General features: G+C 44.4%; 1 protein-coding gene and 2 long non-coding RNA genes across 3 annotated transcripts; 2 read left to right on the top strand and 1 right to left on the bottom strand.

Moving 5' to 3' along the window:
• Window positions 1–30,241: 30,241 nt before the first annotated feature.
• Window positions 30,242–34,667, bottom strand: FOXE1 (forkhead box E1). Its single transcript, XM_075603258.1, has 2 exons — window positions 34,614–34,667; window positions 30,242–32,315 (listed from the first exon to the last, which is right to left on the bottom strand). Exon 2 carries the CDS (start codon window positions 31,788–31,790, stop codon window positions 30,648–30,650), a length of 1,143 nt encoding a protein of 380 aa, XP_075459373.1. The 5' UTR covers window positions 31,791–32,315; window positions 34,614–34,667; the 3' UTR covers window positions 30,242–30,647.
• LOC142496598 (uncharacterized) lies at window positions 30,471–41,433 on the top strand. The gene is made up of 4 exons (XR_012802067.1): window positions 30,471–30,701; window positions 39,813–39,877; window positions 40,524–40,671; window positions 40,839–41,433. It is a non-coding gene; the product is annotated as an uncharacterized LOC142496598 (long non-coding RNA).
• LOC142496606 (uncharacterized) lies at window positions 41,434–62,819 on the top strand. Its single transcript, XR_012802068.1, has 3 exons — window positions 41,434–43,838; window positions 61,592–61,730; window positions 61,814–62,819. It is a non-coding gene; the product is annotated as an uncharacterized LOC142496606 (long non-coding RNA).
• The last annotated feature ends 9,270 nt before the right edge of the window (window positions 62,820–72,089 follow it).

Raw genomic sequence — 72,089 nt, 5'->3', positions numbered from 1 at the left:
CATCCTGAGAGTTAGAGACGAAGCACTTTAAGTATTTCTCGAGGGATTGATTAACCCTCACGGTCTGTCCGTTCGATTGAGGGTGATATCCAGAAGAAAAGGAAGATGAGATGCCCAGTCTCTTGATGAAATTCCTCCAGAATCTGGAGACGAATTGAGAGCCCTGATCAGATACGATGGATGTAGGAATCCCATGGATCCGGAAAATCTCTTTGGAGAAAATATCAGCTAGGGCGGGTGAGGAGGGTAATCCTTTGAGAGGGATAAAATGTGCCATCTTGGAAAACCGGTCCACTACTACAAGAATGGTGTTCATACCATTCGACCTAGGCAACTCCACAATAAAGTCCATCGATATGTGTGACCAGGGACGCTCCGGTATAGGTAAAGGTAAGAGAAGGCCCTGAGGTTTCTGACGAGGAATTTTGTTAGGTGCACATACCGGACAGGACCGTGTAAATTCGAGAATGGTTTTGGCCATATTGGGCCACCAGAAGGTGCGACGGATGAGATCCAAGGTCTTCTTGAATCCTGGATGCCCTGCCGAACGGGCAGCATGTCCCCAGTCGAGTATCTCAGGAACGAACTTGGGCTCTACGTACAAGGTGTCTTTCGGAACCTCAAGACCAGTCGGAAGATGTTTTTGTGATTTGATGATCTTCTCAAGATTCTTGAACGCTGCAACTGCTATGATCCTTTGTTTAGGAAGGATGGACTCGGTGGTCTTTTCCGGTCTCTCTTCAGAAGAGTATTGTCTGGAGAGGGCATCCGCCTTGACGTTTTTTGTGTCGGGAATATATGACAGAATAAAATTAAATCTGGAGAAAAATAACGACCATCGGGCTTGGCGAGGACCTAAGCGACGGGCATTCTCGATGTACAACAGGTTTTTATGGTCCGTGAGAATCGTGAATGGCTCTTTTGACCCCTCCAGAAGGTGTCTCCATTCTTGAAGAGCCAGCTTGACAGCCAAAAGTTCCCTATTGAGAAAATTTCTGAGACAGAACCGCACCAGCCCCACAGTCAGAAGCATCAACCTCTAGGGTGAACGGAAGATTAGTGTTCGGATGTTGAAGGATGGGAGCAGAGACAAAGGCTTGTTTCAACGTCTTAAAAGCCATGGCTGCCTCGGGTGACCAAGAAGAAGGATCTGCACCTTTTTGGGTCAGTGCCGTGATAGGAGCAATGATGGTGGAAAAGTTGCGAATAAATTTCCGGTAATAGTTGGAGAATCCTAAAAATCGCTGAATAGATTTGAGGGAATTGGGTTGCGGCCAATCCACTACGGCTTTCAGTTTCTCTGGGTCCATGGCCAAGCCTCTGTTGGAGATAATGTACCCAAGAAAGGAAGTGGTAGACTGGTGAAAAAGGCATTTCTCCATTTTAGCAAACAACCGGTTCTCTCGGAGACGTGAAAGCACAAACTTCGTGTGGATGATACGGTCTGTAAGTTTTGGGAAAAAATAAGGATGTCACAAAGCGATTAAGGACATCCCGAAAGATGTCATTGATAAAGTCCTGAAAAACTGCTTGTGCATTGCACAAACCGAAGGGCATCACTTGGTATTCGTAGTGCCCGCTACGGGGGTTGAAGGCAGTTTTCCATTCATCGCCCTCCCGGATACGGATGAGATTGTATGCCCCACGGAGATCAAGTTTGGTAAAGAGGTTGGCCCCTTGAAGTCTGTCGAAGAGTTCGGAGATGAGTGGGAGTGGATAACGATTTTTCACCGTAATATGGTTCAGGCCCCAGTAATCAATTCACGGTCTGAGAGTACCATCTTTCTTCTTGATGAAGAAGAATCCAGCCCCGCGGGAGAGTTGGAATGACGTATAAAGCCCCGCTTTAAGTTCTCACGAATATATTCATCCATGGCTTCCGTCTCGGGCAACAAGAGGGGATAGGATTTGGACTTTGGCAAAATGTATCGAGGTACCAGGTCAATCGGACAGTCGTAGGAATGATGAGGGGGTAAGAGCTTAGATTGCGTCTTGCTAAAAACGTCCAAAAATTCTGCGTAAGGGGGAGGTAATTCCCTCTTAGGATTGGAAGTGTTAGCTAGTAGATGAGATGGATGTTCCGTAGACGAAGAAGATTCCTCTGACCTTGACCTCCAGACAATGGGATTAGGGGATACCCAATTGATGCGCGGATTGTGCTTCTGCAACCAGGGCAGGCCAAGCGTGACCGGTGTACCCAGGGCATGAATCACGTCAAAGCCTAGGGTCTCTTTGTGGGAGTGAGAATAAAGGGTGATAGGTCCGGTTTCCAAGGAGATATATGCCGGAGTGAGTGGCCGATTATCAATCCCGACCATGGCAACGGGGGACTTCTTCTTAGAAAGTGGGATCTGATTTTGTTCAGAGAAGGTCTGATCCATGAAGTTCCCTCCTGCGCCGGAATCGATAAATGCTGCTGTGGAGGTGCGGAAGGTAGGACCAGAAAGGGAGACGGGAATGGTCAATTTTTTAGGGAGTTCCCTTCTGCATAGGGACAAGGAGATTTAGCACCCAGGGAGACCCTTCGTACTCACTGGGTTTGGTCGTTTCCCGGAGATGGTGGACTGTTACGGGTACGCTGCTCAGAAGATCCGCAATGATAGCACGACTCTCCGGTTGATCGAAATTGTCGTAAGGATGCCCGAGGGTGCTGGACTCCCAGTTGCATCGGCTCTGGGGCTTCCAGCGCAGGCAGCGGGGAGAAGACGGGTCTTGAGGTAGTAGAGAACCTGGAGAAAGGAGCACGGAAAGGCGTAGGCCGGGGTTGCTGACGCTGAGCAGGGTGTACCTGAAGATGCTGGTCCATACGAATGGCCAGGGTGAGGAGGTCCTCCAGAAGTCCTGGCCTGGGTTTAGAAGCAAGTTTATCCTTCAGGAGTCCGATAAGCATTTCCAGAAGACGGAGACTAAGGCCTCCTGACCCCAACGAGTCTCAGCTGCTATCGTCCTGAATTCCAAGGCGTATTGGGCCACAGGACGACGTCCCTGTGTAAGCTGCAGCAGGGAATCGGAAGCAGTCTCTTGTCGGGCGGGGGTATCGAAGACCTGTCGAAAGTCTCGTCTGAAGGCTGCGTAATCTCGGGTAATATTGGGGCGCAATTCCCAGTGCATTACCTGTGAGCAGACTGTACACATAAGCTACCTTTTTCCGACCAGTAGAATACAGCTGCGGAGCCATCTCAAACTGGATCTCACATTGGTTGAGAAAGCCAAGACAAGCGTGGGGATCCCCTGCATAGGGCTTCGGAGCCGGAATCTTCGGACCTGAGGATGAAGTGGATGTTGAATCTGACTGCGCCGGCGGTGCAGCCGCAGGTGGTGCCTGTAGAGAAAGGTCCTGTACCTGTTGGGAGAGGAGAGCCACTTGATCCGTTAAGGCCTGGATCTGTCTGGTCTGCATCTTGTGGGCTCGACATAATGTTACGCCGGTGCTGCCCGCAGACCAGACCCGTCCCTTCTACCGAGGTGAGGAACATATATGGGCACGCACCCGCAGCAAAAGGAGCGTGTCCGGAGTGTGGTGTTTTAGGCGTTGCCAGGCCAGGTGGTGTTAGCTAGCAATACTATCCGGTACCGGTGAAGAAGTGCCGACGTTGTTGCCGTTTAGCCAAGGTCAGGGGAGAGAGACCGCCGGGGACGACGGGGAACCCCCAGAGCAGAAGGAGGTAAGTGTGCGCCAGCGAGGGGCACGCACCTCAGCAGCGGGAGGTAAAGAAGATGAGGCGGGGCCGGACCGCGGGCGCTGCGATCCCTGACTCCTCACACCTCCTTTGGAATTGTGTTAACACACACCTGAATGCTCCAGACAAGCAAACTGCTGGAACATCAGCTTTTATAGAGGTGGTCACACTTGCTGATGATCAATTAATCAAGGGCATTTGATTAGCAGCACCTGTCTGCAACTTAGCATCTTAATTCATATGGAAGCAGTAAGGGTGTACTTAGTTTTTCACACATAGCTTCTCCATTATGGCTTTATTTTTGTTAAATAAATCATGACACTGTGTAATATGTCATGTGTTGTTGTTCATCTGAGGTTGTATTTACCTAATTTTTAGACCTGCTAAGGAATGATTGTTATTATGTCCTGATATGTAAAACCATAGAATTCAAACTTTCTTTTAAACACAACTGAATATATATATATATATATATATGTATATGTATATATATATATATATATATATATATATATATATATATATATATATATATATATATATATATATATATACAGTGGTTGACAAATAACCCCAAAATCTACTCGCCACACAAAAATCTACTCGCCACCTAGTACCAAATGTGTGCTGCTTGGGCCAATATTTACTCGCCCGGGGGTTAAAGCCACTCGCCCGGGGCGAGCAAATGTATAGGTTTGTCGAACACTGTATATATATATATATATATATATATATATATATATATATATATATATATATATATATATATATGTGTGTATATATATTGTGACAGAGTCTGTGTGCCTTCCAGCACTCAACCAGTTAACCTACTGCTGGAGAACTGCATGCACCTGCAGCCTAATTAAGCAGGATTCCTGCAGCCTAATTAAGGAGAGAGACAGACTGTTTTCCCCAGAGAGGAGGGGGGAGGGAGAGGGGAAGAAACAGGTATGCTCTCCAGCTACCAGAAGCTGGTAGAAAGTGAGAGTCGTGCTGAAGCAGTGTAAAGAGTGAGAGACACTGCCGAAAGAGCTGTGCTGAAGCAGTGATGTCTTCGCCACATGGACTAAGATAAGCAAAACACTTTCTTTTGTATGCTAAGACTTTTGATTTTGGTTTGGTTTTCTTAAAGGGACGGTGGGCCTGCAAATACGTTACTTTACCCCTATCAATAAACCACACGTAAATAGAAATACAGTGTTTCTGGCATTATTTGGGATAAAAGAGACTGCAACGGGGTGTGGGCATTACAATATATATACTGTATATAGTTTATTTATTTATTTATTATTTTATTTATTTATAAAATATTTTACCAGGAAGTAATACATTGAGAGTTACCTCTCGTTTTCAAGTATGTCCTGGGCACAGAGTAAAACAAATAATACATGGTTACAAATACAGTTACATAAATGAACAAGGTATACATTTATATACAAGACATTGCATGCACAGTTAAAGAAAATATATATTATGAGCGTATGAAACAGTTACAGACCAGATTAAAGTGTGAGACAGCCTTAGATTTGAAAGAACTTAAGCTGGTGGTGGATATGAGAGTCTCTGGTAGGTTGTTCCAGTTTTGGGGTGCACGGAAGGAGAAGGAGGAACGTCCGGATACTTTGTTGAGTCTTGGGACCATGAATAGTCTTTTGGAGTCTGATCTCAGGTGATAGGTACTGCATGTGGTAGGGGTGAGGAGCTTGTTCAGGTAGCTGGGTAGCTTGCCCAGAAAGTATTTGAGGGTGAGACAGGAAAGGTGAACTTTGCGCCTAGACTCTAGTGATGACCAATCTAGTTCTTTGAGCATTTCGCAGTGATGTGTGTTGTAGTTGCATTGGAGAACAAAACGACAAATTGAATTGTAGAGGGTGTCAAGTTTGCTAAGGTGGGTTTGAGGAGCCGAGCCATATACTATGTCTCCATAGTCAATAATTGGCATTAGCATCTGCTGTGCAATACGCTTTCTGACCAGGAGACTTAGGGAGGATTTGTTCCTGTAAAGTACCCCTAGTTTGGCATAGGTCTTGGTTGTCAGGGTATCAATGTGCATCCCGAATGTTAAGTGGAGTCAAACCATAAGCCCAGGTATTTAAAACTAGTGACAGGTGTTAGGGTGGTTTTAGCGTTGGTTCTAATCAGGAGCTCAGTCACTGGAAGCTTTACAAATTTAGTCTTGGTCCCAAATACCATTGTTACAGTCTTGTCAGTGTTTAAAAACAGTTTGTTTTGGGAAATCCAGTTTTCGAGTCTCAAAAAGTCAGACTGAAGTATGTGTTGAAGGTCAGAGAGGCTATGGCTGTGTGCATACAGGATTGTGTCATCTGCATACATGTGTATTGAGGCTTCCTTACAAGCTGTGGGAAGATCATTAATGAACACTGAGAAGAGTAGGGGCCCCAGAACAGAGCCTTGCGGGACACCACAGGTGATATCCAGGGGGTTGGAGTTAGAGCCTGAGATGGACACATGTTGGGATCTTCCTGATAGGTAGGACTGAAACCAGTTTAAAGCATGTTTCCCTATTCCAGAGCTCTGGAGTTTGTTAAGCAGGATAGCATGATCAACTGTGTCAAAAGCCTTTGCAAAATCTAGGAATACTGCACCAGTGAGTTGTCCTCGTTCCATTCCACACTGGATTTCATTGCAAACTTTTAGCAGGGTAGTTACGGTGGAGTGTTTGGGACGAAACCCAGACTGGAATTGGCTAGGGAAATTTGTCTTGGTGTAGAACTCGCTTAATTGGGAGTGGACACATTTTTCCATAACTTTGGATAGAATTGGGAGAAGTGAGATTGGCCTGTAGTTTGAGACAGTGTTTTTGTCCCCACTTTTGACGATTGGGACAACTCTGGCAGTTTTCCAGGTCTTAGGGATATGGCCTGCAGACAGGATAGAGTTGACTATGGACGCAATTGGTTTGGCAATGGCTGGGGCACCAAGTCGTAGGAACCTAGATTGTAGTAAGTCGGGTCCACATTGGCTGCTTAGTTTTAGTTTGAGGAGCGCTTGTGTAATCTCCTCTTCAGATACTGGGCTAAATTGAAAATTGTGGGCAGTGTTGGGAGGGGGTGGGACTATAGGGGTACTCCCAGGATGAGATTCAGGTTTGGGGTTTGTGCTGCGTTTCGCTAATAAGTTAGTGGCACACCCCACAAAGTAATCATTGAATGCATTTGCAATGTCAGTGGGGTTTGTCAGAGTAATATCCCCCTTAGTGATATTACTTGGTTGTTGATGGTTAGGAGGCTGGAATATATTGTTGATAACCTTCCAGAAATTAGCTGGGTTTGATGTATTCTGGAGGAGATTGTCAGAGTAATATTGTGCTTTTGCATGCCTTGTTTGCCTTGTGCACACGTTCCGCAGGCATCTGTAGGGATTGAGTTCCTTGGTAGTGCCAGTTACTTTGTAGCTTTTCCACAAGGCATCCCTGAACTGGTAGAGTGCTATAAGGTCAGGTGTAACCCATGGAAGGTGGGCCCCCCGTACCCTTATTTTGCGTAGTGGAGCATGGGTATCGCAGAGTTTTAAGAAGTTAGGTCCGGAAATAATTGGACACTGATACAAGTTTTGTTATTTTGGCTGTGTACCAAAATTATTTCAAGTTACAGTTAAATAATGAATATTGGCTTAAAGTGCAGTCTATCAGCTTTAATTTGAGGGTATTCACATCCAAATTGGCCGAAGGGTTTAGGAATTACATCTCTAATATGTAGCCCCCTCTTTTTCAAGGGACCTAAAGTAATTGGACAATTGACTCAAAAGCTGTTTCATGGACAGGTGTGGGTTATTCCATCATCACTTAAGCAGGTAAAAGGTCTGGAGTGTATTCCAGGTGTGGCATTCGCATTTGGAAGCTGTTGCTGTGAACCCACAACATGCGGTCAAAGGAGCTCTCAATTCAAGTGAAACAGGGCATCCTTAGGCTGCAAAAAGAAAAAAGAAACTCCATCAGAGAGATAGCAGGAACATAATGAGTGGCCAAATCAAGTTTGGTACATTCTGAGAAAAAAAAAAGAACGCACTGGTGAGCTCTGCCACACAAAAAGGCCTGGACGTCCACGGAAGACAACAGTGGTGGATGATCATAGGATCCTTTCCATGGTAAAGAAAAACCCCTTCACAACATCCAGCCAAGTGAAGAACACTCTCCAGGAGGTAGGCATATCATTATTCAAGTCTACCATAAAGAGAAGACTTCACAAGAGCAAATACAGAGGGTTCACCACAAGGTGCAAACCATTCATAAGCCTCAAGAATAGAAAGGCCAGATTAGACTTTGCCAAACAATATCTAAAAAAAAAGCCAGCCCAGTTCTGGAATAGCATTCTTTGTACAGATAAAACTAAGATCAACCTGTACCAGAATGATGGGAAGAAAAAAGAATGGAGAAGGCTTGGAATGGCTCATGATCCAAAGCGTACCTCATCATCTGTAAAACACGGCGGAGGCAGTGTGATGGCATGGGCATGCATGGCTTACAATGGCATTGGGTCACTAGTGTTTATTGATGATGTGACAGAAGCAGCCGGATGAATTATGAAGTGTATAGGGATATATTGTCTGCTCAGATTCAGCCAAATTCAGCGAAGTTAATTGGACGGCGCTTCATTTAACAGATGGACAATGACCCAAAACATAATGCGAAAGCAACCCAGGAGTGGTTTAAGACAAAGAAGTGGAATATTCTGCAATGGCCGAGTCAATCACCTGATCTCAACCCCATTGAGCATGCATTTCACTTGCTGAAGACAAAACTTAGGGCATAAAGGCTGCAGTAAAGGCCTGGCAAAGCATCACAAAGGAGGAAACCCAGCGTTTGGTGATGTCCATGCGTTCCAGACTTCAAGCAGTCATTGTCTGCAAAGGATTCTCGACAAAAGTATTAAAAATGAACATTTTATTTATGATTGTGTTAATTTGTCCAATTACATTTGAGCCCCTGAAATAAGGGGACTGTGTATGAAAATGCTTGCAATTCCTATATGTTTCATATAATATTTTTGTTTAACCCCTTGAATTAAAGCTGAAAGTCTGACTTGTTTTGCATCTCGGTTGTTTCATTTCAAATCCATTGTGGTGGCATACAGAGCCAAAATTATGAAAATTGTGTCAGTGTCCAATTATTTCTGGACCTAACTACAGTAAATGTGTGTATATTGTGATGTCCACACCACGTTGCAGTCTCTTTTGTCCCAAGTTAAGGCCGGAAACACTGTATTTTCTAAGCAGGGGTTTATTTACAGGGATTAAATAAACAACGGGCCCACCGTCCTTTTAAGAAAAAAAAACAAATAATAAAATCAAATCCTATTTCCATTAAGAAAGCTAACTACACATTCAGCTCCAACCCTTACTAACCTAGATGGATAGCTAAGCTCATTCCACCCCAAACAGATATTATTGCTGAGCATATAAAGTCTCTGTTAACAGCAAATAAGGGTTTGGCTTATCTGTAAGTCCAGGTGTTGGTGCAGACGTCCCTGCTTCAGCACAGCTCTCTCTCTCGGCAGTGTCTCTCACTCTTTAACAGCTTCTTTTTAACCGTTAGCTGGTGAGCTCCTCTGTCTCCCACCCTTCTCTGTGGAAAAACAGTCTCACTGTGCCTTGCAGCTTCCATCTTTTTAAAGCACTTCCTGACTATTCAGAGCAGGCTAATTAGCTTCATTAACTAGCAGCTGAACAGCCATTTCCAGGAGTATTAACTCTATTAGAGCTGCAAAGTCCCACAACTGCCCCATTCTAGCCCATAGAGGGCAGTGATGGCATCACAATATATATATATATATATATATATATATATATATATATATATATATATATTAGTCAAATAGAACAGTTGGCACTCCATAGGTGCTGATAGGCTGTAGGTGCTTGTCCCATATGGATAATATAGACATACGTTACTGTTCCGAGGTCTGGTAAAGCAAGAGACAGCACTCAATTGTAGAAAACTTCATAAAGTGTATTAGGGAAAATAGTGGTACATCAAGAAACCCAACGTTTCGGTCCTCCAAAATGGGACCTTCCTCAGGGGGATACAAGGGGAAAGTGACAGACAAACCAAATATATATATACACATCAACACACTAACAATCAATTAGCATCAATCAATTACCATCAACCAATTAAAATAATTGCACACACCTGGAGTGATGACATAATGTGTTTACCATACTTACATAAGGCCCTGTTGCCTACATCATCATACACCCTGCTGTGTGTGGTGTCCATGACAACCACACGTTTGCAAAACACTGCTGGCTAATGACAGGTCGCACATGCGCCCCTAGTGGCAGTTCCATGCTAACTGCATGTAGTTCCTGAAATGCTGACAGATCTCTCATTAACACAATGCTAGCCCCTGATGCATGTAAAGGCAGAGGTAAAGCATAAGGGAGGTGTATAGGCGAAATGGAGATTCACCAGTGATTGTGAAAGCGCTGGCATATCCTGCTGCATGGAACAGAAGCGCTTCTTGTGCATGCACATAGCGAAAGCCACCCGAGGTTGTCATGGCAACCAGTAGGAAGAAGTGTGCACCGCTATGAACCCCAGTCGTATATACTGAATAGTAATAAAGATGCAGAGTAGAACCCTGAGTCTGCAGGTGGTGTAATGAACCCAAGGGAGTGTGTGTGTGGGGGAAGGTGTATAAGATAAAGTGGTGGGGATCATGCAAGAACAGCTAACCTGGAGGGGTCAGAATATATACCTATAGTGTCTGGAGGGTTCAGAATATATACAGTATAGACATAAAGGAACTGTTCTAAACCCAATGTGGTCATAGAAACAGCGGCTGCTGCAATAAAGACTAAACAGAATAAAATAAAGGAGTACTGATAAGCAACAGAGTGCCAGCTATATGAGACCATCTATAAGAATAGTAGGCAGTCCTATCATTCAAACTGACATCCATTCTGCTATAGGCCAAAGGAGCAGACAATAGGGGTCACATGACCACATAACAAAAGGAACCACAAAGAAAATGCATAACTGTGGCCCCAAATGAAGCCCACAAATAACTCGGGACATCACGCAACTTGATGCACAGCATACCAAGGGCACTCAGCTATATGTCCCAATGTCCATATGGCCCACCAGAACATATTGATCAAAATCTATACAGTCACTCAGAGAAAACAGCTTAGCTTAAAGTCTTCATTAAATCCTTTAGGTGTCATGGTGTTGAGATCAAATATTGCCCTGGCTTCCAACTGGAGCAGTAGTCTGTTCCTGTCTCCACCCCTCATCGAGGCACGGGCCAGTATGATGGGCATGCATCTGAGGGTCGCTAGACTGTGGTTGCACTTCCTGAAGTGCCATGCCACTGGTTGGTGTTTTAGATCATCATCATCATCTGCGCTGAGGAGTGCCTTCCTGATTGCGCATTGATGAATGCTGATGCGTTCTTTCAGAATTCTCATAGTCTTTCCAACGTAGTAAAGCCCGCAAGGGCATTTGATAAAGTAGACTACGTACTTAGACTCGCAGTTCAAGTATTGTTTAACCTTTGTGGATTTGCCACTCTGAGGATGCGCAAATGCATTGCCCGTCTGCATAACGTCTGCATAAACTGGCAATTGGACCAGCCATGGCACCTGTAGGACCCCGGTTTCCTGGCCAACCAGGTCTTCGCAGGTGTGTACTTATCTACATGGTCAGACTGTGTGAGCAGGTCTCCCAAATTTCTACCTCTTTTGTAGCAGAACAGGGGTGGGGTCTGGAAGTCTTTCCCGATTTTTCGGTCATTGGTCAATATATGCCAGTGTTTCTTTATTGACCTTTTAATATGCCCAGAAGCCGTACTGTGGGTACTGACCACTTTGCAGCGATCAGGGCCAGCGGCCTTCATTGCCGGTGATAGTAGTTCCTCCCTGTTTGGGATCCTGCCTTTGGTGAGGGCACCATTTACTTCTTTGGGACCATACCCCCTCTCAAGAAAACGAGCTGCCATCTCCAGGAGGGCTCCTTCCACCATGGCAGGGTCACTCGTGATCCTGCGGACCCATAGTAATTGAGAATACGGAAGACCCACCTTCAGGGGTGGTGGGTGATGGCTGGTGCCATGTAGGAGTGTGTTTCTGTCTGTGGGTTTCTGGAACAGGCGTGTGCACAGCTTGCCATTGTCTTTGTAGACAATGGTATCCAGGAATGACACTTCACTTGTGCCGTAGCTGGCTGTGAACCGTATGGTACACGGAATATTGTTTGTGTTCAATAAACAAAAGAAGCTCTTTTTCTGGTCCTGCCCATATCAGGAACACATCGTCAATTTAGCGGTAGTATTTGGATATACAGTCCGCAAATGGAGCATCATTGAGCAGATGAATGTTCTCATAAGAGTCCATAAATAAATTGGCATATGCCGGTGCCATCTTGGACCCCATTGCAGTGCCTGTCATCTGCAGGTAGAAGGTTTTCTCTAACCTGAAGAAGTTTTTTATGAAGTATCACCTCTAGAAGCAATAGTAGATATTCAGGCGGCGGCCCCTTGTGGTCAGTGAATTCGTGAAAATGATCACGTACTGCTTCGATGCCTTCATGGTGTGGGATGTTCGTATAAAGGCTGCCCACGTCCATGGTGACCAGTATTGTCTCTGCGGTGACCGATGTAATGTACTCCAATTTGTGAATAAAATCTTTGGTGTCCTTGACAAACGAAGCCATCCCCATAAGTTGTAGATAGAATAATTGGTTTCCCCGGTGGTTTGGTAAGAGATTTATGAATCTTTGGGAGAGTGTAGATGAATGGAGTAATGGGGTGTGCCTGCATTAGGAACTTGACTGTATCCTCATTGATCCACATGTTGCTGAGTCCCAGCAGAATAATGGAGTTGCTCTCTGTAACAGGTGAGTTATTCCTGTTCAGGAAATGTGCCTCTAATCCAGCAGTGTGGTGGTTAACTGCTGGTAGTCAATTCACCAACACCACCTAGCTGATTAGGTTTGTTAGAAAAGCTTACCTTTGAGACAGGAAGTGAGATTGTTCCTGAGTCTCACAAGTTGTGGGACTGACCATAGGGACAGACGTCTTGAGCCTACCAGAAGAGGCTGCCAGCAAGACACAGGGGAAAGTACTTCTAAACCTGGATCCTGACATTGCCTTATCTCCCAAAGGTGTGGACACCAGAAGAACAAAGAAGCCTTCCCCTACAAAAAACAGATAAGACTTTCCTTTCTAAGACTTTTTATATATCTGCACATATCAAGATATATGTTTGGGGCTGGGAGACATGCTAATCTAAAGGGAGTTGTTGACTGCATAGGTGTAACTAGAAATACTCCCAAGTGGAACAGAAGCTTTGTTTGACCCCTTATTTGCATACGTTTTGATGTTTTCTTGTGTTAAAGAAACAGGCGCAATAAAAGCCGTATTTAATTTCACCTTTAAACAGTCTCCATTGCATACCTCTGCACATGTCCTCTTACAATCAACTTCTTAAATGAGTTCAGCCATTTCCTGGAGGATTAACTCTATGGAGCTGCAAAGTCCCACAACTGCTCCATTCTAGCCTCTAGAGGGCAGTGATTGCATATATATATAAATATATATATGCAATCACTGCCCTCTAGAGCATATATATAACAAAATATATATATAACAAAATGGGGTCTCTCTCTCTCCCTCTCTCCCTCTCTCCCTCTCTCCCTCCAAAAAAAGTAGCACTACTAAGTGACGTGAATAAATGTAAAACTTGGCAAATCCAAAAGGTGTTTGTTTCGAGGGCCATGCAAAATGAACCATATGGCTTGGACACTTAGGGAAAATATCATAACTATTAGAAAACAATTTGTACTTTAGAAAATGAGAAATTCGTTTTAAAACATTGCTGACACGCTTGGTGTATAACCTGCAGCGTATTTACAAAACCACTACCTAAATAGCATACACCAAGCGCTAATCTACAAAACAATATACCAATAAGGTGACCTGTGCCTAATGCCATGAATAACTGTGTGATGCCTAAGGCTGCGCTTATAGTGCCGGCAACGCGACATCGCATCAAAACAAATGCATTGAATCTGTAGCATGCGCTTATTGTAGGCGTGACAGCAACGGACCGACCTGAATCTCTGTAGTCAGTAAAATTAGATTTTACAGTAATGGTCTCACCATGTGACAGGCTGTAAACCAATCAGTTAGTCCTGATGCAGAGAGAAGGGTGGGGTGTGATTGTGTGTGTGTAATTCTGTGATTGTGTGCAGGGCCGCCAACAGGGGGGGGGGGGTGCCGGTGTTGGCGTCCTGGGCCCCGTGGGTCAGGGGCACCGACCACCTGTGCCCCCTGCACGGTCGGGCCAGTTAATTTTTCTGCACCCGGTGCCGGGTCTCTCTAATGGCAGAGCCAGATGCCAGCTGAGCTAAACTTCCGGTGCGCTGGTGTGAGAGGCCCAGCGCGCGCATGAGCAGTCAGCATGGGACAGACAGGTGCCTGCAGTGGGGCAGAGCCGGTGGCAACTGCTGTGACCTGCTAACGGGCCCCCCGCAGTCCCACCAGCTGCCGCAAGCCACCGCCCCCCACCCACCGCCAGCCATGCCCCCCCCACAGCACCGGCAGCCCCGCAGCCATCGGGCCCCACCGCAGCACCGCCCTTCCCTGCAGTTACCGGCCTGACCTGAGATCATCCCCAAAGTTAGCCTGATTTTTATATGCATTGGGGGTGTATTTTATATATGTATTGGGGGGTTGGGGTATTTTTTAGATGTATTGGGGGGGATTGGGGTATATTTGTATATGCATTGGGGGGGTTGGGATATATTTGTATATGTATTGGGGGGTTGGGGGTGTATTTTTATATGTATTGGGGGTTAAGTAAAAGTTGCACGCTAAAAAAACATATTCCGTGTTGGGTGCGCTATGGGTTGGGGGGGGCACCGGCTCCTTCCAATTGTCCTGGGCCCCATGATTTCTGTTGCCGACCCTGTGTGTGATTGTGTGTCTGTCAAGTGAACCACGCTATATTAACAACTTTAAAATAGTAAATTCTCCCGTAATTTAAAGTAAATTTAGCATACAAACAGAAATTACAACTCCTCTCCATTTCAGCCTTCCCCCTTGCTCTTGTCTCCACCCCTCTGCCTTTCCCCTTGCCTGATGTCACTCCCCTTGTAGCAAGAGACTGTCTCCCAAACTCAAATAAGGCCTCGGTCCCGCTGCGCTCGTTGGCGCGGGCGGCCACACGCGAATTCCCCACCAGCAGGGGAATCCTGCGGAGCCGGTCCCGGTCCCCCCTGGCGGCACAGCGCACTACACGCTGTGGCGCGTCAGCTGCTATGAGACACAAGAAAATGGTGATCCCTAGTGTTGACGCGGCACGTGGTGTGGCTGTGAGCCAATGGGGAGGGGAGGCTTCGGGAGGAGGAGAGGCTTCGGGGAGCGGGGAGGAGTGTGGAGTGAAAGCAGCGTGAGTGCCTGTCTGTGTGTGTGTGTGTGTCTGAGTGGTGCGTGAGTGCCTGCCTCTGTCTGTGTGTGTATGAGTGCGTGTGTGTTGCTTACCATCAGCAGCTCCAGCCCGAGTCCGTGGAGGGAGGGGGGGAGAGTAGCGGGTCCCTCTGCTCAAGCCATGCCCCCCTTCCCTGTCAAACCTCCCACTCCCGCCCACCTCCCGCTCCCGCTCCCTACAGACCGCATATCGCGGTCTGTGTCTGTCAGCGCCCCGCCAGTCTGCAGCGCGGGAGCGCTGACTCTGGGAGCGGGGCCATAGCCTTAGGTTATGGCCCCGCTGCCTGCACTGCACGCACACCTGTGAGGTAGGTGGAGCATGCAGCCGGTCTGAAGAGAGCAGCAGGGGGAAAGACAGGGGTGGGCGTGACGGGGGAGTAATGGGGGTGCGCCCATGACGTCACCCGGCAGGTTCACCCTCATTGGCTGAACCACCAGGGGGCCTCGCATAGCGCTCCGTCGCGACTCCTGCTCTTAATTTGCTTGAGAGCAGTAGTTTCAGTCAGTGCAGCACGGCGGCCCCCGTCACAGCAGGCCCGGCCCCATTTGGGGGGCAGATATTGTACCTGCAGCGTCCGCCACAGCGGACGCTGCAGTAGCCAGCGGGGACCTGGCCTTTCAACTTTCGCAAGGGCTACGGAGACGGGTGACGTCATTCGTAGCTGTAGCCTTAGCCAGCACTATAGGCGCATCCTAATATATAAAGGATAACAGATAACTTCAAACAGGAATGGCTGCCAAGGGGACTCGCAAACACAAATTCTCTCAGGGAACCTGCTACAAATCGATATATGAAAAAAAGAAAGGTAATCCCCGGCGCCAGATAATAGAAATATCACCAATTCCCACTGTCCAAATGTAAGTCCACATGGTGCCCCCAGTGGACTGGGGGCACCATCTGGACTTACATTTGGACAGTGGGAATTGGTGATATTTCTATTATCTAGCGCCGGGAATTACCTTTCTTTTTTTCATATATCGATCTGCAGCGAAATGACCCAAAAGGCAGTATATGTGGACAAGAAGGGTGGTCCCGGAGGTCCAATAGCGGTGCACTGCTCAACAAACGATGGGGGCTGCAGCCAGTTGAAGTTAAAACAATAGTTTATTAAGTGGTCAGAGCGAAGTACATGGTGACTTTGACGCGTTTCAGGACATAGCGTCCCTTTATCAAAAAGTGACTTCTTCCTCACTATACCCAGCGTGATGCACGCATCCAGCTGAGACAGAGCTGTGCTGCGAAGGGAGACTGACACTGGCAAACACGGTATGTACCCCTTTTTCTGCTGGGGATCTGCTCAGTATCTCTATGGTATATATAGAGTTCTGAGTTAGCCTTTCAGCATTATTGGTACTATTATACCTCAGTCCAGACTGTCTGATAGAGTCTCCCCAGCACTTATGCATGCTCTATAGCACATGGATTACAAACATACAGGCTGATATCTATTCATGTACTTGGGACAGCTGAGACCTGATTGGGGGCGCATACCCCTCACCAAATCTTCGTATATGTGGACAATATTGCAACGTAGCACTGAGGAAGTTGTTATTCATTTTGTATGTCTAGGTAGCAATCAATCAGCAAATATGTTTCACTTGCCATTAACAAGTTACCTACATGTCCAGATTGAGCAACGTAGCCGTGCAGAAGAGATCAGGTTTCACCTAGGAAGTAGAAATCAGCCAGCTATTATCTGACAGGACTAGTTGATGTTTGTCTATGTAGATTAGTTTTTGTCTGGATAAAAGAAAGGTGTCGAAAAGGATTTCACACTGGGAGTCCTGAGAAAGAAAACTGTACAGCTGCAGTGTGTTTGTTAGCTTTACCTCACACATGCACATGTTACCGACATTATAAAAATGTCCGCTTGAAACGTCAAAAAGTTTGGACGTTTGGAATTCCGGCAAATTGTAATCTTAATGTAATAAACATTGCAATTGTCATACACAATAAATAGGCGAGCAGACACAATGCATACACTTGTACATATAACGCATGGTATGTGTTTTTATACTGTATGCCATTTGTGTGTATACCATTCCTATGTTTTTTTTGTTTGTTTGTTTGTTTTTAAAGAAATGCATTTTTTTTTGAAGTAGAAAGGGAATCTGACAGTCATAAAATATATGAAACAATAAACTGGGAATTACATGAAAAACTAAATATTATAAGTCCTATTGTACTGTATAGATGGAATCTATGATGGTGGGCTACTGCATGAATGTGCTAATCTTTGCTCATCCCCACTGATTTCATGTAAACACTCTTGTGGTTCATAAGCAATCTGACTCTGAGTTGTCAATGTAGTTAGTGGGGAATTATGAAGATACGTTGTTTAAACAATCTTTTACCCTCATATAGCACACATACACAACTTTTTAAACATTTGAAACATATATTTAACTTTTTTAAACTGTGCTGATATGGGGGCCAGCATATGCATGTTTGAAATAATGGATTATTGTACTATGCACCAGTTGGCAAAATATGCACCTTACAGTATTCTGCTCATTACCGTAGCAAAAGTATGTTCTGCTGTATTTAGTTTACGTTGGCTGCTCTTTTTGTATCTTATCTACACATAAAAAACCTACCAGTGCAATATAATTAAGTAATAATCCCCGAAGAGCATGACATTACTGGCCAATAATGCCCTGGCTGGAAGAGTTGAAGGCCCGAGATGAAGCCGGGGGACTTTAACCCAGTCAGGGCATTATTGGCCAGTAATGCCCTGTTCTGAAGGGATTATTGCTATTATAGGCTAAATGTAGGCTTATTTTGATTTTTTTTTTAAATGTTCATAAAAAAGATACATTTTTGTAGTCATATTAATTTTTATCAGCATGATTGTTTACATTCTTATGCTTTTACTGCAAGTTTATTAAAAGGAAATTGTACATACACACAGCCCCCTCTATATACACACACACACACACACACACACACACACACACACACACACACACACACACACACACACACACACACACACACACACACACACACACACACACACACACACTCTGTAAACCCCCTCTATACACAACCATACTCTGCAGTCCCCCCTACACACTGTACAGCCCCTCTCCTCTACACCCACAAAACACACTGCAACCCTCCTCCACCCTCTACACACAAAACACACCCAGCAGCCCCCCTCGACACCCACAAACACACAAGTCACAGACACACACACCAAAACACTCTGCAGCCTTCCTCCACCATCTACACCCACTGACACACACACACACACACACACACACACACACTGCAGCCCCCCTCTACACCCATAAAACACATTGCAGACACACACACACCAACAAAACAAACTGCTGCTCCCTCTACATCCATAAAACACACACCAGCAGCCTCCCTCTACACCCACTGCAGCCTCCATGTAAACCCACACACACAAAACACTCTGCATCCCTTCTCCACCCACAAAACACACACTGAAGACACACACTGCTACACCCACAAAACTCACACAAACCAACAGACCGCCAGCTCTACATCCACAAAACAAACACTGATGAGACACACACTACACCCCCTCTACATCCACAAAACACACTGCAGACACACACACAACACTCTGCACCCCTCCTCCACCCACAAAAAACACACTGCAGAAACACACACAAATCAACAAAACAGACTCTGCCACCTCTAAGTCCACAAAACACACACCAGCAGCCCCCCTCTACACCCACTGCAGTCCCCTGTAAATCCACAAACTGCAGATACACAACACACTTTGCACCCCTCCTCCACCCACAAAACACACACTGAAGACACATACTGCAGCTCCCCCAATACACCAACAAAACACACACAGCAGACACACCAACAAGACTCTGCTGCCCCATTTACACCCACAAAACACACAACAGACACACAAACCTTTCCCCTCACTCTCCAGTGTGAAGCTCTCTGCAGGCAGGGTGGGAGAGGAGCCAGTGCCTTGCTGCGGCCTTCTGTCCAATCACCTCCTCTGTCTAAGAGCAAATTTCACTCTGTGAATTAGAACTGAAAGCTGATTGTGGCTGAAAAACTTGGCAAGCTGCCAACAATTCTGAGCCATTACTGATTGGTTAAAATTCCAGGCATTATCCAATCAGAGAGCAGGGATTTCAATAATGCCCAGAATTTATCAGCTTTAGCCTATAATTAAGTAATTATCCCCTCAGAACAGGGCATTACTGGCCAATAATGCCGTGGCTGGAAGAGTTGAAAGCCCGAGGCGAAGCCGAGGGTCTTTAACCCAGCCAGGGCATTATTGGCCAGTAATGCCCTGTTCTGAGGGGATTGTTACTATTATAGGCTAAATGTAGACTTTTTTCATAAATAATAGACACACAACACAGCACCTCTACACACACACAACACAGCACCTCTCTACACACACTCACACAACACAGCAGCTTTACACACACAACACAGCAGCTCTACACACACAACACAGCAGCTCTACACACACACACACACAACACAGCAGCTCTACACACATAAACTCTGCTGCTACACACACATGCTACACCCAGGGCCATCTTAACAACATTAGGGGCCCCCGGGCAAAGCAGTGCACGGGACCCTGTCTACACTGTCGCTCCCAGCCTCCCACGCGATCACTAGCAGCAGCAGGCACCAGAAGTGCTGCACTGCTAGGCTGCGAGCGGTTGTGACGGGTGCCGGGCGGGCCGAGAGCGAGCAGAGAACGAGCGGAGCCAGGGTGCTGGGCGGGGGGCACCTTGTCCAAAAATACACGACACATTGGTGAAAGGTGCGACGCACTCGAGAATCGTTGGTGGGGAAGAATGTTATTTATAAATGACCTGACTGTTATGTAATTTGTTCTAAATTTCACTCCAAGTATTCACCAATTTATATTCTATTTCGTAAAAAAATCTGGGGAGGAGTCATGGGAGGGAGCACCCTTCCGAGGATTGTTTTAGGAAATAGAATATGAACTGGTGCAAATTGGTGTATGCTTAGAGTGAAATTTAGAACCAATGATGTAATGGTCAGATAATTTATAAATAACTGACCTGCAGTCATACTATACATGGTGAGCAATACTGATCTTACTGCTCTTCCCACAAATTCCAAGATTTTTGCACCCCTCCTCATCCTCTCTCTCTCTCCCCCCTTGTCCTCTCACCCTACCACCCCCCTTGATCCTCTCACCCCCTCCCTTCATCCCCCCTATCCCCCCTCCCTTCATCCTCTCTCATCCCCACATCCCCCCTACCTTCATCCTCTCACCCCCTCCCTTCATCCTCTCTCATCCCCCCATCCCCCCTCCCTTCATCCTCTCTCATCCCCCCTCCCTTCATCCTCTCACCCACCACACACACACACTCACACACACACTGAGACACACACACACTGAGACATACACATACACTCACACAGAGATACACACACACACACACACACACACACACACACACACACACACACACACACACACACACACACACACACACACACACAGATACAGACACTGACACACACACACACACACACACACACACACACACACACACACACACACACAGACACACACCTATACAGACAGGACACAGATAGACAGACACACACTGAGACACACACATATACACACACACAGACAGGACACCGATAGACACACACACACTGAGTCACACAGACACAGCCTCACCTCTCTGCTGCATGCTTTTCCTCCGCTCTTTGGCCCCACCCCCCAGGCTCCTGCCACCTCCCGATTGGCTGAATTACAGAGCAGAAACCAATCAGAAGCTGCCCAGCCCCCTAGCAGCAGCCCTGCTCTATCCTATGTCCGGGATTATCTCTCATATACCGGACTGGGGAACCAAATACCGGACATCTGGCAACCCTAAGAGCGAGCCAGGGTGCCGGGCGGGGGGAGAGCATTGGTGGGCACGCATGGGCCGGGTGTGTGGGGCCCCCCTATGCTGTGGGGCCCCCGGGCAACTGTCCAGGGTGCCCATACGTTAAGACGGCCCTGACTACACCTATAAACACTGCTGTTGACACTGACACACACACACTGGAGCTCTATACACACACACACACATCAGCTCTACACACACAAACTGCTGCTACACATACAAAAACACAACACACACACACACACACACACACTGCAGCCACAATAAAAAATGCAGCCACTTACTAAACTTTACACTCCCCCCCACCTCTACACACAACACAGCACAACACAGCACCTCTACACACACACAACACTGCACCTCTATACACAACACAGCACCTCTACACACACAACATACACAACACTGCCCCTCTGCACACACACACACACACACACACACACTAATGCTACACACTGCTGCTACACCCATAAACACTGCTACTGACACACACACAGCACCTCTACATAGATATACAACAGCACAGCACACACACACACACACACACTGCTACTGACACACACAAACTGCAGCCACAAAGAAACTGCAGACAGCTACTTATTTATTTGCTTTGCAGACAAACCCCCTCCCCCCCTCCCCCCCTCCCCCCCCTCCTCCCTCTCCCCCTCCCCCCCCCCTCTCCACCCTCTCCCCCCTCTCCCCCCTCTTCCCCCCCACCACCACCAATTCAACTGAATCTGCTCAGAAAATCTCAGTCAGCTCGGGGGGAGAGGAGTCAACCCAAGGCCGATACGTCCTGACCAATCCCCTGCCCTGTCTCAGAACTGTTACTTCAATCAGACGAATCCCCAGCCCTGTCTAAGCTGTTCTGAAAGCTGATTGGCTGGAAAGAAACACATTGAAAACTACACATTCTGCTGCTTAAATTACTGATTGGATAAAGCCCGGAATTTTAACCAATCAGAGAGCAGGGTTTTCAATAATGCCCTGAATTTTACTGCTTTAGCCTATAATGTGGGGTAATGGATTTTAAGTGTGGAAAATAATAGTAAATTGTACATTACAAAATGATTGACCTCTGCAGTCCTTTAAACTTGCTGAATAAAAAGCCTATTTATGTTCTGTTTTACTATACTGTGTAACATATATTATATATTATTTACTACATATTTTTTTTATGGTTGTTTATCTGTCTGTTTGCCAGGGCAAGGGTATTTGTCACCCAAGGTGAACCTTTAACTGTGCGCCCCCCTCCTTTCCTCCCCTCCCTCCCCCGTATCTTCCTTATGTCAGTTGGAGTTGCCGACACAATCCTCTCTCTCCCCTATCCAACTCCTTCCCTCCCCATCCCACTCCTTCCCTCTCCATCCCACTCCTTGCCTCCCCACCCCACTCCTTCGCTCCCTACCACTCCTTCCCTCTCCCACCCACTCCTTCCCTCCCCCACCTCACTCTCTCCCTCACCCCCCCACGCCTTCCCTCCCTCACCTCATCCCTCTCTCCCCATGCCCTCTCTCCCCCACCCACCCCACTCCTCTCTCCCCCACCCCTTTCTCCCCCACCCCTCTCCCTCACCCTCCACTCCTTCCCTCCATCGCCCACCCCACTCTCCCTCACCCCCTCTCTCCGCCCACCCCCTCTCTGCACCCCACCACTCTCCCCCCACCCCACCCATCTCTCCCCCACCCAACTCTCCCCCACCACCCCCTCTCTCTCCCCCACTTCACTCCCATATCTCCCCCACTTCACTCCCATATCTCCCCCACCCTCTCTCCCCCCACCACTCTCTCTGCCCCTCTCTCTCCCCCTCTTCTCTCTCTCACTCCCCTCCTCCTCTTTCTTCCCCTCTCACCCTTGTCTCTTTCCCCCTCTTCCCCCTCTTTCATCCCACCTGTCACTTCCACCTCCCTCTCTCCCAACTCTCTCCCCCTTCTCTCCTCCTTCTCTTTCACCCCCCACTCTAAACCTCTCCCCCTCTCTCTTCTTCCCTCTCTCTCTCCCCCACCCCTCTCTCTGTCTCCCCCATTCTTCTCTTTGTCCCCCCACCCTCTCACCCCACCCTTCTCTCTCTCCCCGACCACACTCACTCTCACCCCCATCCCCCATCCCACTCTCTCACCCCACCCCCACTCTCTCTTACCCCAACCCTCTCTCCCCTTCCTCTCTCCCTCCTATTTCTCCCCCTCCTCTCGCTCCCCTCCTCCTCTCTATCCCCCCTCTCACCCCTGTCTATCTCCCCCCTCATCCCCCCTCTTTCATCCCACCTATCACTTCCACCTCCTTCCCTCCCCCACCCCACTCTCTCCCTCACCCATCTCCTCTCTCTCTCCCCAACCCCCTCTCTCAGGCCACCCACCTTTCTACCCCCCACCCCTTACTCTCCCTCACCTCTCTCCCTCACCCCCCACTTTTTCCTTCCCTCCCTCCCCCACCCCACTCTCTCCATAACCCCACCATCTCTATCTCCCAGATCGCACTCACTCTCACCCCCACCCCCAATCCCCCTCTCTCACACCCATCCTCTCTCTCTCTCACCCCACCCCTCTCTCTCACCCCACTCCTCTCCCGTTCCTATCTCCCTCTACTCTCTCTTCCCCTCCTCTCACTCCCCTCCTCCTCCTGTCTATCCCCCTCTCACCCCTAGCTCTCTCCCCCCTCTTCCCCCTCATTTATCCCACCTCTCACTTCCACCTCCCTCCCCCTTCTCTCTCCCCCTTCTCTTTCACCCCCTCTCTCATTCTCTCCCCATCTCTCTCCTCTCCTCCTCTCTTTCTCCCCCTTCTCTCTCCCCTTCACTGCTCTCTATCCCCCTTCACCACTCTCTCTCCCTGCATCCCCCTCTCTACCCCCACCCTCTCTCTCCCCCACCCTCTCTCTCCCCCCAACCTCTCTCTCCCCCCAACCTCTCTCTCCCCCCAACCTCTCTCTCCCATCCATCTCTCTCTTACCCACACCCACCCCTCTCTCTCTCCCCCATCTCTCTCTCCCTTCCCTCTTCCCATCCCTCTCTCCATCTGTCTATCTCTCCCCCCATCCCTCTCTCTGTCCCCATCCCTCTCTCACCCCCACCCTTCTCTCTTTCCTCTGACCGCTCTCACTCTCACTGCCACCCCCTCTCTCTCACCCCACCCCCCTCATCTCACCCCACCCCTCTATCTCTCTTTCTCTCTCACCCCCACCCCTCTATCTCTCTCTTTCTCTCTCACCCCCACCCCTCTATCTCTCTCTTTCTCTCTCACCCCCACCCCTTTCTCTCTCTTTCTCTCACCCCACCCCTTTCTCTATCACCCCCACTCCTCTCTCTCTCTCAACTCTTCTCTCTCTCTCACCCCTCTCTCTCTCTCACTCCACCCCTCTCTTTATCTCTCTCCCTCACCCCTCTCTCCCCTCTCTCCTTTCTCCTCTCCACACCTCTCTTCCCCCCCGGCCCTCTCTCTCCCCACAGCTTATTCTCTCATCCACCTCAACCCTCGCTCTCTCCACCACAACCACCCTCTCGTCCCCACCCTTCTCACACCCACCCCTCACCCTTTATCTGTTTTTTGTACCCTCCCCCCCCGTTTTGCAACCCCCCTCCATTGACTTAAATATAGTTCCTGCTGCAGTGGAGAGGCAGAGGAGAGCCGCCTGCTCTGCTGCCGCCTCCCAACATGTTCTGCCCGGGCAACTTCCTAGTGGTTGCACCAGCCCTGCTATTCGCTATGCATTTGGACAAGTCTTAAAATATCTTAATCCAATTTTGCATGATTGTTCCGGAGATCAAGGAGCAGGTTTTTGTCCATGTTTGCATGCAAATAGACACCATTTTGAATCAAGATGGCGGACTGAATTTTTAAAAACTCCACTGATTTTTACCGGATTGTATATAGGTTTCATGGTCTAAGGGAGAAGACCTATTCATACCAAGAATACCACGCATCACTTCCAAGATTCCTTTTGAATTCAAACGACTTCAGTTTCCAGTGAAGCTTGCCTTTACAATGTCAATTAATAAATCTCAAGGACAATCACTTAAAGTAGCTGGACTGAATTTAAAATATCTATGTTTTGCACATGGTCAACTTTATCTTGGATGCTCCAAAGTGGGAACGTGAAAAAATCTGTATGTTTTGCACGAAAAAACTAAAATATAGTTTACCCAAAAGCATTAGAATAAAAATACATACACATTTTTTTAATTAAGAAACAAAAGAATTTAATTATACATTTATAAATCTCAGTATTTTTTGGTTTCTTAATATTCCTGAGCAACGCTGTGTACTTTAAGATAGTTATGTTATAGGTTGTTAATAATATATCATATAATTATATATTTATTAATATATAACGGAAATAGCTGTGTTAGTCCAGTTGCGATAGTGCAGAATAAATGAGTTCTTCAGTATTAGGTGATACCTTTTTTATTTGGACTAACAATTTATGCCATTGGACAAGCTTTTGAGAGCTTGTCCTATGACATAAATTATTAGTCCAAATAAAAAGGTATCACCTAATACTGAAGAACTCATTTATTCTGCACTGTATATATATGTTTATATTATAGTCTATGATAATATGCTGTTGTAATAAATGTAATTTATTGTGCAATCTGTGATACTTAATTAAAAAAACCAATTGACAACAAATCGTTTTATGCTTTCTGCAAAGATAACAGCAGTAGAAGAACAGAGTTCATCAATAGTGCTCTAAATGACTATGGATAATGAAAATAACAATGTCTATACAGATATTCTTGATAGAAGATGTCTTGATGCAGGCTAATAATGTACAGGTGAGTATTGGGTATATAGGTGAGCGCTGTGTAAAGGACATATATATTGAAGTCCTAGAGGTGTTGTGAATGAAGAGTGTTAAACTCCATCACATCACTCCTAATGAGGACAATGTCACACACGCTTGAACCACCCTAGTGTATACCTCCAAAATAGAATAAAGGATGAACTCACATGAAAAAAGCCTGGTTTCTTCTTGTTGGTGGCGTGCATCCGGAAAAGTGGTAGATAGGTGGGTATTCTGCTGGAGGCAGTGTGTCAGAGCACAGCCATAAATGATCAGGAAAGCAGCTTGTGGTTAAAAGATATTCTTTATTCGGACATCATGGTGCAGTCAGGAAAATGGAGGGAGCTCTTGCGCGTTTCACGCCTCGTTGGCGCTTCGTCAGATTTATTGTGCAATCTGTGATACTTAATTAAAAAAACCAATTGACAACAAATCGTTTTATGCTTTCTGCAAAGATAAGTCTATGTTTTGCCGACTAAGGGGCCTATGCAGAGAGCAGCGCTATAGTAAATATCGCCATTTTTTGGCGAAATTTGCTTAGAAAACAGCAGAAAATGGCGACTTACGAAAAACGCGCCATTTTTTTTTCTATTTGTAAATCTCGCCGCACGGCTGGCGAGAACCTACATCTCGCCAGTTTTAAAAATATCCGCATTCAGAAAGGCGCGAACGCCATCTAGCGGCTGTTCGCGCCAATAAAATGGCGCGATTTTCTACAATTAGCTCAACAAAAGTTGGCAAGAAGCTGGAGCTCGCCGGCCATAGGAAAAAAAAAATGCGCGGTTTTTTTTTACACATTTCAGCAGCGCGCATCTCTCCATTTTAAACTCGCCACACGCATTCATGCTATAAATTGCAGATTTCGCACATTTCTGCATATGGAGAATAAAACTCTCCATTAAAGCTACTTTTTATTACCCTCGCCAATTTTTAAAAGCACTGCTCTCTGCATAGGCCCCTAAGTATATATGCTTATACTTCTTAGGAATGTCAAAAATGTCTAACGTTTCTGATGTCAATAGATTAATTGCATGTTATATTTTTTTTAATGAAGAGCTGAATATTCTTACTGGTAGAATTATATTAGTATTTTATATCAATAGCTGTCAATTAAAAATAAAAAAGTCTCATAAACCATTTCACAAAGGCCTCAAACACTGAATTACACATTTTATTATCAAACTGAAAATACATATTAACAGGTAGCATTTCTATAAAAAGATTGGGAAAGCATTGATAAGTAGAAAAATAAACCCAGACCCTTTCTACAGGCACTAGGGGTCATTTACAAATGTTACAAAGTGGCTCAAATCCAAAAATCAATCACATTTTCCTGGGGTTTTTGCAGCGCAATTCAATAATTTTTTTCCTGCAATATTTTAGGATAAATTGTATGTCTTGCATCCTTCTGTCCATCATCTTCTTAATATGCAAATGACTAAAAGTAACTGTATTTAATTCAGAGTTGTGCTACCCAGCAATAAAGATGACATGAGACATTTGTATCAAGGCAAAAGCTGGGTAATTCTGGGAGAAAAAAAACATTCATCTAGATGTATAAAAGAAAATATCATATTTGTGTCAATGGGCTTTGTTTCATTTACACCTAAAGCACAGTTTATGGTTTGGAATTGCACCCATTTTGCATTGATACATATACCCCAATATGGGGCAAGGATTATTTTGGTTATGATTGAAGGGTGAACTATTGTTTTCCACAACATTTTACTAAAATTCTCATGTTGCTTCAATTTGCCAAGAGAATGATAAAGTAAAGCCAGGGCAAATGTGAAAAGAATCGAAAAGAAAAATATATACTTATAGAGTTCATACCTGACCCACTTTGTATCAAACTGGAGGCAATATGGAGGGCATTTCTCAAAGTCTCCCGGCTACACCAGATTTATTAAACAAGAAACTTCCACTAGCATCAATGTAGTTAATTCGGGGCAGTTTTGCATCTGGGAGACTTTGATAAATAACTTTGAACAAATGTTTGCAAAAAAAAGTCTTTGACAAATATGGTGCTGTTTTTCCACACTCATTTTTGCATCCGTTTTGCAGCAACAATTATATTTGTTATAACCTTGAGTCAAATAATCTTAGGTCAAGCCTGAATTAGAGGAGTTTTTTTGATTTGCATAAAATGGGGAAAATTGACAGAATTGTAAACATTAGAATCTGTGCGTCACTGGGTTTCCCACTCATAACTACCCCCACAAAATCAAACGTTAGTACATGTTTCCCTGAAGGGAGTTGGACAAAAGCTGAATATTTCCATTAATGCATTGATGCTTAGAGAAATGGTTAAATAACTTTGCAAATGTCAGTTTTGCCACTAAAAGGCCTATTGCATCCCTTTTAATTGACATTTTATATCAATGAATGCCTTGATGAGTGTTGATGGGGACCAATAGAAAAACTTAGGTAGTGACTGCTATTACTGCCTAGGCAGTTAACCATTTTGTTGGGAGAGAGAGATAAATATATACAGTACAGAAAATCAAATAAAATGTGTTCTTTAGTTTTGTGCATTTTGTTTTCTGATATCTGTTAATGTGAAATTACTTTTTTAAGTATAAACTATAAAAAAATATTTTTACTATTACTAAATATACATGTTATCATCAAAAGAAAGAAAACAATATATTGGACTAACTTAAACAGTTTCTAAAAATAAAGACACGCTGGGGTTATGTATCAAGGCAAAAGTGGTGCAATTCTGGCACACAAACTTGCTCCAGATGTATAAAACAAAAAATATGATTGCTTTCAATGGGATTTTCCCTACAATACATGTGGTGCAGATTTAAAGATGTAGCAAGACTAAGTGTTTTCGTCGCAACACAGAAGGAGTAACACTGTGGGGGGATCCCATTCAGAAGCATTGACTCCCCCGCAGCTCCATTGTGGCAGACACTGGGGCCACGGACTTTTGCTTCATCTGCGGCCCCAGGACAGCAAGTCTTGTTACATCTGTATTATTGAAACTGGTTGGATTTTGTTCTGTGAAAAATCTGGTGCAGAATTTTTGCATCAGTTACACCACAGTTTTGCAGTCGCCAGACTGAGAAATTACCTTCTCTTAATTGTAAGTGCAATCATTTGTAAATGTGTTGTAGGAAATAAAAAGGCCCCTACTTATCAAAGCAAAAAAACAAAAACTACTATGGAGGTCATGTGTTAAAGTCTCCTGGCTGCAAAAGTGGAGAAAACCAGAGCAAAAAAAGGGAAACAAATGTATCAAGGCAAAAATACAATTGTTTCCTATGGGACACTTGTTTCTTTGACAAGTTTGGTGCAGATTTTGCAACAGTGTTACCCCACTTTTAGCACAGGGAGACTTTGATACATGATCATCTCCACCCTTCCCACCCATTGTGGGATTATTCAACAACATTCTCCTGTGCAAATCTGGGTCACAAAACCAATGGAATTTTCTTGTCTGATAAATTTAGTGCCCTGGTTTAGTAGCCGGGAGACTTTGATGAATGAGCCTTCTTGACTAAACTCTACCCTAAAAAGAAGGGCAAACATTTTTTTCCCCTGCAAAATCACCACCCCCACAAAAAGTATATTGCTTTCAATAGGATTTTGTTGCTTTGATTAATGGGGAGCTATTTTTGCTTCACTTTATTTGCACCTAATTTGCAGCTGGAAGACTTTTATCCATAGCTCCAATTGAGAATAAACCCCAGTGCTTTCAGTCCAAAAAACTCTTCAGTGATAATTGGTGTGCTGATTTATACTGAACACCATCTTTGGTGGGTAGTTCCATAAATATACAAAACATTTAGTTTTTTTTTTTTTATTGCATTATATTTACCAAAGGCAGAAATCTAATTCCTTTCTTAGGGATTTAAATTTTTTTTTTTTTTGCTGACTTTGCACTAGTTTTGCCCCAGTGTTGTTGTAAGTAAACTTTAGTATGTAGACCCCTTTTTTTTGTCTAGCTGAGATACAGCAATATTTCAATACCAACTATCACAGTTAATTAAGACCTCCATCTGCTTTGTACTGTTTGGTATCTCAGCTTTGCTTTCTCTTATAGGAATAAACACACACATTATTCTTTATTTTTATTTTTTACAAGTATTGATGACCTTTATGCTTCAATATTTTGTTTGCAAAAGGAACAATATAGAAAATAATTAAGCCAATATAGGCCCCACTCCCCTAAAAAAAAATAAGTGCAATCTTTTACATTATTATTAGTTTCTTATACTTTTTGCACATTTTTAAATGGTTTCATTTTTAGCATTACAACTAAACATAAAAGCAAGTTCGGAAGCTACCTACTTATTTTGTTACCCTCCCTCCCCCCACCCCCATTGTTTTAGTTTATATTTTAAAAGAATACAATATGTTCATTGCAAAACAACCAACAAATATACACATTATGAGTATGTAATTATTGTTTTTTTTTTTTCCTATTTCAACTGCTAAAATATTATATAGTATAATTATTACATAGTACAAATATTATTTTCTTTTTCATCCCATAGGGAAAAAATAATAAAATGAAAAAAAAATACAGCTTGACAAATATTGCAGCTTTCAGTCCAAATTTCAAACACGTTCTCGTGTTGTCTTCAAGACAAAATGTGGTTATCTTTCAAACTGGATTTACAATGAAAATATGATTACTTTGTGAGACCACACATGTAATACACACTTGTGCAGTTATTCTGTGGCTGCCCATGTTTATTTAATTACATAGTAAACAAATTGTCTTTATTAGCAGTAATTATATTTTCCCCTTCTGCTAATTTTAATTAGTATGACTTTTTTTTAATTCCCTTTTCTTTTTATGTAGTGCAGATACACGCCATACATTGCATCAGACTGCAGAGACAAACCTTTCCATGTTACCCGGATATGTGGCATGCCTCAGGTAAGCGTTTGTGCCACCCAGCTGTGCGTTGCTATTATATGTAGTCAGTGAAGTGTACTGCCCTGGAGACATCCTCCCATAGAATTCCATGGTGTCACTGTTCATAGCAGGGGACGTGGGCATGGGCAGCCGACTGGATGTCCCAAATAATTGGGCATTGCCATGTGTGTATGAGTTCTGATTCATTTGAAGATGACCATTGGAAACTGGGTAGGAATATGCAACCGGGTTGGCAGACCTCGGTAGCAAGGAGCCACCACCAGCATGGCTATTGTAGCTCATGCCACCAAACGTGCAGGAGCTGGTGGTAGAAGAATTGACATCTGGACTCATGGACCTGTTTGCCTGTTGGGTGTGATCAGATCCACTGGAGGGTCCTATGAGTGTGTTGATGCTGAAAACCCTGGACTGACCAGAGTTGAAGGCAGGTGAAGAAGATGGATAATAGACAGAAGAATGGGGGGTAATCTGTTGGCTGTAACTAGGATTCATTGTCATATTGGGGTATACAGAGTTTGGGTAAGTAGGCCTTGCCACTTGCAGCGATGGAAACATACTTGCGTCGTGTAAATAAGCTGGGTACGTAGTGAGGTCAGTTCTTTTGAATCTCTTTCGCCTCCTCAAGAAGCTGCCAGTATCAAACATGTCTTCTGCGTTGGGGTCCAGAGCCCAGTAGTTGCCTTTCCCTGGTCTCCCTGGCTCCCTCGGGATTTTGATGAAGCAGTCATTGAGGGTCAGATTGTGCCTGATAGAGTTCTGCCATTTCTTGGAGTTGTCCCTATAGAAGGGAAACCTTTCGGTGATGAATTTGTAGATACCACCTAGTGTCAGCTTTCTGTCTGAGGAATGGGCAATCGCCATGGCTATGAGGGCTATGTAGCTGTAAGGTGGCTTCCCTCTCTGGAGAGGTCTTTTTCTCCTCCTTCCTTTGGGGGTGTCCTCTACCTCAGGTTGTCCTTCTGAGACACTCACTTCAGGTGCTGGATCCTTCTCCACCTTGACCACAGGCATTGTGAAATTACTGGCTTGCTGCAGACTGGTCCCAGCTGTGGTGGCTATTGAAGGAGACTGTTGATTCTCTGCTGTCATCCCACCTTCCACTTGCTTTGCTCTTGACCTCTCAGCTGGTGGTTAATAACTAGAGATTTTGTTGAATACGACTTTTCATATGCTGCTGTACACCAGCTAACTATCAAGATAGCAAAGATAAAAATCCCCCCCCCCCCTCTAAAGAGGTTATTCTGCAATACAGCAAGAATCTTTTTTTTCAATTGTGCTGAGCTAATGAGTTCATCCAAACTGTAGCTCTTCTTTTTATGCTTTGTATAATCCCAAGAAGAAGATAACTTTTAAATCACTAAGGGCCACTAGGATCATCGGCAAGACCCTCTTTTGTTTCCAACATCCAATATTAGAGCGTTTTTATCTTACAAGTTCCATTAAAGTGAAGCAGGAAAAGTGAAATGTTTTCTCAGCTTAATCCACTTCATATTGTGGAGAATGGAAAGAGGTCGTCTTTATCTTTCTTCTCGACTGTCACTTAGACCTTGGCATGTTACCTCTTCCACTAGACAGGAACGCTTAAGACTTGAACTCCCAGGTGGAAATATAAATCTTTAAAGCAAACAAAAATATTATTTCAGAAGAATGACAATGCATTTGTGAAGAAAGGGTAGGGTGCATTGTTAGCTAAATACAGTGGTTGCAGACTTCTGCCGAATACAAATGATTAGCATTAATATTGCTGCTAGGTGAATTCAGTTGAAAGAATACGACAACTGTCGAGCCACACATACATATATATATACACTGTGTGTATGTGTGTGTGTGTGTGTGTGTGTGTGTGTGTGTGTGTGTGTGTGTGTGTGTGTATATATATATATATATATAATCAAAAAAATAAATAGATGATACCGTTCTGTGGCTAACGAAATGCTTTTATTTGTGCGAGCTTTCGAGATACACTGATCTCTTCTTCCGGCGATGTTACAATGAATGAAGCAAAAGGTAAACTTAAAAACAGTGTCTCTTGGAATGTTATCTGTGCTGTTCCTTCCCCTGGTGTGGATGTGTTTTATGGCTAGAGGTGTCAAAAGGTTACTGTGAAAGCAAGTTAAGAAAGAGTGTGTATGTGTATCAGTGTGAATAAAAATGAATGGAGAGACCACAGTATATACAGTGCTTTACACAAGGTGTGTGTGGAGTGGGACTGGATATAAATGGTGTGGGTGGGTGTGGAAATGTGAGAGTTAGTAGCACAACTAAAAGTGTGTGTGGATACTTAGTGGTCCCTATTGGTGTATAGGGATGGAAAAACAAGGAGTATTAGTATGTGTGAGAGACAGCTGTGTGTGCAAACATATAGCACAGTATGTACAGACATGGCCTTTAGCGCTTATGGGACGAGCGTTCACTACTTTTAGTTGTGCTACTAACTCTCACATTTCCACACCCACCCACACCATTTATATCCAGTCCCACTCCACACACACCTTGTGTAAAGCACTGTATATACTGTGGTCTCTCCATTCATTTTTATTCACACTGATACACATACACACTCTTTCTTAACTTGCTTTCACAGTAACCTTTTGACACCTCTAGCCATAAAACACATCCACACCAGGGGAAGGAACAGCACAGATAACATTCCAAGAGACACTGTTTTTAAGTTTACCTTTTGCTTCATTCATTGTAACATCGCCGGAAGAAGAGATCAGTGTATCTCGAAAGCTCGCACAAATAAAAGCATTTCGTTAGCCACAGAACGGTATCATCTATTTATTTTTTTGATTATTGAAGCTCGGCTAACACGGTACTGATACCTCTACATATATATATATATATATATATATATATATATATATATATATATATATAATGTTGCGGTATCTGTACTGTGTTACTGAGATAACATTCCTAGCTGTCCTATTTGAAAGTTAATTTCTTGGCTTAATCAATTGTAACATCGCCCAAAAAAGAGATCGCTGTATCTCGAAAGCTCGCACAAATGAAAGCATTTAATTAGCCACAGAACAGTATCAATTATTTGTTTTTGATTATATATATATATATATATTTTAATTATTTATATATATATATATATATATATATATATATATATATATATATATATATATATATATATATATATATTCGAGCACACTATAATAAACATATTGTATCTATTTGAAATGCAGTTTATTATTTGGTTCAATAAAATTAGTAACACTTTACATTCCAAAGCTTCAAAAACAATGACAACTAAGCAGTTTAAAACAATCATTGTGAGTAAATTAATACATTGCAAGAAGACAATTGGATACATGAAAAAGTGTTATCCTTACATTGTTTTTAAAATGTGATATATTGTTATCCACATAGCGCAGAATAAAAAAAGTATTAAGTACTACTTCTTTACATTAGCATTGTTTAAAACTAAATGCCCAATAAGAGATGTGCAATGATAATTAATTGTTTATGCTGACAAAAGCTGTAAGTTTTTTTCTCTTCAGAAGTAGTTTTAATCACTTAGACTATTAAGTAAAGTGCACTTTATCTTTTTTTAGGACAGAAATAAATATAATGCTCTCCACTCCAAAATATATATTTTAATGTTTCAGAAGATTTCCAGTAATATATATTCTCTTTGAGTATATAATGTTGTATGCAAGCTCTTTTTGCCACATTTAATTGATTTTCGTGTTAATAATTTCTTATTCAGTGATCCTTTTTTAGAGCCAACAAAAGCAAAACATGCCCATAAATGATATATCATTAAGTCGTCTCATTTTGGGAAATACATTGTACAAAAACACACAAGTTTTATATATTTCCAGTTGTGGTTCTATTCCTAAAACGATGGCCCTTGGGAATAAGATGCATGAAGTTTTAAAAGACAACATTGCTTACCCGGGGAATAAACAGAGCAATTGCAACTTCTCTGTTGGTGAAGACAACCTGAATTCTATGCTTGTTTCCGTAACACAAATCCTTAAATAGGGCTGTTGGGCATACCTGGAAATGATTTCTGCAGCTCATGGTGTCAAAATAAAAGTCCTTCAGACACACCTGGGGTATCCCATTTATGTGGCAATCACATAATAAAAGTCATTAGGTCCCTTTAAGCTGCTAGCCAAACCGCGGGTAGTTTAACCCCTCCTGTGCCAAAGGGAAGTGCACAGTAAACCCCGTTGACACAAGTTCTGAAAAAGTTATACATGTCATGTGAGTTTGTTGGCTAGATACATAGCTCCACATTGAGCAATTTGGAAGAAGATTTGAGAAACACAAATAGAAAATTGCTAATGCATATGCAATGACTATATTGGTTTTATAAAAAGGGGAATTATAAATATCTATTGCATGTTTAATTTAAAAGGGAAGAATTAAACAAACAATGCATTACTTCAGACAGTTTGTAAGCTGGAGACACGTTACTTCTTCAAGTGCAGTTTGGCTTAGAAATGAGTGTTTTCTTGCCATTGGTTTAGGTGTATACGTTACAGTTATACTGTAGTATTATGTGATCAGCTTCTTTCTCCTTGTATAACGGGGGGATAATAACACTACAAAATAGATAGATACAAAACGTGTTTTAAAACATAGTCAATAGAAAATATATGAACGTAAAAAATAAAATATATAAATTACACACATATACAAATTACACACTCTCTCTCTCTCTCTCTCTCTCTCTCTCTCTCTCTCTCTCTCTCTCTCTCTCTCATATAAATATACCCTGCAAACAATGTATATAGTAAAATATATTATGCAATGGATCGGTATTATTTGATCGTATATCTCATGCAAACTCCGCATGAACCATTTTACTTACTAGGAAACTGTTTATTTTTATAAATTGGTAAAACTGTCAACTTCTAGATAACAGATATATAATGATTTACATTTCACACCATGGAACACAAAAAAATCACGCATTTAAATATATATATATATATATAATTTTTTTTACATAATCTGCTTAAGAAAAATTCATTCAACATGTTGCAATGACAGTATACAGCTATTGTGAGCTGAATCAAACAGATGAAAACAGTTCTCATATCAATATTTAACAGAAAAATATTCAAGCCTTTTTTTAAGTGTTTGAATAGATAAGCTATTCTTTTAATAAATAAAACCTTAAACATATAAGGTACCAACTTTGTGTGCAAACAGATGCTGAGTATTTGTTTCATGAATACACTCTGCAGAACACACCGATTTGAGCATTTCAATGCATTTACTGAAATAAACCACAATTATATATATCTTCAGTCACTGCTGCTGGGTGTCTGTGAGGGATCACATAATTTCTATTGCAAAGCATGTTTTTATGCAAATGTCACTTACTGAACTAACACAATAACTATTTCCAAAATATGCACCTGCCCTCTCAAAATTAAACTTCCTCAACGATTGTAATACAATACATGAGTGGTTCATACTACAATTAGAAAATATTACAATATTAGTAAAATGTTGATCTGTCTCGTAATATATATATATATTATATCTAGTTATTTATTTACGTTGATGATTAATAAAACGTTTATGTGCAGTCGTTAAAACAAATTCTAATGTGTTTTCATTGGATGATTAGGACTCGCTTCAAAAAATTATTTATTAATAATTATTGTATACCCGTTAATTAAAGAACATTTCTCAACTTTTTACATTTGTCTGTCCTGTCCATATACTGTATGTACAATAATACCATGCAACACAAGGCAGTAAGAGATACATTATGAAAATACACATTCCTGGCTTAATTCCATTTGAAAATGTGTCACAAAAAATAAAATAAAAAATATAATGTATTTATAATAATAATAATATTAAAACACAATTTTTTTCAACACATCAATTACAACCATTTACATGATTTAGAAAAATAGTGGCAATTTACATTAAACAAACTCTTTATATTACTATTAATTGCTATTAAATTATACAACATTTTAATAGTCCACACAAAAAATGAATATTGTCTTATTTACTAATATAATAATGGCAGTTTATAACTAAAGGCACACATTTAAAGTAAATACATCATTAAAATAACTTGTTTTTTGGTATCCTAGGATTTTTAGCTGATTGCATTTGTATTAATTGTGACAATAATCAATAGAGAAGAGGATGGTTTTCTAAACACTCTAGGGGTCATTTATCAAAGTCTCCTGGCTGAAAAAACAGGGCAAAAATACTGCTCATATCTATAAAATATAAACTTTTGGATAAAGCTGGTATAGTACTTTTGCCCCAGATTGACAATGAATTCGATGTTAATGTAACATAATATTTTAAAGAACAATTGTGGTAAACAAATGATGCTTAATCATTTTTGCTGGCATGCTTCTGCAATAGGTTTCAGGTACCTATGACATCAAATAGATTAAAAAAAAAAAAAGTAGGTAGTATTCAATAGGTAATATCGTGGTGTTACATAATTGTGTTTGTATGTGTTAGATCTCTAACCAAGATACAGATTATCAATTGAAAAAATATGTCAGGGAAATAATAGGGCATTATTTCAATTTTTAAGGGGCAGTTCCTCATAGAACCAAAGTTAACTAATATATCAGTGATATTTGCATAGGTTTTTATGCTGGTACCTAAAAATAGACAATATCATTACTTTTAGAATATTTGTTTTAGCTTTCAGCATTTACATGGTAGCCAAATGCTTTGCTGTCACCTAATCTCCCTGGTGATAAAACTGTTCGCTGCAAAAAACATCACTAATTTTGTCTAAGGCAAGGAATCCAATTGAAAGCAATTGTATTTTTCCCTTTGTATAGTCTAATTTTCGGACTAGGTTTTCACAATTTTTGTAGCAAGGAGACTTTAGTAAATAACCCCCCTTTTCTGTCTACTGGTAAATTATAAATCCCAACTGTTTTTCTTTTGTTCTTTAATAAATTGTGGCATAATAATCAATTTACAAACAGACAGAAGTGTAGCATACTATGGAGGTTATGTACTAAAGTCTCTCAGCTGCAAAACTGGGGCAAAGTGTGCAAGACTATTGCACCAGATTTATCAAAGGAAAAACATCAATTACTTTCAATTGAAATAATTTTCTTTGAATATGGCTCTATTTTTTTTTTGTACTGTTTTGTCCTACTTTTCCAGCCGGGATATTTTAGTAAATAGACCAACTTGGTATGTGAAAATAATTACATAAGAGCCAAATAATAATAATAATAATAATAATAATAATAATAATAATAATAATGATAATAATAAAACAGATATTTTTTTTTGACAGGGGACAAGTAAGTGAAAGTTTCACCTTCATGGTGATTGAAGCTTTGTCAGAAAACTGATTCAATTAATAAATTGTTTAAAAAAATGTTTTTAAGGCCTGCTATGTGGAACTGTAACCTTTATGCATATTAACAGTACACATTATGCATGACTATATAATGCCTGTGGTTTGTGGATTGAATAAAAAAACGCAGTTTGTCAAATATTTCATAGAATGTATTGAAGATAATGAACAGTCCTTTGCATTGCTATGAATGATAGGTGGTAAACCACTCAGAGAAGCACAATAAAGTTGAGTAGAGGCATTCATTACAAATATCCATTAGCAGCCAGACCACCCACATAATAAGTCTGTATTCATATCACTTATTAATTGCCTTATAGATGTTCCATGTATATCACAGGCCCTGGCAGGTCAGAGACCCTATTACTATACAGGCATACCCCGCATTAACGTACGCAATGGGACCGGAGCATGTATGTAAAGCGAAAATGTACTTAAAGTGAAGCACTACCTTTTCCCCACTTACCGAAGCATGTACTGTACTGCAATCGTTATATACGTGCTTAACTGATGTAAATAACGCATTTGTAACAGGCTCTATAGTCTCCCCGCTTGCGCACAGCTTCGGTACAGGTATTGCTGTTCAGGACGTGATGACAGGCGCATGCGTGAGCTGCCGTTTGCCTATTGGTCGAATATGTACTTACTCGCGAGTGTACTTAAAGTGAGTGTCCTTAAAGCGGGGTATGCCTGTACAAGGTAATTCCTCATAAATTCCTAGAAAATGAACATTATTATCAGGTTGACCATTGCCATGCTCGATCCAATCAAAAAAGAAGTGCCCCCCTCCAACGTCATATCATCATATATGATGACGACGGTCATATGATCACTGCCGAAGGGATTATAGAGCAGAACTAGAAGTCCTGGAGCTACTTGACATCTGGCAGCAAAATCTTCAAATTATTACACCTATTACAAGCATTATATTAATATTGTATTTTTTTTTAAAATGTAAACACTACATTTAACGCTTTAGATTTTTTAGAACAATTGATATATCACCAATAACATGCATCAGGAATGCTTACTTTTATACTGTTCATCATCTTCAATATTTTCTATGAAATATTTGATATCTATGTTTATTTTATTAAATCCACAAACCACAGGCATAACACATCTTGCTTGGAAGCTCTTTGGGGCAGGGTCCGCCTGTGACAGTAGGGGGTGGCTGGCCTTGATAATAAAGGTGAAGTCCGGCTGGCTGCCCCTAAAAACAGTTTGTCAAGAGCTGAGTGTCAGCTCTTGGGTTCAGTATTGTAATACCATATGTTTCCTTATACCCATGTTCCCATTATAATGTCCCCTGCATGGTTATAAACTAGGATGCTAGGTGTGGTTAGGGTCCCTGTTAGGAAATAGCTGCAGGATAGGGACTTTGGGAACCGAAGGGTTAAGGGTGGATGTTGGTTGGCAAATAGGGTTAAAAACTGTGTAAAGTGTTGCTGACCCGAGATATCGTTAGTGCTGATATTTTACCCGCAAATAGTGTATGATTTGCGGGTACGCGTCTGTATATAAAAACGTGGTGTTATGGAAGTCTGATGAAACCCTATGTGATATCGTTGCCCCACCAGCAAATTCTACAAATCGCTTTTGGATTCCAGGTTCCAGACTCCAAGTTTTAGAGCCGAAGTTCCCAATGTTAATGTATAAAAAAAACTGACCTGTTTGGTGCTTTACCTGTTCCTCCTTTCCCAGAAACATGAAACTTCAGGAATGTAAGTTTCAGGTGTGATATTTGGGTTAAAATGTATTTGTCTTGTTTGCAGGAGTTCGGGGGGATAAGTTACCAGTAGTCCCATTATTCTCCACGACATGCAGACATGGTTTGCGGGTACGTGGGGTCACTTACACCAGGGCTACACAGAGTCCCCCAGAATCCTGGTTTTTGAACACAAGTATCCCAGACCCAGTTCCACACAAGTATGTATGTATGTATGTATGTACTGTATGTATGTATGTACTGTATGTATGTATGTCTTTATTTATATAGCACCATTAATGTACATACAGATGCAGCGGCCGTTATCCAAACATTTACCTGGGTACATTTTGCATTATGCCACATGTAGGTTGAGATATATTCACTAGTTTTGCCAGGACAGACATAATGGCCCATCAGATTAACACAGCAGGGTCCCTGCTGTGTGAGTCCTACCAGGGTCTGCCTTTCTGTATAGATGCGCAGTAAGAAGCTGAATAAGTCACTAACTGCGTGCCTCTCACAGTCGATCGCAGGGGTTTTATTTAATTTTAAACATTACAGTAAAATAGCAGGGAGTATCCGGAGCTGAATCGCATTGATTTCAAGTCTGGGGGCCCCCTGTTTCCCGAAATACAGGCCCCGTTATGGGGTGACGCTCATTTTTTATGTAGGCCAATAAAGACTTTTAATATCTCTCACTGGTGAGTTCCTGAACTTTTTCCTAACAGCAAGCGGCAGTCCCCTCAATCAGTCTTTTGTTCCTGCTTCAATACAGATCGACGGACAACACCGGACCATTCAACATTGCTAGTGGTGACGTTTAGAGAGCGTACGGCTCCACACCACAGGGAGTTGGAAGAGACGGGGGTAAGGAGAAGCCACACAAGGGGTTACACAGCCTGGTGGGATTCACTCGCCTCCCTGTAAGTACCCCACTTCATTTATCCCTTACACTACCCCATTATTTAGTCTCCCCTCTACCCGCCATCTATTCACCACCCGGACATTGCACTTATTTCAGTTATAACGCAATTTGCTTTGCCACCCTGCTTCAGTAGCTGATATTTGTTTTTTTTCTTCTCTCCTGCAGTGGCCCTGGCTTGGCTCCATGACTACTCTACACTCTTCAACCCTGACCCTGGCTACGTACCCCAACGATCCGCTGTTCTGTACTCCAAGATCTGGCAAGTACCTTATTTACGCTGTCTTCTGATACCCTGATCTGGCCTGCACGACTATCCTACACTCTAGACGTGCCATCGCGGTTGTGGTTGGCTTTCTATACAATTCCCTACCTCTACCCCGCGGTCGCCTCATTTGTGGTGAGCTACACGTTACAGTATGCTCGGCCAAACAAACTTCGTCCCAGCTGAGGTAGGAAGAGTCCTGAGCATGCACGCCAATGCCCTGTCTAGTCTTGAAAATAAATGGGTGTCTAATGACCAAAACTTGAGAACACTCCGAGAGGATTTTAGGACCTTATTCCTCCACCTTCAAAGCCCTCGTCCAGATTCCGTTGCACCGGTCACTAGTACTCCTCCCATGCCTGCCTATCTGTCCAAACCCCGATTTCCCACGCCCAATCGGTACGGGGGAATCCTTACGAGTGACGGGGCTTCCTTAATCAATGTTTCATTCAGTTTGAGATTAATTCTTCCCGCTTTTCTTCTTGCCGTTCCAAGGTAGCCTACATCATTTCGCTCCTCATTGATGATGCGCTTGCCTGGGCCTCCCCATCTGGGAGCGAAGATCTGACCTCACCCAAAGCATTGGAGCTTTTACCAAGGAGTTCCGCAGGGTGTTCGATACGCCAGGTCGAAAGGTATCCGCAGCTTCTGCGCTCTTCTTCATTTCTCAGGGTAACCGCTGAGTTGAACAGCAGCAGTCTAGGAGTGTACCCAGCACCCCACCTAACCCGTGTGTTCCAATTCTGCGATCGATCACTGTGACGGAAGCTTTGTGACAGGCTATGAATAATACACCACCAAGAATATAACTGGGTTGAATTGGACGAGACTTAGATATGATAAAATATAATTTATTCCTTGAAAAAGGTGAACACATGAGATATACAAATAACAGACAAAATATGGACACTTACTTAAAGGTTAGGACAAGAAAAGCCATCAGGATACAGGATGGGCCATTTCTTCCATAATTCAGTTTCAGATGAAGACATCACAGCAATACATGAAGATCATGAAGACACATGAAGACATTTGAGTAAGGGCTGACACTGGGTTAAATACCATTTCAAACCCATCTCTTAACCCTAGATGCCGAGGTGGCTAGAAAAAATCTATTTGAAGCAGATTTTGGCTTCCATTGTAAGTGTGAAGTATCACACTTAAAAACACTCAGTTCCTTGGTTCCTGCCCCCAGTATAAACAATTAGGACAGTTACCTTTTGATCACTGGCCTATGCTAATTCTTGCAGGATGCTCTCCCTGCCCTATTAGCATAGCAGATGGGTGTCTGCATTGTCAGAGCAGATCCAAAATCCCATATACACTGTAAATAACTTCATAACTTCAGTTCAGTAGTACTTACTGGCACGTAAGTTATATTAATACATTCCATCACGCATGACGCTCCCAATGAGACGAAATATTACCGTGTAAAACTAAAATTAAGAGAGATATTAATATCTGTCTCGTAGTACCTGCCAGACATTAGGTGTCTGTAATCCTTATGTGCGAATCAGTCCCACGAATACACATATGTAGCTTTTAGCATGTTCAGCCGGGGACATCTCATAATATTCTTATATTTAATAAGGTCACTCATTCTGAGATCTCCTTGCGTAACTGCACCCCTGGCCCCCATAACCCCTGGTCAATAAATCCTATGCTATATATGCTATATTTCACACCCAATGCCCCAGCCTGGGTCTAGCTGTCTCTACCCGCAAGATGTGTTAACATACACCAAACCCCCTCTGTACTTTTCACACCCAACTTCGATCAAGCCTTTTGAAGCCCAGATATTTCTGAAAAGACACACCACATTTGTATTTTCCTAAACTGTAGCTCATTAACCCCTTAAGCCCCAGTGTGTGTGTGGTGCAGACACTGTCACAGAAACAATACATTTATACAGGGGAATAAACAGTTGAATGGCTGAAGCAAGGCAAAACCACATTAGTGGACCCCAGTCCAGTTAACCCCTTGCTTCCCAGGTGAGAGTAGAGGATGACCAAATGGGGTGTAACCCCTTTAATCCCGGGCAAAATCCCCTCTATCTTGACAATCACAACCGGAAGTGACGCGACGGGCCAAACCAGAAGTGACGCGACGCGATCTCGGGAGTGGGGCTGACGGCGAACACGAAAGCTGCGCATCTTTATTTTTATGTGTCTATGCACATAGTGCAAAATGTGAGTGCAATATTTATTGCTTTATAAATATATATACATTGAACATGCAATGTTGCACTAAGAGTGTCATCACTTTCATTGAGGGTCTGTCCTGCTGAAGCCTGGCACTTCATATCAAGCAAGTCTTCCATACCACTCACACACTGCTGGTATTTTATTGAGAAATTGTGAGTCCCCACTTGTGATTTATGGAGTTGTTTTTTTTGTAGAACATACTACACTATATATTCTCATTTTTTTCTCCACATACGGTGACATCTGCGCTACCCACAAGTTTCTTTCTGCAATCAACAGGAGGAATTGGATCTTCTCCTTAAAGGTTGAGCTGCGAAGTTCACTTGTTTATTTATTCACCAATTCACTTTATTTACTATATTCACATATATATAAAGCACTTTATAAGGTTTTATTGTATCACTGCACCTCTATTAGAAGTGCCTCACACCCCTTTTTTTGCACTAACCACTCTGTTGCCTGTTACGCACTCGAGTTTAGGACTATTGCCGCAGAGACGGATGGAATGGAGAATATTTGTCTGCTGCCTTCTGACAGGGGTTGTCTGAGACTGTGAAATATGAACTTGCGACTCATGATCGACCCATCGACCTGGAGGATATCATTGCGGTCTGTATCAAGGTGGACCATCGCCTCCAGGAGAGAAGGATTGAGAGACAACTTCATCGCACATCTACCTCCAGGATTAAACCTAATCAGGTCGGTCAGTTTGAATATCCTGTCCCAGATTCTTCTGAACCTATGCAACTGGGAGTCATTTTGCTCTTGCGCCCAGAGAGGCAACGCTGCATAGATGCTGGACTGTGTTTGTATTGTGGGGGTCCTGGACATTTCGCTATCTCTTGCCCCAACAAGCCGGGAAACACATGTTCCCATGAGGCCCAGGGGAGTCTCATTGGGAACGATCTCTCTTTCCCCTATAGACACTTCTAATCCCACAAAGATCCTTGTACCTATCTCCTTGTCCGGTAAGGGTTTCTCGGTCTCCACTTTGGCCTTTCTTGGTTCTGGTGCTGGGGGTAACTTTATTGATCAGAGCTTTGCAGAACACAAGTGGTAGACCACTTCAGCCTGCATTCATTTAATTGGAAACCCAGGTTATTCAGTTAAGGTCTGTAAATAATCATGTGAAAGATATTTCTTTGAACGCCATTCACACTCCTTCTATTGCAGTAATCTTGGGCTTACCCTGACTAAAATTCATCATCCACGAATTTACTGGTTGAGCAAGGAACCTATTCAGTGGAGTTCACACTGCGTTCAGAACTGTGTTGAGGGTCCAAGTAGCATTTGTGCAACCACCGTATCTGAAGAGAAAGAAAGGGTACAGCTGCCGGAGGAATACTTCGACTTCAAGGATGTCTTCGACAAAGTCAAGTCTGGAATTCTTCTTCCCCATCGTCCCTACAATTGCCCCATCGAATTACTTCCAGGTACGACACCGCCCAGAGGGGCCTTTTATCCATTGTCTATGCCAGAGACTAAAACCATGAACGAATACATTGCTGAGAATCTGTTGAGGGGCTGCATTCACAAATCCACATCTCCCGCTGGGGCCGGGTTTTTCTTTTGTTAAGAAAAAGGATGGGACCTTGCGGACATGCATTGATTATCGTGGACTCAACAAAATCATGATTAAAAAAGTGCAATCCGCTTCCTCTCATTTCTGAACTTTTCGATCGTCTTCAGGGAGTAAGAATCTTCTCCAAATTGGATCTACGAGGTGCATACAACCTTATCAGAATCCGTCAAGACGACGAATGGAAAACCGCATTCAGTACCCGGGATGGACACAACCAGTACTTGGTCATGCCGTTCGGTCTTTGCAATGCCCCAGCTGTTTTCCAGGATTTTGGCAATGAAATATTCAGAGATCTTCTCAATTCCTTTGTAATTGTGTACTTGGACGACATTCTCATTTTTTTTAAACTCTTGAGGAGGATGTAGGACATGTCAAACAAGTACAACATCTGTTACGTGAGAACCATCTATTCGCTAAACTTGAAAAATGTCACTTCCACCAATCTTCTACCACTTACTTAGGATACATAATTTCGGACTCTGGCCTCACGATGGATCCTGCTGAGGTCAAAGCGGTTCTAGATTGGCCTCAACCCACCACGCTCAAGGCTGTGCAACGCTTTCTGGTATTTTCCAATTATTATCAAAGGTTTATTCCGAATTTCTCTTCTTTAGTAGCTCCCCTGACAGCTCTTACTCAAAAAGGAGCAGATCCCTCGTCTTGGTCCTCCACTGCAGTAGAATCTTTTGATCTCTTAAAGAAAGCATTCGTATCTGCCCCGGTTCTGGTGCATCCTGATCCTAAGCTCCCCTTTATCCTCTAGGTGGATGCGTCTGATGTCGGTGTCCCCCCCCCCCCTTTTACACCCCCTTGCCTGGTAGAGATAGGGGCGCGCTCCAGCAGTGTCTGCGAATCTGCACGCTCCCTCCCCCCTCCGCCTGCTTCAGCAGGGGCACGTGCTCTAGCACTGTAGCGCGACCCGAAACTTCTGGGTCTGCTGCTAGAGCACGCTTCCCTCACCCTGCCACCATCACAGTTGCCGCTGCCATCCACCACCTCCTCCATTGCCTCTGTTGCCGCCGCCGCCACCTCTGTCCGCCGCCGCCTCCTGTTGCCACCGCCGCCACCTCTGTCCACCGCCGCCTCCTGTTGCCACCGCTGCCTCCTGTTGCCGCTGCCGCTGCCACCTCTGTCCGCCGCCTCCTGTTGCCGCCGCCGCCGCCACCTCTGTCCACCGCCGCCAACATCAGATAAGCATGGTGGGCCCCATTCAAACCACACCAGTGGGGGGATGCTGACATGGGAGGGGGGATGCTGACATGGGAGGGGGGATGCTGACATGGGAGGGGGGATGCTGACATGGGAGGGGGATGCTGACATGGGAGGGGGATGCTGACATGGGAGGGGGGATGCTGACATGGGAGGGTGGATGCTGACATGGGAGGGGGGATGCTGACATGGGAGGGGGGATGCTGACATGGGAGGGGGGATGCTGACATGGGAGGGGGGATGCTGACATGAGAGGGGGATGCTGACATGAGAGGGGGGATGCTGACATGAGAGGGGGGATGCTGACATGAGAGGGGGGATGCTGACATGAGAGGGGGGATGCTGACATGAGAGGGGGGATGCTGACATGAGAGGGGGGATGCTGACATGAGAGGGGGGATGCTGACATGAGAGGGGGGATGCTGACATGAGAGGGGGGATGCTGACATGAGAGGGGGGATGCTGACATGAGAGGGGGGATGCTGACATGAGAGGGGGGATGCTGACATGAGAGGGGGGATGCTGACATGAGAGGGGGGATGCTGACATGAGAGGGGGGATGCTGACATTGGAGGGGGGATGCTGACATTGGAGGGGGGGATGCTGACATTGGAGGGGGGGATGCTGACATTGGAGGGGGGATGCTGGCATTGGAGGGGGGATGCTGGCATTGGAGGGGGGATGCTGGCATTGGAGGGGGGATGCTGGCATTGGAGGGGGGATGCTGGCATTGGAGGGGGGATGCTGGCATTGGAGGGGGGATGCTGGCATTGGAGGGGGGATGCTGACATTGGAGGGGGGATGCTGACATTGGAGGGGGGATGCTGACATGGGAGGGGGGATGCTGACATGGGCTGTGGGGGGCTGCTGATATGGGCTGTGGGGGGCTGCTGATATGGGCAAATTAATTTAATTTGAATGAAAGTATTTTAAATGTAATTTTGTTTCAAGTAAACATCGTAAATAAATGTATTTTGAATAATAAATGCTGTTTTACTCGTGCAGCCGAATCTGTTTTCCTTGTGAGGTGCAGGGGGGGAGAGTAATGTGAGGTGCAGGGGGGGGGGGGAGTGTGATGTGAGGTGCAGGGGGGGAGAGTGATGTGAGATGCAGGGGGGAGAGTGATGGGAGGTGCAGGGGGGGAGAGTGATGGGAGGTGAAGGGGGGAGAGGGATGTGAGGTGCAGGATGATGATGAGAGGTGCTGGAGGAGAGATAATGATGATGATTTTAGCCGTGCGGCACAATTTTTTTTTCCTTGGAGCAGTTCGGCCCTTCTCACTTTATGAGTTGTGCAGGCCTTGGGACTAAAAATGTTAACACAGATGCTCTATCCCGTCAATTTTCGCTTGAGGATAATTCGGAGGATCAAACTATTCTTCCATCCAAACTCATTCTTCGTTCCACTAACTTTGAGGCTTTAATAGATATCGTTCTTCAGTAAAATCAGATTCCTGACAATCTTTCGGTCCCTGAAGGTCGTCTGTTTACGTCTCCTTACTTGCGCAAACAGGTCCTGGAATGGGGACACTCTTCTAAATCGGCAGGTCATCCCAGGGCAAAAAGGACATTGGATCTCATCTCTCGGACTTTCTGGTGGCCTTGGATGCAGAATGATGTTAAGGACTTTGTACTTGCGTGCCCAACTTGTGCCAGGACTAAGACTTCTAGGAAACACCCTGCTAGGCTTCTTCAGCCATTACCTGTCCCGGTTTGGCCATGGACACACTTATCCATGGATTTTGTGGTAGATTTGTGGTAGATTTACCTAACTTTAAAGGTATGACCACTATTCTTGTTGTAGTAGATCGGGTCTCTTTGTATCTCTCAGAGGCTTGCCTAGCTCTCCCAAACTTGCTGAAATATTCAACAAGGAAATCTTTCGCCTGCACGGAGTTCCTACAGTGATTGTATCCGATAAAGGATCACAGTTTAAATCTAAATTTTGGCGCTCTTTCTGTCGGCAGTTGGACATATCTCTTCACTTTTCTTCGGGATATCACCCGCAAAATGATGGACAGTCGGAGAGGACTAATCAGTCTTTAGAGCAATTCATTCAGTGCTTCATGTCTGATTCTCAGGACGATTGGTCGGACCTTCTTCCTTGGGCGGATTTCGCACACAATAATCTTCATAGTTAATCTACCACTGAATCACCTTTCTTCATCAATTACGGATTCCATCCAGCTACTCTTCCACTTACAGTTTCTACCTCAGGGGTCTCAGCTGCCGACGACAGGATCAGGGAATTCCAGGGTCAATGGAGAAGAACTCAAAAGAATATTAAATCTGCTATGGAGCAACAAAAACAACAAGCTGATCGCCATCGTTGATCGGCTTCTAAATTTAAGCCTTGGTTTCAAAGTCTGGCTGTCTTCTAAAAATATTAGGTTAAAGGTTCCGTCCATGAAGTTTGCTCCTAGATTCCTCGGTCCATTTTCTATTTCTGAAAAAATCAATCCTGTTGCTTATCGCTTGTCTTTACCTTCGGCCATGAAAATTCCCTCAGTTTTTCATGTGTCCTTGCTTAAACCTGGGATGCAGAATGCTAATTCCATTCCCGTTCTACCCACCACTTCCGTGTTGGTACAGGGTCAGCCGGAATACGAGATCCAATCGATCCTGGATTCCAAAATCTCTTGAGGGTCTTTACATTATCTTGTTCATTGGAAGGGATTCGGTCCTGAGGAAAGATCATGGGTCCCTTGTCATCAGTTTCATGCAGCAAAGATGGTCAGGAACTTTCATAGGAACTTTCCAGAAAAGCCTTCATGGAGTCGCCCGAAGTTTGCTCCTAGAGGGGGGGGGGGATACTGTGAGGATTCGCCATTCTGCTGCTCCTACCTCTTTAACCCTCACTCGGCCATTGGAAAACCATGGCACTCAAGAGTGGCAACTTGGCGGTGGTACTTATCCATGGCGCGCGGGTTCTGCGCGGTCCCCTTCAGTCTCTGGGCATGGGGCGCATTCTCGCCTCTCCTGTCTTGGCGCGCGTGTGGTACACGGTCTCCACTGTGGTCTGCGGTCTCCGCCCCTCGCTCCACCTTTTCCACCGCGGGTCCTTCCTCTGGTCTCCGCCCCCATACTGACGTTGCTGTTACGCGGCACGGTTGTGCTCCTCGCTCCACCTATATCTCCATGGGTCATGCCTCTGGTCTTCACCCCCGTGTTGGCGTGGGTGCGTGACCAGCGCGCACACACATTCTGACGCGGTATCTATTGGCTGTGTAATAGGACGCACCTGCATGATTCAGCAGCCTATCCTGTACCGCACTCTTGCTTCCTGGTTGCCTCCCATTGGTGGGAGGTCATATAAATATGCTCTCAGAGCTCCCAGTCATTGCCGAGCATAACCTCTGTTTGTGTGACGCTGCACTCATCTGTTAGTTCCTGTCTGCCTGACTCTGCCTGGATACTACTCTGTGATACTCTCCTGCACTGTAATGCCTGTATGCCCGCAGACCTGGCCAGTCCCCAGTACTTAGGTGGGCAAGGGTATAACACGCACCCACAGCAGTGAGGGCGTGCTCAGAGTGTGGCAGTTGTGTTGCCTGGCCTGGTGAGTAAGGGTTAACGTTATACTTGCTGAGTCCGTGGCGCCAGAGGTCGGAAGGTATTGTCCAAGAGCTAGAGTCCAAGGATTGGAGCGAGCAGTGTAGTGATGTCTGAAAGCCAGGGTTCAAGGGCAGGAGAAGGCAGCGTAGTCAAAGTCCAAAGCAGAGTTCAAGTTCAAACCAAGGGAATCCAAACAGGGGCAGGGACAGGAACCAGAGCTGAAACAGAACAAGGGAGCTGGGCATAGACACTGCACACACAGGAGCTACAGGAAAGCTATGCAGAGCGAGGAAGGAGAGGGCAGACTGGGGTTATAAAGGAGGGAGGACAAATAGCAGGAAGGTGTGGAGCAGGGGTTTGTCCGGGAGCTTGCAGGGATTGGTGAGAGAAAGAGCAGGGGAGGAGACAGGGAGGTAACCAAGGGTAATAGCCTGCAAGCCCCGGGGGGTGGAGCCAGTACCTGGGGAGGGTTGGTAAGTAGAGCGGGTGCGCGCACCCTCTGTAACACAGGCATGCACGCGACGCACGAGTACCATAGAGTGGAGGAAGGATCGCGGAGGAGGTGCTTGGCTGGAGGGTATGAGAGGGGGGAAGGAGCGGAGGAACCAGGTAGAGAGACGGAGGTACGCCGAGGGGCGTGAGTCCCCTGATGGGAGACCAGGGATCGGGAACGCGTGCGCAGAGCGAGGGGACTGCGCATGCGAGCAGACCGCGAACCTGAGTGCGACCGCGATGCGAGGAAACGAGGCAGGGGTCGGGATGGCAAGGAAAGGGGAGAGTTAGCCGGAGGGACCAAGGTGATGGTGACACGCTGGGCAGAGCGAGTCCCCCGATCCGTTACACGCACTGACCTTGGCTTTGGATCCATGACGACTCTGCTCTCTCCTGCACTGACCCTGGCTTGGCTCCACAACTACTCTATGCTCTCCACCCCTGACCCTGGCTACGTATCTCAATGCTCCGCTGCTCTATACTCCAAGATCTGGCAAGTACCTTAGTTACGCTGTCTTCTGTTACCCTGATCCGGCCTGCATGACTATCTTACACTCTAGACGTGCTCTCGCGGTTGTGGTTGGCGTTCTATACAATTCCCAACCTCAGCCCCGCGGTCACGCCTCATTTGTGGTGAGCTACACGTTACAGTATCTCTATAGTGTTAGCCACGGTGCGACTCATATGCTTCTTTAAGCAAGTGTGTCTTAAGGTGGTTCATGAAGGTAGATAGAAAGGGTGCTAGTCGGGAATTGAGGGAAAGGGCATTCCAGAGGTGCGGGGCAGTCAGTGAGAAAGGTTTAAGGTGGGAGATGGTGTGGTGAAAATAGGATTAATCAGCGCATTAATAAAGGCAGTATGCTCGGCTTATTAATCCTAATTCGCTTTGGGACTGAAGGGGTTAACGTTATGTGCACCACACATGTAGTATTTTCCTTTCTATGCATTGTTGTCTCTTTTTTGCAGGCTAGTCTCTGCCTGCAGTGCTGAATAACAGGAGCCGTTCCATTAAGACTACTAACTCGGGAACGGAGTGAGCCAGCACCCTGATTTTTGGTGTGCAGCCTCAGTGTAACCCCCCAAGTGCACACACACACACACACACACACACACACACACACACACACACACACACACACACACACACACACACACACACACACACACACACACACACACACACACACACACACACACACACACACATAAAATATAACTGTAAGACAAGTGGAACATATATTTTTATTAAAGTGTATTACTGTGTGCAATTTTAAAAGTCAAGACAGGAAACTTTTTCCTGCCCGCCTTTGTAAGTGAATGCATTAAGGAACAAATGTTATGCATACATGAGTTGGGGGTATTTTTCTCTCCAGCTTCAAAGGGCCCCTGTTGAGGCAATGCTGATGGTTCTAGGGACATGTGGGAGATGAAAAGCCCCAGAGTCTTAAAGTGTGACTTAACCTGGATGTTTCTGAGTAGCAGATCCTGTTCCTCATCCTGGATATTTCACACCTTGGGACCAAACTCCAGACTGTGTGTCCCCCGAAACGAGTGGCCGCTTTTTACTCAGAGGTGCTACCAAACTGCTCACTGAGCATGCTCAGAGTTACCAGGGCTGGCCGTAGGATTATCCCACGTTACATGGCAGGCTCTGATAGGAGGAAGATAATTCCTTGCCAAGGGGATGTGGCTAATGAAAACCCCCAAGGACCCCTGTCCTTAAAGAGGCCTGTAACCCTCTTTCCTGTGATTGTTACCTGATTTCTTCAAGCGGATAAGATCTAAGTACAACGGCTGTGATTCCAGTACGCAAGGGGTTAAAAACATTGCAACAAGGAAACTAGCCCTGCTTCAGGATTTCGTTAGCCCTTGGGATTCCCGAACGAACCCCAAAGAACCAGAACAAACTTTTTACATTTCAAGGACAGAACGGGCTGGCATCTTGCATCCCTTGTAAAAGGACTGCAATTTAAAAAGGACATTATTTCTGTGTTTCTCGTTTCCTGGACAATTTATCCCGTTCCCTCTTTTAAGTAAGTGTTTTATTAAGTGTATTCTGAGGTTGTCGTGTGTCTGCCTAATAAGGAAACAAATGACAATTTATTTTGCTCAACTTGTTCGCTCAATCGATAATCCCCAAGATATAAAAAATTGTTGATAAGTTCCGTCCATCGTGACAGGCTTTATTTACTGGTGGCAGCGTGTGGGATACTGATTGAGCCTGTATTATAGTCTACTGCGGGATTCTGTAATATAGTGGGGAACCTCATGTCTTGCGAGCTTCCCAGACAAGTGGCAACTTACATACACTTCCAAAGAGCACAAGATAATTCACTGATCTCTTGACCCATACCCCGGTGGCAGCATGAGTGACCGTGCTTGAAGGTTCCGTTCCTGGGACAGAGCACGGATCGTGGAGAGATGTGCAGGATATGGCTATACGACAGACGGTAGTTCCAAGAGTCAGCTAAAGGAAGACTTAGAAGAATATGAGGGCAGGATGGCCCTATTACCTGCTGTGGCAGCGGAGGGTACCCAGTCCCAGAGTGCAGGAGGTCCCTCCAGCTCTGGGGCTGCAAGGACAGGGGGAGGGTGTCGGTGACCACTTAGTTGTGAGTGGCTTGGTGCCAGGGGATGCAGATGAGTTAGTTGCTGCGGCGGCCGGACTTGCTAACTCTGGACTCACCGCAATTCTCACCGCCTGGGGAGACGGGGTTAGCACGGCAGAGTGGGTACAGCTCTTGTCGGCAGTGCATGGAAGAGCCCCTCACTCCCACCTTGTAAACAGGGAACAAGAGCTTTTCCAGCCAGACCACCACAGCTTCAGCAAGTTCGTAGATGGCACAGATGACCTGGACGCGTTTCTTAATGACTTTGAGAATCAGTGTGGCCGGTTCCGAATACCAAAGAGGGACTTGGTGGTCAGATTGTGACCACTGTTATCAGGCAAAGCCAAATGAACTGTGCAGGAGCTCCCCAGCATGCATGCAGATGACTGCGGTCATGTTAAGCTCTCACTGCTGACCCAGTATACCCTGACCCCAGAAGGCAAATGGAGAAAGTTCCGGACAGGGGACGTACGCCCTGGGGAATCTTTTCAGACTATGCTAACTGGATAGCCAGGCACAGGACTCAGTGGGTGATGGGGTATGGGGTTGCAAAATTCCATACCTTACTGGACCTTATGTTCCAGGAACAGCTGATGCAGCGGTTTCCCCCCACTGTGAGGGCTTGGATCTTTGACCGCAAGCCAAAGACCTGGGAGGACGCTGCCCGGATGGCCGATGAATATGTGGCAAGCAGGATTGCTTTGGACGATCCAGCGGTTCCCAAAGGAAGGGCCCGAGCAGCCCAGGGAGCTAAAACTATCCCTCAATGGACACTTAAAACTACAGCAGCCGCCAGCAGCCAGCAAAGCGCCAAAAGCGAATTTAAACATGAGAGGCGGTGTTTTACCTGCAACATGGTCGAGCACCTTAGACTTGATTGCCCGGACCGGGACCGGTCCACGGGACCCCATCAGGGGCAACGCTCACAAGCAGCTAAACCAGTCGCCCGTGTGTGGCTGGCAACCCCAGAGGGAACAAGCGCAGCCGTGGCACCAGCCCACAGAGGGATGACCATGGAGGAAACAGCACTTGCCACCCCAGGGCCAGTGGCAGAGAGTGGAGGGCATCAGGTTGCATCAGTCGGGTTGCAACGCAACGATGCCCCGCAGAAGCATCTGTGGAGGGTGACCATCGGAGACCGTCAAGCAGACGGGTTGCTGCACTCAGCGAGGGGGGGGGAGGCAGAATTAGGCACTCAGTTTAGTGATGCGGTGCGATCTGCGATCTGATTCCACCTTGGAGGGCATGAGACTTCGGGCGTCTGAGTCTAAGCCAAGTGAGGGGTCTGATTACTACCTGTGGCACCGCATGCTTTTGTATAGAGAGCAGGGGGCTATGGGGTAAGAAGAGGTATGGACTGGCAAGCGACAGTTAGTGGTGCCCACGGAGTATAGGCAGCAGTTATTACAGGTTGCCCACTCCATCCCGCTTGTGGTGCATTAGGGGGTTGCACGCACGAGAACCCAGCTCTTGCAGTGTTACTACTGGCTGGGGGCATCCAGCGCTGTGGCAGAATTCTGCCAGTTCTGTGATGCCTTCCAGTGAGTAGGTAAAGCAGGTGATCATGTGAGGGCACCCCTGAGATCGTTACAGTCAGAAATGGCAAGGCTGGGGGAGACTAGTTCCTCCAGCACATCAGGGACTCACGATGCTCAGATACAAAGAAAGATTGTGGTGGTAAGGGACTCCATTATTAGGAAGGTAGATAGGGCAATCTGTTGCCATGACCGCATGAACCGAACAGTTTGTTGTCTCCTGGGTGCTCGGGTTTTGCACATTGCGGATCATTTAGAAAAATTGTTGGGGAGGGGGGGGGCTGAGATTGACCCGGCAGTCTTGGTACACATTGGCACCAATGACAAAGTTAGAGAAAGATGGAGGGTCCTAAAAAATTATTTCAGGGATCTAGGCCAAAAGTTTAAGGCAAGGATCTCCAAGGTAATATTTTCTGAAAACCAGTGCCATGCGCTACCGCAGGAGGACAGTCAGAGATTAGGGAGGTTAATGCATGGCTAAGAAAGTGGTGCAGGAAGGAGGTTTTGGGTTTTTAGAGCACTGGGACTCCTTTTCTGAGAGGTGCCATCTATATTCTAGGGATGGATTGCACCTCAATGAAAAGGGATCTTCTGTGCTAGGGGGGAGAATGTTAAAAAGGTTGGACGAGATTTTAAACTAGGATGGAGGGGGGAGGGGAATGAAACCGATAATGAACTAAATGGAATAGAGGAGGATACAAGGGGGTATGGAGGTAGAATGGGGGCAAGTGTGAGTTTGACAAGCAGTGGGACACCCATAGTTTATTCAGATAATATTAGAAAACTTCTAAAGACTAAACCAAGTGGGCACAGAAAGGAAGGAGCAGATAAGATAATAGTACAGGCTGAAAAAAAACTTAAATGCATGCTTGCTAATGCAAGAAGCCTGACAGATAAAATGGGGGAGCTTGAATTAATAGCTGCAAGGGAGCAGTATTATATCATAGGCATTACTGAAACATGGTGGGATGAAACTCATGACTGGACAGTTAATTTAGAGGGTTATTCCCTTTTTCAGAAGGATCGAACAAATAGAAGGGGAGGTGGAGTATGTTTAAATGTTAAACCGGATCTAAAACCTTTTATTAGGGATGATGTTTATGAAAGAAATGATGAAAATGTAGAGACCTTGTAGATAGAAATTAGCAGTGGAGGTAAAAGTATAAAGAAAATGTTTGTAGGGATATGCTATAAACCACCAAATATCTGTGAGTTTGAGGAAGCTAAAATACTTTTGCAATTGGAGAAGGCATCAAAACTGGGTCATATTTGCATAATGGGGGATTTTAATTATCCAGACATAGACTGGGGAAATGAGATTAGCATTAAACAAAAGGAAACAGGTTTTTGAGGGTGCTTAAAGACAATTATATGACCCAAATTATTGAGGAACCAACCAGGAGAGGGGCAGTACTGGATTTGGTAATATCAAACAATGTAGAAGTAATAACAAATATTCATGTCCTGGAACATTTGGGTAACAGTGTTCATAATATGGTCTCATTTGAAATAAATGATAAAAAAACAGATTACTTGGGTTCAACAAAGTAGGGGAGGAAATGGACAAGAAGAGGAAGGCGTTTAGATTCTTTAAGTTAGAAGGGACGGAGACATCGTATCAGAATTATAAGGAATGTAACAAAAATTGCAAAAAGGCAATCAAATTAGCAAAAATGGATAATGAAAAAAGGATTACAATAGAAAGTAAGGTCAACCCTAAAAAGTTCTTTAAGTACCTTAATAGCAAAAAATGAGAAAAGAAAATATAGGACCCTTTCAGTGTGAGATGGGTAGGCAGATTATTGGAGGTAAGGGAAAATAAGGTTCTTTGCCTCTATGTTTACCAGGGAAGAAACAAGTTCAATAGTAGTGCCGCAGGAGGAAGCCATAATCTCCATATTAATGAACAATTGGTTAACTGAGGATGAAGTTCATAAGCGGCTTGAAAAAATGAAAGTAAATAAGGCACCTGGACCCAAGGGCATACATCCAAGAGTTCTCAAGGAGTTAAGCTCAGTAATAGCAAAACCATTATATTTAATATTCAAGGACTCCATTTCCACAGGCTTAGTACCACAAGATTGGCGTAAAGCTGATGTGGTGCCTATATTAAAAAGGGAACTAGATCACAACCGGGGAATTACAGACTTGGAAGCCTGACTTCAATAGTGGGAAAACTACTTGAAGGTTTAATACAGGATAATATTCAGGAATACCTAATGGAAAACAAAATTATTAGTAATAGTCAGCATGGATTTATGAAGGATAGATCTTGCCAAACTAACCTTATTTGTTTCTTTGAGGAGGTAATTAGGAATTTAGACCAGGGTAATGCAGTTGATGTGGTCTACTTAGATTTTGCAAAGGCTTTTGATACGGTTTCACACAAGAGGTTGGTGTACAAAATAAAGAAACTTGGACTCAGTAATAATATATGCACCAGGATTGAAAACTGGTAAAAGGACAGACAACAGAGGGTTGTCATAAATGGAACTTTTTCAGGTTGGGCTAAAGTCGTGAGTGGAGTACCTCCGGGATTGGTACTAGGACCCCTGCTTTTTAACTTGTTTATTAATGACCTTGAGATTGGCATCGAGAGCAAAGTCTCCATCTTAAATTGTCTAGGGTAGTAGAATCAGAGCAGGATGTAATTTCTCTCCAGAAGGACTTGGAGAGACTGGAAACATTGGCAGGTAAAGGGCACATGAGGTTTAATACAGATAAATTTAGGTTATGCATTTGGGATGCAAGAATTAAAAGTCGACTTACAAAATAAATGGAGATATATTGGGGGAATCCTTGATGGAGAAGGATTTAGGAGTGCTTGTATACAACAGGCTTAGCAATAGTGCCCAAAGTCATGCAGTAGCTGCAAAAGCAAACAGGATCTTATCTTGCATCAAACGGGAAATGGATAGAAGGTAAGTAAACATAATTATTTAATTAATTATAATTATGCCCCTTTACAAAGCATTAGTAAGACCTTGAATATGGAGTACAATTTTTGGCACCAATCCTAAGAAAAGACATTATGGAACTAGAGAGAGTGCAGAGAAGAGCCACCAAATTAATAAAGGGGACGGACAATCTAACTTATGAGAAGAGGCTAGCTAAATTAGATTTATTTACATTAGAAAAGAGGCGTCTATGAGGGGATATGATAACTATATACAAATATATTCGGGGACAATACAAGGAGCTTTAAAAAGAACTATTCATCCCACGGGCAGTACAAAGGGCCTGTATCTTGGGAAGCAGGGGGTCCCTGGACCTCAAACCAACGAGGTTCAGCTCCGGAGACCCACTGCACATCTACACTATGAAAGAAATGTATATTAAAAAAATATTTAATAAACATTAATACACCCTTCCTCATAATGTAAAACCATTATTTATTTTTTATCATACAGGATTCATACCCAAGACCTACGGTAGTCCCCGTTGGTCCCGACGGGTGTCCGCAGGCCCCACAGTACACCAGTACCCCAGGGTCTGCGGGTCTACAGGTGGATCCCGCCAGGTGCCATGCACCTCCAGGTGGTCCCCGTGAGTCACTGTGGACCACAATGGGGTCCACAGGTGGGCCTGCGAGTGTCTGGGTGTCCCCGGGTCAACCCCACAAGTGTCTGAGGCCCTCGGGTGGTTCCCACAGCGATCTGGGGGCCCTCAGGTTGTCCCTGCGAGTCCGCGGGGCCCCCACAGCTGTGGGGGCCGGCTCTTCCCCACAGCTGTGGGGGCCGGCTCTTCCCCACAGGTGTCCCCCATGGGTCCTCAGGTGGGACCCGTGGGCGTCCAGGGGGTCCTCAGGTGGTCGCCAGAGGTCCCCGCAGACCTAAGGTACCAACCCTTTATGTTAACAAATAACCATGGCCTACATTTCAATTAATCCCCCCCCCCCTCTGCCCAAACACATACAGTACAGTAATCGGCAAAATAACTATTATCCAGATATGGATAATAGATTATTTGCCCATTATTAAACACAACATTAGCCAGCATAAATAAAGTAAATAAATACAGTTCTACTTACCACGCCAGCAGGTCCCTCTGTCCTCCGTTGCCAGAAAACATACATACATAATAAAGACATTCTAATGGCCCCTAACTCCTTAATCACCTTAGCGGTTAATAACCGCTACAGTAATTAAGGGGTTAACCCACCCTGCCCCGCTGCCTCTCAGGAGACCTAACCACCCACTCCGGACTGACTATACCCACCCTGTTCCCATTGAGTAGTATAGTGATACATCATTTTCATATAATAATATGGCATGATAAGCCTCTATAGCACTCAATGGGCACCCTAAACACAATACATTAATGCACCAAACACACAATAATAAAACATTAAAAAACTCCAAAAAAAACACACTTCCATAAATAAAAACAGTAGCCAGCTAATCCAATGAATACAAGAAATAACAAGATCAACAATTAATTCAACCATTAACCAATCAAAGAAATTAATTAATGAAACTCAGAATTCTTTCAAACAGTAACCAATCAAACCAATGAATTAATACAACATTAATGAAATAATTAAAACATTAAACTACAAAGAAATAAAATAAAAACATATCAGAAACAACCATTAAACGCATTAGTCAACACAATACATCCTTCATTAAAAAAGAAAAACAATCGCCAACATTTTATTTCAATCAAGCTGAAAAATACCAAACAATTATATCCACATAATAAACTAACATTGCAAAAAACAGCAGCAATACAAAGCCAGAAATGCCCCCCAAATATTGTCCTAATAATGTATTGATCTGTACTCTAAAGTAGTCAATGTTCAAAATAAATAAATAAAAAAAAACATCCAATGTAAAAACCTGTATAAAAGGACATTTTCAAACATGCAATATATTACTTACAATTAGAAGCGCTGGCCTTCCGACTCCCAGGGAAACAGGAAGCTCAAGTACCTTGAAGGCCTCAAACAGCATCCGATGCCATCCACCATGAAGATCCTGCTCAGGTACCCAAATCTTCTTTCTTCTTTCTTTAATCACTGTACGGAATTGGGGGCCACGTCCTCTACGACGTGACCCCTCCTTACCCACTACCAGTACTGCAGCTGCTGCTGCTGCCTCTGCCCCTCATCGGTACCCCTGCCGGCGCGCGGCACTTCCTGCTACTCATGCCGCGGCCACCATCTTGGATTCTCACGCCGGCATTACAGAGCGCGCATCTATCCCTGGCACTTGGAACACGTGCGCCATGCCTGCCTCCGCCCCCCGCTTAGCCTGGGAGTTCTTGCCACACCTCCTGCACTCTCAGCTGAGCCCTGTTACTCCCAGCCTCTCAGGAGCTGCTCCTCATCACGCCCCCATCCAGATTGGTGGATACCGCTTTAAATACCCTGCTCTGTCACTTCCTCGTTGCTCTGCATAGCTCCTTGCTTCCTGTATAGCCTGGAAAGTGTGTCGTGCTCCTGTTTGTCTTTACCCTTACAGATTTGAACCGGCTTGTCTGACTTACCTATCTGGCTCCCGACTTCGGCTTACCCATCACGATTCTTACCTCTCAGACCCTTGGACATGGAAACGGATTTGACTACGGAACTCTCTATACTCCTGAACTCGGCAAGCACAACGACTATTATAAATGTTAATTCAGGCCTGGCAACGCTACAACCAAATCCCGGACCCGCTCCCTCTGCTGTCGGTGTGTATATTCAACATCCCACCTCAGTACAGGGGACTGGCCTGGTCTGCGGGCTGCACAGCGTGACATTATGCAGAGCCCAACAGAAACAGACCTGACTGAGGTGGGCCAAATAATCAGGGGACTTGCGCTTTGCATTGATACTTTGGGAACTCAGATCACAAGCCTGGTACTACAGCTTTCCCAGCTTTCACTACAGCCTATTCCGCCACCAGCCCCAGATGCGCAGGGCGGTGATCGGCCATCAGAATTTATGATTCCTACGCCTAAAGCATATGCGGGTGACCCTCTAGCCTGTCGTGGGTTTTTGAACCAATGTGAAATACAGTTTGAGATTTCTCCCAGCCTGTTCCCCACCGGACGCACCAAGGTAGCCTATGTTTACTCTCTTTTAACATGGGAAGCCTTGGCATGGGCCTCTCCCATCTGGGAGTTGCGTGCGGAAATCACCCAGGATTACCTGCTCTTCCGCCAAGAATTCCAGCAGGTTCAATTGTCTCAAGGTCGTAGGTCCATAGCCAAATAAGCATTGGAATTCCGGACTGTCACGGCAGAGATGCATTGGAACCAAGAAGACCTTATTGCTGTGTTTTGGCAAGGTTTGGCCGATTCTGTAAAGGATGAACTTGCAGTCCAGCCCAGGCCCCAGGGATTGGAGGAATTGATCGCACAATTTATACGAGTGGCTCAGCGCCTTCAACAGCGCCGTCATGAACGCCAGTGTCCCAGAATTTTCTCTTCTGACCCCATGCTTCCCAGGTCCTTCCCAGCTATACGCCCTTTTCTAGATGCTGTGGAACCCATGCAGATTGCCAGTCAAGAGTTCCGTAATACCGACAGGACTGCCGATAGAACCCGTGACCGGACTGCCGAAAGGGCTCATCGCCGGAATGAGGCCCAAAGAACAAACACGACCAATGGGGCAAGTGGGACTCATTTTGGGGTCAATATCTTCTCACCCTATCTCTGAAGAGGAACTCCCTAAGAGAATTATGCTTCCAGTCTCGCTTGAAGGTCCGAATTTTCTCATAACCACTGCCACTTTTCTTGATTAAAGATCCAGTGGTAACTTTGTGGATCAAGCTTTTGCTACTCATAACAAAATTCCGCTCATCGCTAAGAAATCGCCGATTGGCCTCGAGGCTATTGATGGTCGTCCTTTGCAACCTGAAGTAAACGATGAACGGAGCATACAAGCCAAATGGAGCAGGAAGGACCCAAAGTCAAAAATGAGTAAAAGGACACTTTCATGTGTCATGAGACCCATCCAACGCGTTTCGAACATCACAGCATTCTTTATCAAGGTCCTTGATAAAGGATTCATTCGTAATTCTTCGTCCCCCGCTGGTGCTGGGTTTTTTTTTTGTCAAAAAGAAAGACGGATCCCTGAGACCATGCATTGATTACCAAGGGCTGAATCTCATCACAGTCAAGAATCGATGTCTTCTATATTAAAGAGTCCCTACGAATCCTAGGTGACACTGATACCTACCTTCCTTTATCTAGTGATCCCTTGAGTCAGTTCAAGCAGGATATGTTGGCTCTTCTAAACAAAGGGCTCACCGAACTAGCCATTACTGTGGACGAATTTGACTTCTTGAGAATTGCATTTCCACGCACTCCACTTTTTTATTTTATCCCTAAAATTCATAAGCACCTCACTCACCCACCGGGTAGACCTATTATTGCAGGGATTAAATCACTCACATCTAATTTATCACAATGTATTGATTTTCACCTTCAACCTTTTGTATGCACAACTAAATCCTTTTTACGTGACACTATACATGTTTTACAGATACTGCGAGAGGTGGAATGGCGACCAGAGTTTGTGTGGGTGACAGCTGATGTCACTTCTTTGTACACCGTCATCTGACACGACCAGGGCTGCCAGGCCATTTCTCGAGTACTGGACACCAACACTGACATCACACCAGGTTTGAAATGTTTTCTGTTAGATAGTATATTACACATTCTCACTCATAATTACTTTTGTTTCAATTCACAATTTTATTTACAGACACGTGGGACTGCCATGGGTACGACATTCGCGCCCAGTTACGCCAATCTCTTCATGAGCACATGGGAGGAAGATTACATTGGGAACAACTGCCCACTGGGTGCAAATTTGGTACTATGGCGTCGCTACATTGATGATGTGGTGTTTATTTGGTCTGGGGGTCTGCAATTGTTAGATGAGTTCATCAAATATTTAAATAATAATTACAGGAATTTAAAATTCGTGTGCCATTTTTATGAGCAGCAGATCGATTTTTTAGATCTGAATCTATACATTGTCGATAACAAAATTCAGACAAAGACATTTTTTAAACCTGTCCTGGCCAATAACTATCTAATGGCGGATAGCCATCACAATCCCCAGTGGAGCAGGAATATTCACCAGGGGACAGTTCGTTCGCCTGAAACGTAACTGCTCCGACTCCCGGATCTTTGTGAATCAGGCAGAAGAATTGAAACAGAAATTCATCCAAAGCAAATATCCGGTAGAGCAATTAAATCAAGTTATGGGCCAGGTGGATTCTATTGATAGATCCACATTACTGGAGTATCGGAAAAAATACAGATCCAAGGGGGATGACAATATATCATTTGTCACACAATATAATCAGATGGCACCATGTATTAGACATATGTTTAAGAAGTATTGGCCTATCCTTTTGAGAGATAACACTCTGGCACAGGTACTGACCCCCACACCGAGTATAATTTTCACTAAGGCCACCAATCTCAAATCTTTAGTAGCACCTAGTTGCCCACTGTCTAAAAAGAAGTCTCATTCGTCTCATGCAGTTAATGGCTTTTTCACATGCACAAGATGCACAGCATGTAAATATGGGAAACCAGGTACTATGTTCAAGTCCAATGTCACTTTGAAAATTTATCAAATAAAATCCTTTATTAATTGCAATACAGCCTATGTAATCTATTTGCTGACCTGTCCCTGTGGCTTACAGTATGTGGGACGCACAGGCAGGTCCTTCCAATGAAGGATATACGAGCATGTGTACAACATTAAAAAGGGTCTAATAATCCACAGTGTGTCAAACCATTTTTTGAATTGCCACAACAAGGACCCTACTGGTCTTTGCTGTCAAGCAATTGAAATTGCTGCTACCAATTGGAGGGGGGGGGGGGGGTGATAAGCTCAACCAGATTAGCAGACGTGAAGCTTTCTGGATTTATGATTTTAGAACCCTCTCTCCAAATGGATTAAATTTAGACTTTGATCTGGGTCTTTCTTATCAAATAATATAGGGTCTTTTAAATATAGTGTAGAGGCATACCCCGCTTTAAGGATACTCACTTTAAGTACACTCGCGAGTAAGTACATGTCGCCCAATAGGCAAACGGCAGCTCACACATGCGCCTGTCAGCACGTCCTGAACAGCAATAACGGCTCCCTACCTGTACCGAAGCTGTGCACAAGCGGGGAGACTATAGAGCATGTTACAAATGTGTTATTTACATCAGTTATGCACGTATATGACGATTGCAGTACAGTACATGCATCGATTAGTGGAAAAAAGGTAGTGCTTCACTTTAAGTACATTTTCGCTTTACATACATGCTCCGGTCCCATTGCGTATGTTAATGCGGGGTATGCCTGTATAGTGTTGCACTTTTTAATTACATTATATTCCCTTGGTTTCTTCTTTTTTCCTGTATGATTATTATTATCATTTTTATATTTAATTGTTGGAATGATTATAAGGTCTGTGTGGTATTGTCTTAAGCTGAAGTTTTAAACTTAATTGGTATTAGATATTTCTATCCAATCAGTGATAAGTGAAGTGTATATAATGGGACTTCACCTTCACTGAATCACCCCCTGAGGTAGTGACGTCAGTCACGAAACGTGTAGGGTCAAAGGTCACGGAGTTACACTGGTTGTGAGAAGTGTCAATCAAGTGAAGCAGGAAGCAGCATCATTGAGGCTGCTCTGCTGGCAAGCAGGAGAGTGTGGAGTTCCCTTACTCGGCGTCCATCTTGGAGAGTGTTCAGAAGCTAGAGGGAAAGAAATTACACATCAGGGAGCCCGTGAGGACCCCCACTGCTGCCGGCGTCTGCCCCACTTGGTCACACATGCTTGTTTATTCCAGTCCTGCTGTAAGTAGGGTTTTGGGTTTTAACCCCTTGATGACCCGCTGCAGCAGGCTCCATTTGTTTTATTAAATAGTTATTTCTCTTTCATCTTGTTTTATGTTTGTCTTCTGTTAAGTGTTTCATGTTGTTTGTCCCATTTTAACATTACGTATTGCACTATTTTTTTTCTTTGTTTCTGTCCCTATGTCACGGACCCCCGGATTGGAGATCTTCCAGTGTTTGGACCATCTGGATTATCTTCCATTCCATCTGTTTGGACTCTATTAGGGACTTTGGACTCTTTTTTGGGCGCTGGTCTGTATATGTTCTTTGTGTTCTCTCTGGTGTTGTTCTGCTAGTGTTCCTGGCTGCCCTGTACATATTGTGTTATTATTGTTAGTATTTTATTTAATTGCACGTAGCGCCTAAGCACTTTTCTTTGTGTTATCAACATCATTACTCATTATAAATTACCTTTGGATGAAGTGGTCTTGGCTATACCATATTGTGTCTTTCCTGGCATTGGAGCGCTTTTGCCTTTTTCTCTGTCCTTTGCAACCTGCCTTTATCACGTTAGAGACTCTTCCTCTCACCCTTTCTGCCGGTACTCATACCGAAATCATATCCTTTGACGTGATGCGCTCTCCTGCCGTTCCAGTTATCCTAGGATTACCCTGGCTACAGCAGCACAACCCACTCATTGATTGGAGGGATGGCAAGACAATTCAGTGGGAGCCAGAGTCAGACACCTCACCATTGCTGGTCCTTTCTCCTACCACAGTCCTCGTGGGAGTGGAAACGCCCCCGGCTAATGATTCCGCTCTTCCTGAAGCATATGCGGATTTCATCGACGTGTTTAGCAAGACACAATCAGAGGTTCTATCTCCTCACAGACCTTATGATTGCCCCATTGATCTGGTTCCCGGCGCTGTTCTTACGAAATGTAAGTCCTACCCCTTGTCTCTCCCTGAAACTGAAGCCATGACAGCATACATCAAAGAAAACCTTGAAAAAGGATTCATTCGTAATTCTTCGTCCCCCGCTGATGCTGGTTTCTTTTTTGTCAAAAAGAAAGACGGATCCCTGAGACCATGCATTGATTACCGAGGACTCAATCTCATCACAGTCAAGAATCGATGCCCCCTTCCACTGATCTCCAAACTTTTTGATAGACTTCAAGGGGCAATTTTTTTTTCCAAGCTAGACCTCCGAGGAGCTTACAATCTTGTTCGCATCCGAGAAGGCGATGAATGGAAGACTGCCTTCAATACCAGAAGCGGCCACTACAAGTATCTTGTAATGCCCTTCAGCTTATGCAATGCTCCTGCTGTTTTTCAGGTTTTTTTGAATGATGTCTTCCGTGATGTTCTCAACTCTTTCGTAATCGTCTATCTGGACGATATCCTAATTTTTTCTAAAACTCTTCAAGATCATGTTCAGCATACCAGGCTCATTCTCGCTCGCCTTCGTGTCAATAATCTCTACGCTAAGCTCGAGAAATGTCTTTTTCATCAAACCTCTACTGCCTTCTTAGGCTATATAATTTCAGATAAAGGATTTTCAATGGACCCTGAAAAACTTAAGGCTGTTTTGGATTGGCCTCAGCCCAACTCTCTGGGGTCTCGTCAAGCCCGTTGGGCACCATTTTTTTAAAGATTTAATTAACTCTGTCTTATATTACTGGTTCTAAGAACACAAATGCTGATGCCTTGTCCCGACAATTTTCTCCTGAGGAAAGATCCGTTGAAACCCCTGAAACTATCGTACCCTCTAAGTTTATAATTTCCGCCAACTCATTTGACATTCTCGAAAAGATCGTTGAAGCTCAAACACAAATTCCTAGTGGTCTAGAGGTACCGGAAGGAACTCTTTTTGCCGCACCCAGGTTTCATCAAAAGATACTAGAATGGGGCCACTCTGTCCGTTCAGCCAGCCATCTCGGCTTCAAAAGAACTTTGGATCTTATCAAGCGTACTTTTTGGTGGCCTAATATGGCAAAGATGGTTCATGAATTTACTAGTGCTTGTCCAGTATGTGCACAAAACAAGGCTCTTCATCAAAGACTCTCAGGCTTGCTCATGCCCTTGCCAGTACCTGAATGTCCATGGTCACATATTTCAATGGATTCCATTATGGATCTACCCCCTTAAAGAGGGATGAATACCATTTTGCTCATCGTTGACCGTTTTTCAAAACAGGCCCACTTTGTTCCACTCAAAGGACTTCCGGACTTCTTCCCTCCTCGCCCACCCTAGCTGATATCTTCACCAAGGAGAATGTTTTGCATCCATGGGATACCTACATCCATAGTCTCGGACCGAGGCACGCAATTTATATCGAAATTTGGTGTGCTTTCTCCAAAAGGCTTTGCATGGCGCTATCCTTCTCGTCAGGCTATCACCCCCAGACTAATGGGCAAACTGAGAGACTAAATCAAACGCTGGAACAATACCTACGGTGTTTTATTTCCGATTCCCAGGATAATTGGGTTGACCTGCTACCTTGGGCAGAATTTGCAACCAATTCACTTCGTAATGAATCCACGCATGAAACCTCGTTCTTCGTGAATTATGGTTTCCACCCAAGTCGACTGCCAATCTCAAACATTCCGATAGGAGTGCCGGCGGTTAATGAACGGGTAACTACTCTTCAGGAGTATGGATCAAGATCCAGTCCACGCTTCTTAGCGCTGCTCAGAAATTCAAATCTCAGGCAGACCACCGTCGTCAACAGGCCCCTAATTACAAGCCCGGGGACCGAGTTTGGCTTTCGTCCAAGAACATCAAGTTGAAGTCTCTGACCCCGAAATTGGCACCTCGATTCTTAGGGCCTTTTCTGATCCAGGAACAAATCAATCCTGTGGCATTTCGTCTGCAACTTCCGTCTTCTATGAGGATTCCAAACGTATTTCATGTTTCCTTGCTCAAGCCATTCGTCTAGAGCAAACAGTTCCCTGCTAAGACCCATAAACCCAAACCAGTCACGGTCCAAGGACACCCTGAATTCGAAATCTAGACAATCATGGATTCTCGTGTATCCAGAGGAAAGATACAATTCCTTGTTCACTGGAAGGGTTACGGCCCAGAGGAACGCTCTTGGGTACCCAAGGAGGACATCCATGCTCCAGTTCTCTTGGATCGCTTCCATAAGAAATTTCCACAGAAGCTTTGGATGGATCGTCTGGAGGTCGATTCTGAAGGGGGGGGTTCTGTAAGGAATCGGGAGCCACGTCCCCTGCGACGTGACCCCTCCTTACCCACTACCAGTACTGCAGCTGCTGCTGCCTCTGTCCCTCATCACTACCCCTGCCGGCGCGCGGCACTTCCTGCTACTCACGCCATGGCCGCCATCTTGGATTCTCACGCCGGCGTTACAGAGCGCGCATCTATCCCTGGCACTTGTAACACGCGTGCCTTGCCTGCCTCCGCCCCCCGCTCAGCCCGGGAGTTCTTGCCATGCTCCTGCACTCTCAGTTGAGCCCTGTTACTACCAGCCTCTCAGGAGCTGCTCCTCGTCACGCCCCCATCCGGATTGGTGGATACCGCTTTAAATACCCTGCTCTGTCACTTCCTCCTTGCTCTGCATAGCTCCTTGCTTCCTGTGTAGCCTGGAAACTGTGTCGTGCTCCTGTTTGTCTTTACCCCTACAGATTTGAACCGGCTTGTCTAACTTACCTCTCTGGCTCCCGACTTCGGCTTACCCATCATGATTCTTACCTCTCAGACCCTTGGAAACGGATTTGACTACAGAACTCTCTATACTCCTGAACTCAGCAAGTACAACGACTATTCTTAATCTTAATCCAGGCCTGGCAATGCTACAACCACATCCCGGACCCGCTCCCTCTGCTGTCGGTGTGTATATTCAACATCCCACCTCAGTACAGGGGACTGGCCTGGTCTGCGGGCTGCACAGCATGACAATCACCTTCTTCTATCTTCATCTGTCACCATTTCTTGATCTTCTTAATCTTCTATCTTCTTATTGTAATCCAAAAAGCCCCATGGTAGATCCCAACCGATGTTGTCTCGTCGTCTTCTTGGGCTCAAATGAGGCATCACGGCCTTAAATGGGGCTTGTGACGTCCCATTTTGGTGTAAACTGGTTTAACAGCCATCTGATTGGTTGTTAAAACCATGTGCTCACTTTAAAAAAAAAAATGTGACGTCACTTAAAGGGAATGATGCCAGCCAATGAGAAAGCCAATGGTTACTGTTTGAATTATTTTTTAGTTGGTTTAGTAATTAATTGCTTTGATTGGTTACTGTTTGAAAGAATTCTGAGTTTGATTAATTGCTTTGATTGGTTAATTGGTTAATTAATTAATTGTTGATCTTGTTATTGCTTGTATTCATTGGATTAGCTGGCTACTGGTTTTATTTATGGAAGTGTGTTTTTTTGGAGTTTTTTATGTTTTATTATTGTGTGTTTGGTGTATTAATGTATTGTGATTAGGGTGCCTATTAAGTGCTATAGAAACTTATCATGCCCATATTATTATATGGGTATGATGTACCACTATACTACTCAATGGGTACAGGGTGGGTATAGTCAGTCTGGGTTGGTTGGTTAGGCCTCTTGGGAGGCAGCGGGGCAGGGTGGGTTAACACCTTAATTACTATAGCGGTTATTAACCACTAAGGTGATTAAGGGGTTAGGGGCCATTAGAATGTCTTTATTATGTATGTATGCTCTCTGGCAACGGAGGACAAAGGGACCTGCTGGTGTGGTAAGTAGAACTGTATTCATTTACTTTATTTATGCTGGCTAATGTTGTGTTTAATAATGGGCAAATAATCTATTATCCATATCTGGATAATAGTTATTTTGCCCATTACTTTATAGTATGTGTTTGGGCGGGGGGGGGGGGGATTGATTGAAATGTAGGCCATGTTTATTTGTTAACATACAGTGTTGGTACCTTAGGTCTGCATGGACCTATGGCGACAACCTGAGGACCCCCCGGACGCCCACAGGTCCCACCTGTGGACTCACGGGGGTCACCTTCAGGGAAGAACCGGGGGCCCCACAGCTGCGGGGGTCCTATGGACCCACAGGGACCACCGGGGGCCCCCAGAAACCTGTGGGAACCACAGGTTGGGCCTCAGACACCTGTGGGGTTGACCCGGGGACCCCCAGACACTCGCAGGCCCACCCGTGGACCCCATTGTGGCCCACAGTGACCTGTGGGGACCACGTGAAGGCCCATGGCGCCTGAAGGGCTCCACCCATAGACACCCAGACCCTGGGGTACTGGGGCACTGTGGGGCCTGCGGACACCCGTCGGGACCACCGGGGACTACCGTAGGTCTGGGGTATGAATCATGTATGTTAAAAAATAAATAATGGTTTTACATTATGGGGGGCACAGGGGGTGTATTGATTTATATTAAATATTGCAATTTTATTATGGCCTTGGAGGTGGGTTTTGGGGCTGTTGTGTGTGCGTGTGTGTGTTGTTTTTATTGTGGGTAGCGGGGGTGGGTGAAGGGAGTATTAGACCCAAGGATGGGTGTTTAGACCTTGCAGGTGGGTAGCAGTAGGGTTAACCCCTTCATTACCTTAGCGGTGTTAACCGCTAAGGTAATAAAGGGGTTAAGAACACCCGGATCCCCCCCCGACAAAGCCTAAACACCCACCATGGGCCAAATACCCCCTTCACCCACCCCTGTTACACACAATAAGCCTGGTACAGGTGGTTAACCCCTTCATTGCCTTAGCGGTATGCTCCTAAGGTAATGAAGAGGCTGTAAATGCCTTTTTCCTGCATCGGATGCATGCCGGGGGACTCCGGTGCTGGTATTAATGTGTATCAGCTTCGGAGACCCCCGGCATCAATCTTATGCAGGAAAAAGGCCAACATTTTTTAAAGCCCCAACTTATCGCCGCTCATTGCCGCATCTCCCCACCAATCTTGCAAAATTTTGAGGCGTATTGATTTGGGGATAAAATCGCTATTTTAGGGCTGCGATAGGTGGCGATAGGCAGCGATAGGCGAATCGCGGCTACTAGAATTGTGCGTGTTTATCAACATTCTGAAAATTGTCAAAGGTGGCTTATCGCTGCTCAGTCGGCGATTTGATTTTGGTCAAAAGATTTATCGGCAATACAGGCCGTTATCGCCCACTTATTGAGTCTTATGAGTAGCCATTTTGGCCGATAAGTGGCCGATAAGTGCTTTATCGACGCTTTCTGCATGAGGCCCTTACTTTTTTTCTGGCTGCTGTCACCACAACCATGGCCACGATCAGCATTACCACACCAGGATCTTTTTTGCCAATATAACTAGGCATAATTATTTTATTATGATTCACTGAATATGATTCATCCGCAGATCACAGTCTGCTATGCATATAACACTCCCCCTCTCATATGAGCTCCCTCACAATGCACAGTACTAAGCAAATCTAGCAATTTAACAGAATTTTGCAGAAGAGTGAAATTAGTTGGAATTGCAATGCACATTGGTAACATTATCGAATTGATGCCTGGCTAATCGCTTACGAACTCTGACTCCGCTGCATTTTTTTCTTGGCTGAAAAAGGGCAATGACTTCAGATTTGACACCTGCTGTGAACATTTATGCACATCTCTAATCTTTTACACAGTTTAAATACATGCACTTGTTACTACTGATTTTAGAACTGTTACTCCGCTTCTAATGTGTACAACTTCATGTGAAACAATTCAGAGGTTAAGAAGACAGGTCAAGATCATTGAAAAATCCTTTAAGTCAAAAATGCACATTTCACCTTGAATAAACCTACAAGGCAAACAAAAAATAAGACACACTTTCCTTACCATGAACACTTGGCTATTTAAGCAGTGACCTCAAGAACAAAAGGCTTTAAATGTAGAGTTAGCAAATAATGTTTAAGACCAAATGAAGTCTTTTTGGCATGTGAGGCCATGTACAATAAGTGCTCCTCAAGTTTATTTTACATATCTATTTGACCACTGAGTAAATGAAACTGTCTGTTTGCTGAATTTAATTGTTTATTGTAACAATATTTTCATATTGTGGTGAGTAAATATTAGAGTTATACAAACTGTATTGTGTTCCAGACGTACTACAGTAAATCTGATAACATTTCCTAGAAAGTGTTGCTTAAAGTTGTATTATTGTTCTGAAAATATCATGAGTTTATTCAGAGCGCTTTGAGATATATAATATTAAAAAAAACATTTGTTGCTATCAATAGATTCCTGCAGTTCTTCTTGATCAACAACGTATTTGATAACATACTTAATTGTGAAATTCTCTAGAAAGTTTCTTTTTTTGAGAAATACTGATATCAAACATTGTTTTTAAGGGTTATTTTGGGTAATGTGCAGGGCAGCTTTTACTCCTTCCCCATGGGGCATGGGAGAGGAGGGAGCCAGTCCTTATCCTCTAAAGCAAACAGAAGGGTGTATACAGATGCAGCTGCCATTATACGACCATTTCTCAGAGCAGCGTCAGTGAAGTCTGCTGTATTCCACGTGGCATTCACTATATCATCTTCCAGTGAAGTCTCCCAATCACACCTTTGTTTACCGTACCTGATTACCTGGATGCTGATTTGTGTGGTTTCAGTTCTGCGCATATCCGCCAGATGGCAAAAGTGAATCTCTTTGCATAGACTATACAGTGGGTAGTGGGTAGTCAATGTGCAGATGTTTCAAAAACAGCTAAAAACAGTGTCCATTACAGTGATCCATTGTTAATTGACCTTAGGCATTTCACATTAAAATATCAAAACAGAATGTTATGGAAATTATTCAACAGTGTACATTGCTATGCCTGCGCAATTGCTGAATGGACATACACTGAACAGTAGAAAAGAAAAAGATGGCGCTAAATGAGCTTGCAACAATGTAAGTAATGGTATTATCACTATACAAAAGGAATGACGCCTGCTGCTTAGGTATATTGGGAGTCTTCAATTCCCAAACGTATATAAAGAATAGATGACAGGAAAATATATTTCAGCGCATAAGATCAAATCAAGGAGAGAACTTTATGTCTCAGAGGCCAAGGGATTCCAAATGAGATCTCACTCTAGATGTGTGTGGTACAAACAGTAATTTTAATAAAAGAAAAGAAAAACTTGATAAAACAATTGTCCCAGCTGGGGGCAAAAAATTACACCAACACAAAAATGGATATTAAATTAAAAATAAAACATTAATCTTATACTAAGCTTCTAAAA

This window comes from Ascaphus truei, chromosome 1 (genome assembly GCF_040206685.1).
Source record: "Ascaphus truei isolate aAscTru1 chromosome 1, aAscTru1.hap1, whole genome shotgun sequence".
In the NCBI taxonomy this organism is placed as follows: domain Eukaryota; kingdom Metazoa; phylum Chordata; class Amphibia; order Anura; family Ascaphidae; genus Ascaphus; species Ascaphus truei.
Note: the sequence above shows the minus strand (reverse complement) of the source record. Positions and strands in the feature narration are given on the sequence as shown.

Excerpts from the sequence above, each read along its gene's own strand:
- FOXE1 (XM_075603258.1), bottom strand. The coding sequence starts at position 31,790 with ATGACAGCAGAGAATCAACAGTCTCCTTCAATAGCCACCACAGCTGGG.